Source organism: Miniopterus schreibersii, assembly GCF_964146895.1.
Source record: "Miniopterus schreibersii genome assembly, chromosome: 13".
NCBI classification, from domain to species: Eukaryota; Metazoa; Chordata; class Mammalia; order Chiroptera; family Miniopteridae; genus Miniopterus; species Miniopterus schreibersii.
Window position 1 is genome coordinate 35,341,682 of NC_138113.1, and position 60,948 is coordinate 35,402,629.

Below are 60,948 nucleotides of genomic sequence, written 5' to 3' on the forward strand. Positions count from 1 at the left end.
AACATCTGAGCTGAGGCAGCTCCCCCTGGCAGCCTGGGACTCTGAGTGACTGTTATGAGCAGAGTCCCCCTGCTGACGCCTGATGGACATGGGGCATGAGAGAAAAATAAACCTGTGTTCCTGTGAAAAATAAAACTGTGACATTGGGGTTGTTTGTTACTATAGCATAATCTAGTGAATCCTGACTGATACAAACTCCTTCTCACTATAAGACTGGTACCACCACATACCTCAGTAATTAATAATACATTATTTTCCTTTAATTTGCCATTATTTCAGGCATTTTAGGCTTGCCCTTATGAATGAACTGCTCCTTTGTTTGAAACCAAGCCTTACATCTCACACTTCGACATCTTTCCCGGTAGTTGAGTGTAATGGGTAAGTGCACTGGCTTCAGAGTCCAGCAGAACTAGGTCCAAATCCCAGATCTACTCAGTATAACCTTACATATATGACATAAATGAACTGACCTCAGTTTCCTTGTCTCTAAAATGGTAATAACAAGGTCTATCTCATAGAATTGCCATAAGACTGGAAACTCTTGCATCTGTGGTACTTGGCAAGGAGCCTGGCACACGGTAAGAGCTTAGTGATTTAACTCTGACAGTGCTGAACACACAGGAGGTGCTGAAACGCTGCCTGACCGCCCCCTTGTTAGCAAGCTCTTCTAACTTGGGGCCAGGGTGCATAGCAACGTATAAGTCCTCCCTTACATTTGACAAGTCCTGTATTTGGAGATAGCTCTCACGCACACCCTTAGTCATATTCTTTTAACATAACAGCATCAATCAAAGCCACAATGAGCTACCATGCCACACCTACTAGGATGGCTATAATCAAAAAGTCAGGGATAACAAGCGTTGAGGATGTGGAGAAACTGGAACCCTCATACACCGCCATGGGGATGGAAATTAGTGCAGTAGTTTTGGCAAACACCCAGGCAGTTCCTCAATACAGTATTATACGACCCAACAGTTCAACTCCTAGGTGTACTCATGGCAGAATTATTTATAGTAGTCAAAAACAGAAACAACTGAAATAACATCGTCATCATCAAAGCACAGGTGGGCCCCTCTCTGTCTGGAAGGCTTTTGTAGCTGCAGGATATTTAGATGTTCATGTGGCATGTATGGTTAGAAGCTTACAACAAATGGTAGCAATGAATTCTGCAGACATGGGGATGGGGCAAACAGCACTTCCTCGGAAGAACCTGGCTGTTAGAAAAGCTCTGCAGAGAGCAGCCCGGTCCTGACCTCTCCAGGCACCTGGGAGGCGGATCCAGTGGCCCTTAACTGGAAGTCTATGCAAACCCCCCCCCCCCCGTGGTTTAGCCAGAAGGCTCTGAAGCCAGGTTCTTGTGTGGGCTAAAGAGGAAGGCAAGTGAGCTGTTAGAAGTGGGAGGATGGCAGGAAGGGCAAAGCCAAGCTAGATGTCACGTTATCCACACGAAGGTTGTCTCTGAAAGTCAATGGCAGCCACTCCATGAATAAGCCAGTCAGTGTTCAGTGGTGAACTCACCCCCCTCTGTGGATTTTCACAGAGCTATACCCTGGGGTTTCAGACAATGCTGGCTGCTGGCAGTTCTCAAAGTATGCTCTTTGGTTACCAGCCTCAACTGGGAAAATGGGGGCGGGGGACATATCTGAGATTTAACAAGCCCTCCAGGTGATTCTGAGGCACACTATAGTCTGAAACACACTGGCTTATACACCATCTGTTGTCATCTTCTTTTTCACTAACAGGACCCTGGTTTTGTTTGTGGTGACAGGTGCATGGATTGTCTTGCAGCTGGAGTCACCACATCAGGTAGTTCTGCCAAGTGAGATGCAAATTAAAGTCGTTAAGTGGGGTTTCTGGGAAAGCTATGCTGGCCTGTGGCTTTTATCCGTTGTCCTTCCTCTTCCTTCCTGGACTGTGGACAAAATGCTGGATGGTGTGCAGGCACCTTGGGAGCGTGAGCATGAGGGCCCCAAGCTCAGGGTGAGGACCGGAAAGATGGAAGGGCCAGGGCTGCTCAGAACATGATGGGGTGTTCCGCCTGCCCTCACCCGCATATCTCTAGTCTAGGCTTGAGATGCTAGGAAATTTTAACCCCTCATTTTTGTGAGCCACTATTTTCCCGGTTCCTGTAATTTGCAATTGAACCCAATCTCAAACTGCTGAACCTGGGCATTGGGAGTTCTTAAAACACCTTTGTTGGAGGAGATGTGTGAGACTTCTCTCTCGCTGGAACGAAGCCCATGGGCTGTTGTATAGGTGAGGTGCCAAGGTTAAAAGAGTGATTTCTGGTTTCACTTTCCCAATACCTGCATTTGGCAAGCTGGAAACCCAGGAGAGCTGATGGTGTGGTTCCCATCCACGTCTGAAGGCTTAACAAACAGGAGAGTTGATGGTGTCAGTTCCAGTCTGAAAGCAAACGGCCTTGAGACCCAAGAAGAGCTGACGTTTCCATTGGAGTTCAAAGGCAAGAAAAGACCTATGTCCCAGCTCAAATGGACAGAGGGAGTTCCCGCTTACTTGTGAGAGGGTTCGCCTTTTTGTTCCATTCAGGCCTTCATCTGATTGGATAAGGCCCATCCATATTAGGGAGAGCAATCTGCTTTACTCAGTCAACCCATCTGTATGTCAATTTCATCCAAAAAGACCCTCACAGACACACCCGGAGTAGCGTTTGACCAAACATCTGGACACCCCATGGCCCAATAAAGTTGACACATAAAATGTGGGTTAGCAGTGACCCATGAATGCCCCACCACTCCCCCACTGAAAACCTGGTCCTCATCGTTGACCTTTCTGTGAGCGCACAGAACTGTCACCTCCCACGATCTAATCAGTTACTAAGTCCTGGCCCAGGCCACCATCATCTCTCACCTGTGACAGTTGAGAACACTGATTTCCCATCCTCATGCTTCAAAGACTAACACTCGTGGCCTCCTCCACTCTCTTCCCTCCCCCTTGGGTGATAAGTGTCCATGTTTCTGTTGGGTGGACCTAAACCGTGAAAAGAGCACAGTAAGTGCTGGGGATTCAGCCTCTTCTCTCCCTCCTCGTGCTAGATCAGAGTGAGGCAGTGCTTTTGCAGAGGAGACCCAACGTGGTGGCTGGCAGCCGTCTCAAGGCCCAGGCTGGGGGGAGCGATCGGGCAGGGAGTGCTAGGAAACCCATTTGGCCTCACAACCAAGGCACATCCTCCAAAAGCTTCATCAGGAGTGAACGTGATGTCTGACCTTCACCAGGAGGCCTCCTGTGTCTGTTTCTCAAAGTGCTTCAGAATGAGGATGGGGGAAAGTGGGTGACAGGCTTTGACCCCCTGAACTCCAATAGTAAGGAGCACTGCTCCAGACTTCTAATAGGTTTTGATTTCCTTTTACTACACTGTGGCCAAAATGATCCTCTGGCATGCAAATCCAGTCATTTACTCCCCCTGCCCAAAACCATACTCTGGCATCCTCAGGATAATGCCCAGATCATTGACAGGGCCTGGAAGACCCTCCATGATCTGGCCCCTGCTTGGCTCCCCAGACTCCTCTCCCTCCCCACTTCCTCTCGCCCTCTCTGCCTGTTGGGCAGTCATGGAATTGCGCTACTGTGATCTCCTGCTTCAGGGAGCAGAGGTGACTGACAGCCTCAGCTTCCACTGTTCCGGATGCTTCACTGCGTTCACACCAAGGCCACACATCCCCTGAGCTACTCCCAGCCAAAGACTGAGCCCAGCAGGTTCTAGATCAGACCCATTTCTCCCTGTGCCAGATTCCTCTGAGGAACAACTTTGGCTCAGGGACTTCCCATCAGCCTGGATGAAATTTTTTAAAACTGTTCTGCAGTCTGAAACTACCCCCCCCCCCCCGCCATTCCTCCTTCCTTTCCCAGCTCTTTCATAGGTGTCAGACCTATATCATGGCTCAAAAGCTCCATGCCTCCTCCTCTTCTTTATCTTTCACAGGAATGTTCTCCCCAGGAGTCTCTTGTATGTCTAATTCCTTTTTGGCTTCTGTTGTTCAGAGGACCCAAACTAACACACTCGCCCATATCAAATTACTTCCCATAATGTTCTGCTCTCCTTTTGCACATGCTTTTTCCTCCATCCAGCAGACTTCTCTTCTCTTCTGACCCTGTCCTTAGCCAACCCCTAGTCTTCCTTCAGGATCCAGCTTAGAGGTCACTTCGTTCATCAGAGACATTTACCGATGGCTCACTGTGGCCCAGGCATCGTTCTGTGCTCTGGGGACACAGTAAGGATAAAGAAGGGTAGATCAGGTTCCTGCTCTCATTGAGCTCACTTCATATTAGGTACATGCCAATGTACATATTTTCCAAAACAGGCCAGAGTATAATGGCAGAGAGTGTAAGAACTATAAAGAAAATTAAGCAGGATAAGGTATAGAATATTGAAGGGGGTGGGCTGGGAAGGCTAATTTTAATCAAAAAGATCAGGGAAGGCTCCTGGGAAGGAGGTGACATTTGAGCAGCGTCCCGAGTAAGAGGAGGGAATGAGTCATGCAGAAAACTGGAGGAAGATATTTCCAGCCAGCAGAGAGCATTTGGACAGCAGGAGGAAGCTGCTGGGCTGACAACCCCAACTCTGGGGCGGTACCCCTCGTATGTGCTCCCACAGCACCTCCTGCGTCCCCAGCAGAGTGCAGATGTACTAGTTAACTCATCTGCCTCCCCTCCAACGGTAACTGAGGGTGCGGGCCCTGCTTGCCAGACTAACAGGTTAGCACTGTATTCCCTGAGACTGGCGCAGTGTCCGGCATTCAATAAGTGCCCACAGCAGACACAGGGAGCATCCAGAATTGGGATTGTCAGCCCAGCAGCCTCCCTCCTGCGGTCCAGAATGCTTGGTATGATTTCCAAGGCGGGGATCTAACCAGAGGCTCCTAGAACCCAAGCTAGGAGGGAACGTCAGGAGATCACCCCATCCCCGGCACACAGGGAGACTGAGCCGGAGGCCGGGATGATGTTGAGGCCACCTCACTATTTGTCCTTTCCCACTCCCTAGCCCAAGCCCAAGCTTAAACTTGACAGTGAGGATTGCAAAAGTCATTTGATCAGAGGCCTGGCACCACCCAACTGCGAACACATGTTGCTATGAGGATAGTTATGTAAAGAAAGGATGCGGTTCATGACCCAGCACAGCCCACACCCTGCTGGAGCCCTGCCTTGGTGATGTCAGCATCCTGGCCATACTGGCAACCCTGGCAGCGCCTGTTTGGTTTTTGCCTTAAGCACTGTCATTCTGTTTGCTGCCTTGCCAACTGGCTCCTGTGTGCCCACCACTCCCTGCCACCTTGGCAGTTTCTCTAGTGCTGCTGGCCATGCCAGGCACTAGGCCCTGGTATCAAAGACCCAGAGTGGATGCAGCGGGAGAAGCTGCATCCAGCCCCACTGTTTTTCAGAAGTGGAAACTGAGTCTCAGAGAGATGTTGTGACTTGCCCAAGGTCTCAAGGCTAGTTGGTGGCAGAGTGTAAGGCCTCCATCTGTGGTTTCTTCCTCCTTGTCTGACTACTGCCTTCTACTCAGCTCCCTTTTCCAGTGAGCCTTCACGCTCCCTCTCTCTCCAGACCTGGAGATATCTCCAACCACGCGGTGCCCAAGGCCCCACACTAGTCCCTTCCACCATCACTTCTGCTCAAGGCAGCAGTGACCTCCCCAATGCCTCTCAGCCTCCACTCTTGCCCCCTCCACTCCATTCTCCACCCTGAAGCCATAGTGATTTTCAAAAACCAAGTCAGATTAGCCACTGCCCTGTTAAAATCTCCCCCTCACCTTGTGGATGGATCCTTAGCATGGCATCTGGTCCTCTCCAACCCAGTCCCAACCTACCTCAGCAGGTTCATTCCCAGCCACATAGCTCACCTAACTCAAAGCTGTTGTGAAAATGAAATGCTATCCTATTGTGCCTAGTACCTGAGGCATAGTAAGAGCTTAGCAAACATGAGCTTAGCAAACATGCGCTGGTAGGCCGGGCATTCCCTACCAGTCTGGCTTCTAAAGCCCACCTGTGCTGGCTGACGGGCAGACTCTGCTCTGCTCTCCAAACCAGGAGACATGCCCTTAACTGTGACCCTGGCCAGGCCCTCAGCTCCCCAGATCCAGATCACACCCTCCAAGACAAGGGGTAAAAAATGAAGAACATCTGCCTTGTCCAATACTTCTCAGGGATTTTGGGGGGAGGGGTGTGGTAGTAAAAACTTAAGGTAATGCATACAGGATGGTCACACAATTCATTATTATTTCCCATGCCCTGAGAGCAGGAGAGACACTGTCTCCTTGAGTCCCTGTAGCCACAGTTGCATGTCTCAACTCAGGACTGGGGGAGGATGTCAGGAATATTCACCCCATGGCACAGGGGGATAATCGGCAGTAGGCGCTTATTGTGTTCTAACTACTTATTATCACATGTAGGTACGTGTAGCTTCACAGGCGAAAGCACAGGGGCTTAGCTTCGTGAATGCCTTTTGCTGTATTACACCCGGAGGTGAGCAATGAGCAGCCCAGAGCCGCGGGGTGGCCTCTGTGAGCCTTCACATGCGGCAGATTCCAACCTGCACCAAGAACCTGGCAGCATGGTTCCTTAGGTTGTTCACCCATCCATCCGTCCATCCGTCCGTCTGTCCATCCATCCGTCCGTCCGTCCGTTTGTCCATCCATCAGACACTGATTTGGGCTCTATCCCTTGTTTATTGCCAAATAAGACATTGTAGAAGAATACTGTAAGCGGAATGCTGGTGTTCCCCAACCCCCCAACCCATATGTTGAAGTCCTAATCCCCGATGTCATTGCACTCGGAGGTGGGGCCTTTGAGAAGCGATTAGGTTAAGATGGGGCCACGAGGGTGGAAATCCCAGGGTGGGATTCGTGCCCTTATAAGAAGAGGATGGTGGCCATCTGCAAGCCAGGAGGGGGACCCTCACCAGACAGGACTCTCCTGCCACCTGGATATTGGGCTTAAGTATGTGTCATGTAAGCCACTCGGCCTGCAGGTGTTTTGTTATCTCAGCCCAAACCGACAAGACGAAGGGTAAGGAAAATCGGAAAAGCTAACTAGCCCTCCCAGACTCTTGGGCATTCTTTCCTTCCTCTTTCCTTCCTTCCTTTGTTTTTAAAAAAATATGTTTTTATTGATTTTAGAGAGAGAGGAAGGGAGAGAGAGAGAAACACCGATGTTGGAGAGAAACATGTGAGAGAGAAACATCAGTCGGCTGCTTACTGCACGCTCCCTACTGAGGATGGAGCCCACGACCTGGGCACACGCCAGGGATCAAACAGTGACCTCCCTGTGCATGGGACGGCGCTCAACCAGCTGAGCCACACCGGCCGGGGCTTTCCCCCCTCCTTTTTTATGCCTGGGCTGTATAGGGAGTTGCTTTAAGATGATAAATTACAAATAAGGTAAACTCAGTCCTTATTTTTACCTCTATTGTAGTTAATGAGTTTATGAAATATTTCAAACATGAAAAATTATGAAGAATAGCATAACAGTCACCCAAATAACCATCACTCTCTCCAGCGGACATTAGCCTTTTGCCGTATTTGCTTTGAGGGTTTTTTTGTTTGATTTTCTTTTTTCTTTGAAACAAGATGTTACAGATCCAGTTGAAGCTAAAGTTGCCGCCCTCGACCCTTGCACCTCCCTTCTCTAGCAGCTCTCCCCAGCTAGTGGGTAGTGTTTGGGCAGGTTTGGGGCTTTTACTACCTGAAAGCTATAGCCCCATAAACAGCACAGAGCATTCTTTTTATTATAGTATTGGATTTTATGTACATGATATCATATCACATACATCCTTCTACAGCTTGCTTTTTAATTTTATTTGATTTTTTAAAATTGCATGTGTAATTGTTACTGGTTGTAACAAGTCAAGCAACACAGACATGGATAAAGGAAAACTGAATCATCTCTCTTTGCCTCCTCCAATCCCACCACCCAAGGCAGCCACTGCTAACGGGTGACAAATGTCTTTCTGCACCTTTCCTTCAGCTCTCACAAACACACACAGGGACCCCACCATCAGAGCTCCAATGCTGAGGCAAAGGCCAGAGAAGGCTCAGATGGGCTGGAAAAGCAAAGTGGCCACACTCACAGATGTTGCCTGGCCTGTGCTGCGGAGTTAGAGGAAGGACGGTCAGAGGCTGTAGAGGGACGTGTGTGCAACTTCCCTGGCTGTTAAGCCACAGCTTCATGTTTCGCCACCCACACCCCTCTCACAACACACCCTGTGGTCTGAAAGGCACCGAGGGTTAGTTGATAAGCAGTGTCCCTTCTATTAAGTGTCTTTGGTCTGGGACATGGGAAGGGTCTGCCACTGTCAGAAGGGCAGGCCATGTAACCTCTTTAATGAAGGGACTACAAGACCTCTGGAGTCCTTTCTGATTGACGATTGTCTCTCTGATTGTACTAGCCAAGGGCTGACCTGCCGGGGGTCTGATACATTGAAGAAGCCTTTGAGAGACTGAGCTGGCTTGAGCTGTGGCCGAGAGGGGTTCACAGATGAGTTGTTTTCTGACTGCTCCATGAACCTGGAGTGAGGACACAGAATGCCAAGAAAGTTTCCAAGCTGTTTTTTGTGGGGTTTTAAAAAAACTTTTAAAAAGTAAATAGGACCAGACATGTTATGCTCAGAGTTGGACTGGAATTTTTTCTTGCCAAATAAATAGAGTCAATAATTAGAGCTTAAGTTTTTTTTTTTTTTTCCAAAAAGTTTCATGGCACTGCAAAGCTGTAAGAGAATGTGAAACCTGGTGGCGTTCCATCGTGAAGCTCAGCTTTTTCACCCTCGAGGCTGCAATAGCTTGGAGAGAAGTATAAAGGTTGTTGAGGCTTAGAAATCGAGACTTGAGATGGACCTTAAGGACCCTCCAGATGTTAAATTCTGTAGTTCTATGCTCCTCCCCTCCAATTTATTCATTCAACTTTTTTTTCTGTGTACCTACAATGTGTAAGACATTTTTCTAAGAGCTAGGGATATCAGTGCAAAAATCAGACAAACTCTCACCCTCATGGAGCTCAGAACTCCTTACAAACAATCTCAAAACACAAAGACTTCCACTTTGTGTTTTGCCAATATTCCAATAATTCATTCATTCATCTTTCAAAGCGAATTGATCTCCCCAACACCCTCATGCCTATGAATGAGACAGGTATTCCTAGCCCCATTTTCCAGATGGGCAGACCAGGAACACATACATATGAGAGAGGAGCACCAACACGAATGCTGTGGCCTTTAAGGGAACACAAACCAGGGTGAGAACCAGCTCTCACGTCCCAGAGCCTCTATCCAGCTCCTCTCGCAGGCTGGGAAAACGTGAGTATGCACTTCATCTGATTTAATACCAAGAAGAAACCTTAGTTTCCAGACCTGACTCAGGAATCAGGTGATGAATTCTGAAAAATGATACTGAGGTAAGAGAGGAGAGGATACCTGAATCCTCTGGCAAGTAAGTGTTCCCTGCCCTGCTCCATTTTTCCAAAATGTTGGAATCTCCATTTGGCACCCTAAAAGCTGGAAGTGGCGCTCTCTCTTCACTTTTTCTGCCTCTCTTTTTTCCCTGGCCTGGTGTTGGCCCCAACGAGGCTGACCTACAGCCCTCACCCAGGCTGCATACTGATACCTCCTCAGGCTCCACAAAGGACCTGGTGGCTATTCAGTGCCCTCCGTGGATGGCATCCAATAGCAAGCCGGGAACTCCCTATACTGCCCACTAGGGCTTTTACAGGATGCTTAATAGCTTACCCATGGTTCTGGTTCCCCAGCTCCAGGCTCCTGGCCAAGTTCTCCAAATTGTTTTCATCGGCAATGAAAGGGCTTTTAGTCTTGCAGCAGAATGCAGGGGGTTTTTCTCTTTCCTTGCAGGGCTGTGATGTCCCTTTCAGGCTGCTGTTTTCTTTTCCAGCACAGCCCACCCATCAAAAGTCTTCCAGTCCTGAATGCAGCCTGCTGGGTGAGAAGGTGGCTCTCAACAGACTTCCCAGGCAGCTTCAAGTTGGCAGCACAGCCAGAATGGGTTGCCCGAATCTAATCTGTCCCTGAAGATATCCTGGAGATTTAGGTTAGCAGGGGTCTGGTTCATTAGTTAAAATGGAGACAATGATAATGGTTCCTGACCTGACCAAAAACCCCAACCAGTACCCTCACAATCACTAAACACCCAAACACTTATAAACAATCCACCAGGGAGATCTAAATAATACAAATCAGTGGTTCCCAGCGTGTGGTCCTGGACCAGCAAACATCAGCATCTCATGGGAACTGAAAATGCCAGTTTTCAGACCCCATCCTAAACCTACTGAATCAGAAACTCTGGGATGGGGGCCAGCAGTCTGAATTTTAGCAAGGCCTGCAGGGGATTCTGATGCCTGCTGAGGTCTGGGAACCACTGACGTAGAGCAATTCCCTAATTATTTAACATTTAATGAACCCATTGGTGGGTACGTACCTTTGTATGTAAGACATAGTACTGGATTGAATTATTGGATATGAACCGCATTTTCCTTCTCTATTACAATAATGTAATATAAATAAATAAATAATGGATTATATGTAAAGATCCACAATTAATGCATAGAATGCACAGAAATGAGTTACACACGTGGTAGATGGGAGGTACCTTCATGGTCACCTCTTACAATAGACTTATCACTTCTCAACTTTCTTCTTTTAAGTTATAGGCTTTTCAGGTCTCTTAGGATCACCTACTTAATTCATAAGCTTTTCAACTTTCTTACAAGACATCTTCACAGCACGTATGAACACTGTAAGCATGAGTGGTACTTCTTCCAGGGGAAGAACTGAGATGTGTCTATGGTTCGCCCTCCATCTGGGGATTCCAGAAACCTCAACATTCTTGTTGGAGCAACAACAATTCTGTAATGGAATGATTTTTGATTCACATGTGAATTTTGAGTAAAACTGTTGCCAAGTCTTTATAGCAAACATCTAGAGAGTTAGAGTTCAGATGGTGAGGGACATCTAACCACGGGGAAAAACAATAGGCCTCCCGCTTTGAGGAAACCTTCTAGAACAATTGAATAGATGGATGCTGGCCTCGATCCTGGACCTGGCTATGTCTAGCGGGCCCATTTCAGGAGCTAATGCCCATTACCTGGAAGGATTAAAAAATTTATTTGTTCACAAAATTCTTCAGGCAGTTGTATCTCCCTGGCCTCACTTCAGATGCAAACTTCACAAGGACTTCCTCCACAGGTCCACCACGAAATGTTGGGCAAAGATTTCATCTTTACTTGGGTGCTTAAATGAAGAATCAGGAGTAGAGAGAAGTTAATTCACTGAATTGTGATGGGGGCCTATAGTGTCTGGCAGGGAGAGGGGAGACATAGATGATTAAGACTGGGGACGCTGACTTCTGTGCTCTTATAATTTAGAGGAGTTGTAATAGAAATTTTGAAAACTCAACTCTTTGCCTCCTGGGGAAGGATGCACTCAACACATAATGCTTCTCAGTTATTATGTATTAAAACAAATAACTGTGGTTTAACACATAATCATGAAGAATAATCATTATAAAGACTGCGTTGCACTCTTTGTCCAAAAAACTCCTGTGCTGACCACTTCCCATAGGAAGTTGCGTAGTGACACGTCCTCACCTTGACACTGCTGCTCTCAGGTGACCTCTGGGGGTGAAGTACTCTGGAGGGGGTTCCATTCCAAGTCTGTGGTCTGTGATCTGCGTAGACACCCCCGTCATTTCTAGGGTGGGAAAACTGTGAGGGACTGTGCAAACGGGTGGCTTTGGCAGTTTCTCCTGATGACAAAATCAATGGTGCCCAGTTTTCTAGGTTCATTGAGGAACAAATGGTACCCACCCCACCTGCTCCCACCCCCAGGCCTATGTCCTGGAAGTAGGAGCTTCTCTTGCCTCAGGGGACAATTAATAGACCTTTGTTTTTCTAAAGCTCAGGCTCAGGTTGCAGAGGGGTGAGGTGAGGCTAAAGACTGAAGGACAAATCTGCCCTGCCCTGAGGGAGACAGGAACTCTGGAGATGGAGGCCCTGGGGAAGAGGGGGTGTCACGGTAGCAAGGCCTGTGTGTACCCCTGAAAAGCTCTGGGGGCCTTGATACCTGTGAGAAATTCCTTGTGAGCCCAAGTCATGAAGCGTTTCTCTGAGTCCACTCAGGACAGCAAGTGGTGGGGCCAGCTTGGCAGCTGCATCCTGCAGCAAAATAATTTACAAAAATAATATTTAAATATTCCCAGGGGTTTAAAAATTATAATATCCCTGCCTTTTGAACATAATTCTGAAGATATATTTCTACCACGTGTGATGATTAATTTTGTGTTGACTTGGTTGGGCCACAATGCCCAGATATAGAGCCAAACATTATTCTGGATGTTTTTGTGAGGGTATGGTTGGACGAGATTAACACTGAAATTTGTGAACTTTAAGTAAAGCAGATTGCCCTCCATAATGTGGGTGGGCTTCATCTAATCAGTTGAAGGCCTGAATAGAACCAATGACTGGTCTTCCCCGAGCAAGAAGGTATTCTGCCAGCAGATGGCCTTCAGGCTTGACCTGCAACATTGGCTTTTTCCTCAGTCTCCAGCCTGACAGCCCTCAGACATGAACTGCAGATTTGGGACTAGGCTATCTCCATAATCTCATGAGCTAATTCCTTGAAATAAATCTCTCTGTGTGTGTATATATATACACACATCCTATTAGTTCTGTCACTCTGCAGAACCCTGACTAATATACCACGTCATACTATTTTGGTTCATTTTGCTTCTTTCCTTCACAGTTAAACCCAAAAGCCAACCACCATGAGAAAAACAAATCCAAACTGAGGTTAACTATTCCCAGCATTCGGCATGGCTGACAATTTCCATCTTTGCCTCAACTGAATCAAGCTTTTTTATCACCAGCATGAGCCTTTTCATTTTTCCACTTTACATTTGTTTTATAAAATAACCACTGCAAATATAATACGATATTTAAGAAATTGTCCCCAAACTGACATGCTGACTAAAATGATGAAACAGCAGAGCAGTTGGCTGGCAAACAACTCCTCTGTGTGATAGTTGGCAACGTTCATTTTGTCAGCTGGGGTGTGAGAGTCTGGATTTGGCATATAACCTTCAGTTTGGGAGTGTCGGTTAGAATGTAAAAGAAAGTCTAGGTGGTTTTAAAACCCAACCATTAAAGTTGAGAATAACCTAAGTCATGCAGCAGTGAAGTATAAGTATACACCTAACTCTAAAGCCAAATCTGACAAGTGACTGAAAGGAAGGCGACAGGACAGCAAGGGCCTGGAGCAAGGACAGATCAGGTCTGATTTCAAGGGATAAAATTCTGGGCACGGCGTCTGATCTGGGACTTATGGGATGGGGAAATTTTTGATGCATAGATAGAGATTAGTGGGGTTTTAGGAAGTCAAAGAAATAATACCCTTTTCTTTTCTCCCTCCTGAGCCTGGAACTATTTGAGATGCAGACACAAGGGTCTGGCAGATGGAAATTAAAATACCAGTCTTGACTGGCAGGGTATGAGTCAGTGGTTGAGCGTCGACCTAGGATCCAGGCGATCGTGGCTTGATTCCGGTCAGGGCACATGCCCGGGTTGCGGGCTCGATCCCCAGTGGGGGCGTGCAGGAGGCAGCCGGTCAATGACTCTCTCATCACTGATGTTTCTCTCTCTCTCCCTCTCCGTTCCTCTCTCTCCAAAATCAATAAAGATATATTTTTAAAAAAACAACCTAGAACACATAGTGAAGGCAAAGTGGAGGGAAACAATAATGCAACTCATTGGACCCCAGATGCTCTCATTCTTTGAGGCAGTTGTGAAGTAGTTTTGATTCCCATGGGGCATATTTTAGAATGAACTTAAAATAACAAGGTGACTGTAAGCCATTACACACTTTCTTATTTACTGTTTTTATCTAATTTGATGCAGCTTAGGAAACCAGACAGTTTATTCTGGAATTGTATCAAAAATGAGAATAACAAATATTTATGCAACGCTCACTCAGTGCCAGGAGCTGTTCTAAGCACTTTCATGCATCGTTTCCAGGCCGCCCTACAAATTAGCGAAAGGATCCATCCAGAGGAACTCTAAAACGCCCCCAAGTTAAAACTATAAGTGTTTATCTACCAATATGGAAAGATATGTAAGGTATATTAAGTGGGAAAAAGTTGCAGAAGTGCCCATAGTGTAGGCTGACCAATGTTCCAGGTTTTTCAGGGACTGAAGGGGTTCCTGGGATTCGGGACTTTCTGTTTTAAGACCTGGAAAGCCGCAAATGAGGACAAGATGATCAATCTAGATAATGAGATTCCATTTCTATAATAATAACAAAAATATGTGGTCTAACAGTTACGGTGCATTCAGCCGCAAAATACAGAAAACCCTGGTTATGTGACTTACACAACAAGAACATTCACGATCATGCCCTTACAAGAGGTCCATATTTGACATGTTGCCTTGGTCCTCTGGCTCACTGGTCCATCATGGACACAATGGTGGCAGTGCTTCTGGGTGTCCATTCAGATAAGGCAACATCCAGCGGAGGGAGAGACGCTGCTTCTGCCTGGTAACCCCCAGTTGACTTGCCCAGTCTTGTTAGCCAGAATTTCATCAAGTGCTCTTTCTGAATTGAAGGGCTTAAATAATAGCTTGAATTTCTTCAACAAAATGGGGCTGTTCAGAAGAGAACAAGCGTGGGTATTGTGTAGACAGTCAACCACATCTTTTTTTAAATTTTAATGCGCACCCAAGGATATTTTTTCCATTGCTTTTTCAGAGAGATTGGAAGGGAGAGAGAGGGAGAGAAAGAGAGAAACACCGATGTGAGAGAGACACATTGAGTAGTTGCCTCCTGCTCACACCCCAGCTGGTGCTGAGCCTACATCTGAGGTACATGCCCTTGGCCAGAATCGAACCAGGGACCCTTCAGTCCTTGGGCCCACGCTCTAACCATTGAGCCAAACCGGCCAGGGCTCAGCCACATCTTTTATATGTGCATTTTTACATATTAAAAATATATATGGCCCTAGCCAGTTTGGCTCAGTGGTTAGAGTGCCGGCCTGCAGACTGAAGGGTCTTGGGTTCAATTCCAGTCAAGGGCATGTACCTGGGTTGTAGGCTCGAGCCCCACCCCAGTCAGGGCGTGTGTGGGAGACCGATCAATGTCTGTTTCACGTTGATGTTTCTCTCTCTCTCTGTCTCTCCCCCTCCCTTCCATTCTCTCTAAAAAAAAATCAATGGAAAAAAGTCACATGCTAAGGATGGTGACCCAAGGAGCCAGACAAAGTTGAGGTCCTTGATGACATCATAGTGTCCCACTCCCAGCCCTGGTCTGCTCATCCCTAAATTCCTTGCTTTGGGGAAATAAAATCTGTTTAGTTAAACCATATAGTGCCAGATTCCTGTTTCAAACAGCTAAATGCAATCTTATTACATACCCATATACATCATCTAATGATTAATTACCATAAATGTCACATACCTTGTCACATGATGTTAGCATATGTTCATGATATTAGGCAATGTTTATTCAATATTAAAAATAATACAACACTAACATGTTGAACTTTGATCTATGGCCAAAATAAAAAAGCTTTAAATAAAAAGAAGGGCCTTGGGGTTCTAAATGGTATCTGAATCAAACACAAATTTAGAAATACTTTAAACTAAAGATGAGCAACCTGAGCTTGAACTTTCTAAAAGAAAAAAAAATCTAGATGCATATTGCCCAAGATGAAACAATGAACACTATTTGGAGTAGCCTAACTTAAGAGGACACACATATCACTCAGCACAGAGCTCACATCCTTTGCCCCTTTGCTTTACTGTATCTGGGCCAGGTGTGACTTCGCAGCACACTGCACGCAAAGGATAGGCTGGAGGGTGTGTCTGACATACCTTCCGGCCACAACAAGGCTGTTTCCAAGAGAGAAGTCAGTGATTTTAAAAGGCAAGAAATATTTATTTATTTATTTATTTATTTATTTATTTATTTATTTATATATCTTTATTGATTTCAGAGAGAGGAAGAGAGAGAGATAGAAACATCAATGATGAGAGAGTCATTGATCAGCTGCAGCCCGCAACCTGGGCATGTGCCCTGACCGGGAATCGAACCCTGATCACCTGGATCCTAGGTCGACGCTCAACCGCTGAGCCACTCCTGGCTGGGCTAAACACAAATATATAAAAGACACAAAACATTTGAAGGGTATATATTGTCTATATGACTTATCGCTGTTGATGTTGACCTTGGCTCCTACGCAGATTTAACCATTCCTCGTTTATTGCCAACTGTAATCCCTCCGCCTTTCACATCAAGACAGGGATCTGGTTCCAGTTCACCACAGGCATCCCTCCCCCAGTTAACTTGGATCTGGGCAGCCTAAACATGGAGAATATTCAAAAGGAAGACATATGACCTTCACAGTGGCCCTGGGAGTGGGAGGGGGGTGCAGGGCAGAGGAGACGAGATGACCTGCGCACTCCTCCAACGTGCCAAACTGGCGGGGAAGGCTTGCCAAGGACCAAGTTCAGCTGCCAAGCAGGGCCAACTGCCCAGTTTTCTTCCTGTTCACTGGTGATGGTCTTTCATGTGCAGCTTGGATTTTCCAACCCCCTCTCTTCTGAAAGTGCCTTTCTGTGGGTGGTGAGTCTCACTCCTCAGCACTGTCAGAGGCAGTAAGGGTCCAGGAAAGCCAGCCCAGAATAGGAGGCGAGGGAAAGAGAAAATAATGGGTTACATCTGACAAATTCACCAGAAAATGTTTAACCTTCCTCTCTGTTACAGCAAGGTTTTGCTGGATTCTTCTTTGTAGTATTCAAACAAGAATTTAAATTCTATTTCCTTGGGTAGAATTAGGATTTAGAGTGTTCCCCCTTCTCCCACCTTTATTCTGACACATGAACTCATTCAAGTAACTGAACTAGACCACATAAAATAATAATAAAAATATGTGATATAATTAGTTTAATCCTCACCTGAAGATTTTTTTTAAATTTAATTGATTTTAGAGATAAGAAGGGAGAAAGAGAGGGAGGGGGAACATCGATGTGAGAGTGAAACATCGGTCAGTTGCCTCCAGTACGTGCCCCAACCAGGGTTCAAACCTGAAATCTGGGTGTGACCAGGAATCGAACCCGCCACTTTTCGGTGTACAGGACAACGCTTCAACCATCTGAGTCACCCAGCCAGGGCTCTAATTATTATTTTAGTTAATATTTATTAGACATTCTACAATGTATCAGGAGCTGTGTTAATTATTTTATGTTCACAGTACATGCAATTCTCAGCAATATGATAAGGTTGTTAGCTCCATTTTCTAGAAGATAAAATGAGGCACAGAAAGGTTAGGTAACTTGTGTAAGATCACATAGCTAATAAGTGGCCAGCAAGGGTATAAACACAGTCTGACTCCTCACTCCATATGCTGTACCATTCAGCAAACCACAGCTCCACAGTTCATCAGACCACTACATTATACAACTGCTCGTCAGCAAACCAGCACCCCATGCCACTACACCATTTAACAAACTGCACCCCACGCTCTGCACTGTTCAACACGTCCCTATGCTATACAGCAGTGTCTGCAATGCTCCCAGCAACTTACAAGGTGCTGGGAGTGGGGAGATGAATAAAGCAGGGTCCTGGCCAGGAGGATCTCACCGTTGGTTCACTCATTCCCAGAAGTTGCCACATGCCCAGGAGAAGACTCGGGGATACCGGGAGAGTTGGCTGTTTAAAGGAGACCTCAAGTCAGGAAAAAGAACTTCAGCATGTGGTGACTTTAGACCAAAAGAAATGGCATAGAACGTGACCATGATTCAAAATAACTAACAATATTCAAAATGTTGAACAACTAATTCAGTCCCAATCCATCAGAAAAGACATCAAGATGGATCATAGGCCAAGCAGAACTGTGGCAGCTATGAACAACTCGGGGAGGCTGAACATTAGCCCTGAGACAGCCCTCCAAGGTAGGCCAGCAAGTGCCCGAGGGGCCCCTGCATTACCACAGGGTCACCTCTGTGCCCCTGCAGGTCATCTTGACAGCACCAGGAGGAGAAGGACAGTTGGCTGGGTTTTCAGCATTCATGGGTGTTATTGTATGTGAAAAACAAATACCAGGTGTTACTCATGTTTTCATTAGTATTGTATTAGATTATGAACCTATAAACCTATTTTTCTAAACCCTCTAAGCTTAACATACAGATTTGGTTTACTTATAAGTCTAGTAATTTTTGTGTTAAAATGAAAATACTTTCACTTTCTTTTTTATTTATTCTCCCTAAGCCTATACATTTGACAGATTATTATCTCCCTAAACACTGAACACAGTGATTAATTAAATTCCTTTAGAGATTTCAAACCATAGTCACAAATATAACATATGATTTTCCCTAGAACATCAAATATTAAACCATAAACTTATAAATCAAAAAAGTACAATCTTTCTAATCACTCAAGTGACTCTTACAAATCAAAGCAGATTTACAAATTTGAATTTATATGCATATATGCATAACCCATGGACACAGACAATAGTGTGGTGAAGGCCTGGGTGGGTGTGTGGTAGAAGAGATCAATGGGGAACAAAGGGGACATCTGTAATACTTTCAACAAGAAAGGTAAATTTAAAACAACAACAACAAAAACAAATAGCTGGAATTGTAAAAAAATAAAAAATAAAAAATCAGAATAGCTTCATAACTTCAGGGGTGGGGAACATCCGGGCCCGTTTCCCGTATAAGACCCGAGAAATCATTTGGTCTGGCCCATTTGGTGAGTCAATTAAATGTTTTACCAAATATAGTAGGCTAATTTTTAAGATGATAATTTTGTATGGCCTTTGAACGATGTTATAAATACCAAATGGCTCTTGGCAGAAAAAAGGGTTCCCCACTCCTGGAAAGAATTACAAAGCATTCCCCATCCTTAGAAACCATCCCCAAGCAGCACAAAATTTTTAAAACTTGCTATTGTACTTCCTTAAGCACAATTTACACTAAAATATCAATGCTGTTGATTCACTACTTCTTCCTAGAGTTTAAAAATTACTCATGCAACCAAGGGTAACAGAATTGCCACCTCTAGCTTATTATATCAACTGAAGTCATGGACTCTGGTTCTTCTCTTTCTAGGAACACAGGAGAATTGTATTTCCTCACCTCCTGAGGTTAACTGTGGTCATGGACTTACCTCAGCCAAGGAAATGTGAGTGAAAATCGTAGGCCACTTCAAGGTGGAAGCATTTTGTTGAGGGGGGGTGAGACTCTCCAGCTCTTTCTTTTTTCTCTTCACAGCAATAGTCCAGATAGTGGAGCTTCTATTAGGCTGAATTCCAGAGAGAAAATGACATGGAACAGAGACCTAGGTGGAAGAAATCAACTTTTGTTGTGCTAATCCAGTGAGATTTTTCAGTTGTTTGTTACTGCAGCCTCGCCCTGTCCATGCTGTCTAATATTTATCAGCCTACAACTCTCTTCTGAACACAGGTCCCAGATACAGGTCCCAGATACTAACTCAACAGCTCCACTGGGGTATCTAGATAAACATTTCAAACCTAACAGGCACACAACTTAATTTCTTATCTCCCCCCCTAAGACCCTGTGGCGCCCAACCTTCCACACCTCATTTGGATATCAATTCCATCCTTCTCACTGCGTAGGCCAGAAACCTCAGCTTCACCCTTGTCTCTTCTCTTTCTCTCACATCCTATATTCAATCAATTAACAAATACCTTTGGCTCTTTTCAAATATATTCAGAATTGGACCATTCACCCCTTCTTGTGCCGCCACCCTGACCTAAGTCAACATCATCTCTGACTTGGATCCTTACAATAGCCCTCCCAACAGGTCTGACTGCTTCTACCCTAGTATCCCCTTTACAGGCTTATTCTTAACACACAGGTCATTTTATACCAGCCAAATCATACCCCAAACCCTGCAGCACCTCTCTATTTCACTCACAATAAAAGCCAAAGTCTTTATAATGACCTACAAGGCTCTGCACGATGTGGCTCTCTCCATACCTCTCTCACCATGGCTCCTATAACTCTCCCCTTTATTTGCTTCGCTCCAGCCACACTGGCCTCCTAATTCTTGACCACACCAGGAATGTTTCCAAGTTCGGGCTTCTGCTGTGGCTATTGTCTGTGCCTGGAATATTCTTTACCCAGATACCTTCTTCATCTCCTCCACGTTTTCGCTCAAACCTCACTCTGACAATGAGGCCTGCCAACTTAAAACTGCAAACTGCCCACCTCTGCATCTCCTCACGCTTTTTACTCTGTCCTACCTTTTCTTTTTTTCCATAGCATTTACCACCCTCTAACCTATTATATAATCTACTTCTTTAGTAGGCTTATTGGGCACTGACCTCTCCTGCCTAAAATGTAAGCTCAATAAGAACAGCTATTTGTGTGTCTTTTTACTCACTATTGGACCCCAGGTGCCTGAAATAGTACACATAATAGGCACCCAGTAAATACTCATCAAAATAATTGGTTGAATTATTGAATACACGAATTACTATTTGGGACTGGAACAGAGGATCAGCGTTCCCTTTCTAGCAGATCCTGTCCCAAGGAAGCATTTGTTGGGCCAAGCTGAATTCTTCCTGCTTGGTTTTTGCTGATGGTACTTAGGTGCTAACTGAACTCTGCCTACGGCGTGTATATGTTTGCATTAGCATAAAGAGCATTTTCTACAAACGTTATTAGAAACTCATAATGGTCTTTCCTTGAATGTACTGTGTTTTAGTTGCTTGAGTATCATCATGTATTCATGTTTTCCACTGAATGTTTTTTTGTCTTCAGTGCTCAAGTTGTCCCAATCTGGCCAATGGGAGTCCCAGAGATCTTTACAAGTATTTTTGCTTTTTTAAAATAAGATTTTCTAAACCATTTCTACTTTCTCTGCCCCAAACATAGAACCATAAAGTCAGTTACTCTCCAAGGAGCCCTGGTTCCTTTTAGCAGAAAATAATATTAGAGACCAAAAATCTAAGAGCTATAGGAGTCCACACTAGATTGTGCCCTGGGAACACTGGTGGAGGAAGCATCATTGCTGACAGGTAGGTATGATGTCTTTAAAAGGTTTCATTAGTCAGGGTCCAGTCAGGAAAACAGAAGTCACACAAGGAATTTCCGCTGGAAGAGAGATAGTACAGGCAATTGATTACAAAAGTGTTAATCAATTGGCTCTTTTCCTCCCTGGCTCCTTGAAGATCAGCTGCCATCATGAATGACACAGTAACTATCCGGGACGGGAAGTTACGACGTGAGCAACAGACGACGTCAGCAAAAACAAATGGTCATTGAAGTCCTTCACCCTGGGAAGGCAACGGTACCTAAAACAGAAATATCGGGAAAACTAGCCCAAATGTGCAAGACCACACCGGATGCCATTTTTGTATTTGGATTCAGAGCCCATTTTGGTGGTGGAAAGACAATTGGCATTGGCACGATTTATGACAGCTTGGATTACACGAAGAAAAATGAACCCAAACATAGACCTACAAGACATGGCCTGTATGAGAAGAAAGGCGACCTCAGGAAAACAGCAAGAGGAACAGAGGAACTGAATGAAGCAAGTCAGGGGGACGGCAAAGGCCAACGCTGGCGCTGGCAGAAGTGAGCTGGAGATGAGACAGCAGGAGTCAAGATTCTTCAGGGACTTTATCTGCGGTGATTGTGCAAGAGAGAATTAATAAACTAAGGACTTTTTAAAAACGTGTTAGCTGGGGTGGGAACAAAATAAGGAATGCTGAGGCAAACCAGAGATTAATAACAGAGACAGTAATAACCCAGCAGCTACCACGGGGTTGGGGAGCAGAAAGGAAGACACGGACGGTGTTACTAGAAACCAGGACTTCAGAGGAGGGCTCAGCAGAGCTGACTCCGGACCTCTCGCCACGGCTCCAGCTCCGTCTGGGCCGTGCTCTGGCTGCTGAGGAAGGTGCGGTGCCACTGAGGCGGGCACCCCCAAGGGGCTGTGTGAGGCTGCTGTTGGGGCTGCAGGCAGAAGCTAGAAGCTGGAGCTAGAGCTGTCTGCTTCTGCTAACCATCTCCCAACAGGAGGCAGAAGCAGGATAGGAGCTCTACTTTCCTTTCTTCCACCCTCACGTTTCCCACCAGTGCCTCCCGGAACCAAGGAAGCCCCTGGCCAGGGAATGAGGGAAACGCCGCTCAGCTCCAGCACCAGAGTGGAGAAGGGTGGGCCCGGAGTGGGGCCACGGTAGGTGGGTAACCATCACGAAGGTCATCAGGGCACCTAGACTTTCCAATCAAACTCTAGCTTCTTTAAGTCTTTAAAAAAAATCTTGCTCTGTTATAAAATATTGCTTGAGTTACCAGTTTCTTCATGCGCCATATCATTTCTTATCAATTTTAATATATCAATATATATGTCTACACATTCATATAAACCTATGTATTTAAATAACATAACATTAACGGGCGCTGCTAAACACTAATATCCATTTATATTTTACTCAGAGCCTGACCTGGATTGGAATTACATTGTCTCACTCTCTCTTTCTTTTAGTGTGGTAACATATGCATAACATAAAATTTACCATGGTAACCATTTCTAAGCATACAGTTCAGTGGTGTTAAATATATTCACATTGTTGTGCAACCTGTATCTTCAGAACTCTTTTCATTTTGCAAAATTGAAAATCTATACCCACTGACCAACAACTCACTATCCTTCCTCCAGCTTCCAGCAACCACCATTCTGTATTAGGTCTCTACGAATTTGCCTACTTTAGATAAATTTGTGGAATCATACAACACCTGTCACTGTGAATGGCTTATTTCACTTATCATAATGTCTTCAGGGTTCCTCCACGTTGCAGCATGTGCCAGAATTTCCTTCCTTCTTAAGGCTTTTCAATACCCTCCTATGTATACATATATACCAAATTTGGTTATCCTTTCATCTGCCAGTATAGTCTTGTGGTACCTCCGCCTTTTGGCTATTGTAAATGATGCTATGAACATGGGTGAACATTTTTATTCTTTTTCATAATCTTTCTGTAGCTTTTTAGTCTTCATTCCACAGGAGTGTGTGTGTTTTAATTTTTTTAATTGATTTTTTTAGAGAGAGAGAAAGAGACATCAATGTGAGAGAGAAATATCGATCGTTGCCTCCCACACCGACCTGACAACCTGGGTATGTGCTCCGACCAGGAATTGAACCTGCCACCTCTTGGTGTATGGGATGGTGCTCCGACTGACTGAGCCACACCAACCAGGGCAGCTGTGTTCTTAACCATGTCAGATATAGCACCTTCTTTCACCCTTAAATGAAGTTCATAAATAATATAGCCTACCTAACACATAATTTCAGTAAAATCAATATAATAAAATAATATATGTTTTATTGTAAGTATTTGGAAATGATCACCTAGGGATATAATGAAATAATCAAGTATTTGCACATTGCACATGGTGGCCTCAGCCACAAATGTAGATGACCTCAGGAGCATGGTATTGGTGATTCAAATACCCTAAGTAGTGTTGCTTGATGACATGATTTCCTAGTATGGGTAACCAACACTTAGTAAAGTTTGAAACAAAGCAATCTTTCTTCAATGTCCACAACAATTATAATCTTATAAATGCACTGCATATTTATTTTGGGCAAAAAAAAAAAAAAAAAAAAAAAAAGATGCTTCTGTGTAAACAGAATTAAGTCTTGACTCATGTAATTTTAAACAGATGATTCCCCTTGTGGACATCATATAGGACATTGAAAATTTGTGAAGAACAGAGGATGATTTGCTGGGTAGGATGGGCCTAGAATCTTTGGCCCATGCCCACTAATGTGAGTGGCACCCCCTCAATCATTATGACAGCCAAGAAATGTCCCTAGATATTTCCAAAATGTCCCCTAGGAGGCAGTACTGTCCATATTAAGCGCTTAGTATGTTCTACTCATATTAAGTAGAGGGTCTGTACCTCTACCAGTTAAGTATTACCACAATAATGCTGTGTAACTGTGACCTTATGAGAAAAAAACAAACCAACAAAAAAAACACACCTTCACAGCCTTATTAATCTATTTGGCCAATTAGTGTGTTCTGAAATCCACTGCCAAGTCTGTGCCAAGGCCATGCTTCCCACAGGTTGCTCCCAGCCAATGGGCTTACTTCATCAGACCTATTTGTGGAAGACTTGAGACTCCTCTGAAAGCTGACCTTGGCTTGAGGTTCCAGGTAACTTTAATGAACCTTCCTTAGACTGCACAACAGTCTAGGACATATCTACCCAATCTTCCTGCCCTCTCTTCTTCACTTGGGGTAAGATTGCATTGCCTTCCAACAACTCTGCAAGCTTACATAGGTGTTGCCCAAATAAAATCCTTGTATGTTCTATCCCATCTTGGCATCTGCTTCTTAAAGGACTTGGACTAACACAGTAACAAAGAACCATGAAACCTCCATGGCACACAGCAACAACTTTTTATTGCTCACATTTTGGAGAGGGGATTTGGGGGCGTGACTAGATAGCTATGTTTATCTTTGTTGGACTTGCTCCCATATCTGGGGCTGACTGGCTGAGTTGATCTGGGATGACCTCTGCTGTGATGACTAAGGATTCAGTTGTACCGCATGTGTCGCTCATCAGCCAGCAGGTTAATCCAGGCATGTTCTAAGGGCAATGGAACGGGCACAGGAGAAAAGCTCAATCAATGTATAAGCCTATATAAAACCTCTAATTGCCTCAGGCAAGCTATACCCATTGGTTAAAGAAGATCATGTGACTGAGCCCACAAGGAGTTGGAGGGCTCTAAAAAGTAACATGACAAAGATTCCGGATATAAGGACAGATGAAGTAGGGGACTGTTTTCATAATCAGTCACATGTCCATGTATTTTTCTTATTAGTGAAGCACCACTCTCACTGTTTTAAAAAATTTTAACTTCTTTTACATTTTTCTATAATCACAACATTGTAGAATCAAACTTATTAATAGAGAGAAATAACTTCACAGTTAAGGGAACTTGAAAAAGAACAAGCACAGCTTAAAGTGAGTAGTAGGGAGAAAAGAATAAAGATCAGAGCAGAAATAAGCAAAATAGACTTAAAAAAACAATACAAAAGATCAATGAAACCAAGAGCTGGTTCTTTGAAAAGATAAACAATATTGACAAACCTTTAACCAGACTCACCAAGAAACAAAGAGAGAGGACCCAAATAAATAAAATTAGAAATGAAACAGAAGTAACAACTGACATCAAAGAAATACAAATGATTGAAGAAAAACATTATGAATAACTATATGCCAACAAATTGGACAATCTGGAAGAAATGGATAAATTCCTAGAAACATATAATCTTCCAAATCAGGAAGAATCAGAGAATATGAACAGACAGATTACAACTAAGTGAAACTGAGGCAGTAATCAAAAACTCCCAACAAACGTAAGTCCTGGACCGGATGGCTTCACAGGTGAATTTTATCAAACAGGCAAAGAAGAACTAACACTTATCTTTCTCAAAGTATTCCAAAAATTTCAAGAGGATGGAAGACTCCCAAGCTCATTTTACAGGGCCAACATTATCCTAATTCTAAAGCCAGATAAAGACACTACAACAAAAGAAAATTATAGGCCAATATCCCTGATGAACATAGATGTCAAAATTCTCAACAAAATATAGCAAACTGGATGCAGCAGTACATTAAAAAGATAATACATGATGACGGTAGTGTCAAGCGAGGATATAGCCCAATTCCCCCTCCCAGTCAGTGGAAAGGTGTCCACCTGGTCAGCGGCCACAAGGAGCAGAACAGTTCACACCTGACTGTCTCCCTCATCCTTTCAGCTAACAAGCCTCACCAGACTATCTTTTGTCCTTGGCCTGCATGAAGGCCGTTCCCAGCACAGCTCCCTCTTCCTCCCCTCTGCCAGCTGCTAGATAATCCCTTGCACAACCCTGCCCAGGCGGAAACTCACCCTACTGGCCACCACTGGGGCTTCCTCAGATGTAAGTAATAAAGGCTATGTCTTTCTCCTCTGGTCCCCCCCACCCCGGGAGAGGGGTGGGTGTTGGATTAGCAAAGGACAGACTGGCGCTCCCTGGGATGCAAGGTACAGTGACCAAGTGGGATTTCTTCCGGGGATACAAGGTTGGTACAATATCCACAAATCAAGGGACGTGATACAAAACATAAACAAAATGAAAAACAAAAACCACAGTCATATCAATAGATGCAGAAATGGCATTTGATAAAATCCAGCACCCATTTTTGATTTTTAAAAATCTCAGCAAATTGGGAATAGAGGGACCATACCTCAACGTAATAAAGGCAATATGACAAACCTACAGCCAACATCGTACTCAATGGGCAAAAACTACAAGCGTTCCCCTTAATATCAGGAACAAGACAGGGATGCCTGCTTTCACCACTCTGATTCAACACAGTACTGGAAGTCCTGGCCACAGCAGAGGCAAAAATAGAAGGCATACAAATGGGAAAGGAGGAAGTAAAACCATCATTATTTGCAGATGGCATGACACTGCATATAGAGAACCCTAAAGATTCCACCAAAAAACTACTAGGACTGATAAGTGAATTCAATAAAGTAGGATACAAAATAAATATCCAGAAATCAGTTGCATTTTTATACACCAATAATAAACCATCAGAAAGGGAAACTAAGAAAACAGTCCCACTGAGTTCTTGAAAGGTTAATTATCTTTTCGGGAGTGCCGGGTTGTTTCCCAAACAGACTTCAGCAAATTTTTGTGCCAGACATAATAAATTTGGGGGAGAACTATAACTCATTATAATTAATAGCCACTTCTTCTCTACCCTATCCAATCTCTCTCTTTTCTAATCCCAGCTGCTTCTCACTTTTTAGCACTGTATTCAGTAAGAAGGACTTGGTTGAAAGGTTTAGAAGGACTAGCTTTAGAACTTCTCTTGGACTTCTCTTTAATTCTAAACTCTGTTTATTCAATGCCCTTGTAAATGCTTTTTGATTGAGTAATCTGTGGTGGGGGGGAGGCGAGAGGAGAGGATTGACTTGTTGAAATGCAGGTTCCTCCATTCTACCCAGGTTCAGAATATGCATTTTAATCAGCTCCTCAGATAATCCATACTCCCCTTTTCTGTATTTTACTCCATGGGCCTTGCAAAATGATTTACTCTTACAAAGCAACTCAGTAAGCATGCGGTTGTGTCATTGAATTAAATCCCTACTCTTGGAACCTTTGCCCACAAAACACAGATACCAAACTAACTTATATTCCCATCTTTCAGCTCATGTCTTTTGATGTTCCTATTTTACCAGTCCTCTCTTAGGAGAAAATGTCAGTTAACAGAGCTTTAGCTCCTCTCTAAAACCATAGAGACAGACATCTTTTTTCTGTGTCATCCTGCCTTTTACTCCCACTCTGACCAAAATCCCTTTTAGTATTGACTCAAATTGTTTTTCCAAGTGTGCACTTGACTATAACCCTTTTTTTTTTTTCTATATCGTGGGTAGAGATGATACTGAGGAGAGCCAGAGGGAGAAATACAGATTACAAAGTCACCAGCACTTTGCTTCCAGTGCGCCATTGCACACTAAGTCATCCACCACGGTAGAAAAAGTACTTATTACTTTGGATTTTCACTTTACTTGCTTTGTTTGCTATCTGATCTATTTGAAAAGCAAATATTCTTTTTTAAAAATTACATTGCATTTTCTACAAAGCTGTGTTTTGCTGACATGGAAAGAATTAAACTAAAGTTTAACCTTTTAAATACAATTGTTAAACTACCTGGTGTCTCTCAGTAAAGGTAAAGAAGTACTTTAGAACCCAAATTTACCTGTGATGAAGGATACAATTTTCCCTTTCAGTCCATTCATGGCAAGAAATAATTCCTGCTGTGGGATTTTAGGGATGCCCCTAGCAGTTCTAGTGAAATAATGTGGGAGATATCACACTGTCACCACATGTGAAGTTAGAACTGAGATAACCTCTTTACTAGCAGAAGCCAGCATGTGTGTATAATAAAGACTATCCATCAATACATAAGTATATTGGGAGTGATAAACAGTCACTCTGACAAGGTAGGAAAAACACCATTCTTATTACTTCATAAGTAAGAAATCCATAGCACAGCTTTAATGAGGGAAACTGAGTCTTCTCTATGATGGACGGTGTAGTCATGGTTTTAAGAACATGTCTAAATGATGCCCAAAGAACTTTGTAACAGAGTCATCCAAAGAGACACCAGAGCAAGGGCACCTGTGGAAGTAGTGACGTCCACGCGCCACTCTGGTCTTGAACGTGTGCACATGTAGGCCTTAAGGATGTTGTTGTGGATCAAAGGTGGCTGCACATCCTTTGCTAGTCCCCCTGTTAGAGGTGGACTCTAATTCTCCCACCTTGAATCTGGGCTGACTTTAGTGACTTGCTTGACTAACAGAGTGTGAAAGAAGTGATGTTCTGGAACTTCTGAAACCACGTCAGAAGAAGTCTTGCAGCTTCTACCTAGATTTCTTAGGACACTCGCTCTGAGGGAAGTCAACCACTAGGTAGGAAGTCCGACGACTACACTGAGATCACCATGCTGTGAGGAACCCAAGGTAGCCACATTGAGGGACAGAAGGAGGGAGGGGGAGGGGGGAAGGGAGGCCAGCTGGCCCCAGTTATTCCAGCCATACTAGACCAGCTGCCAGTTCTGCAAATGGAAGAGTCATGTTGGACACTGCAGCCTCAGTAGATCCCAGAGGATAGCCAGCCAGAACAGAGGCCACAGGCATATGACCCCAGTTCAGCTATGCCAGCCATTAAACCATTAAACCCAGCTGAAGTCATGAAACAGATGAGAACACCTGCTGCGCCCTCTTTGAGTTTCTGGTCTACAAAATCATAAGTAAGAAAATGGTTGTTGTTTTATGCCACTATGTTTTAGAGTGGTTTGTTATGTAGTAATAGATAACTGGAACAGGTGTTAAAGAGAGGATTTTTATTACTTAGCTATTGCCACAATAATGCAGCATAATACTTGACTCCAAAACTTGGTGAGTTTCAACAGCTTTATTTTTCTCACTCATGGGTCTTTGTTTTGCTTGGGATGCCCTTCTTTAGGCTGGGAGGGAGCTGGGCTTGCTTAAGGATGCAGTGTGGACTCTGTCTTTGTTCTGGTGCCAGGCTGAAGGGGGAGCATCTATTTGGGGCATGCTGGGTCACATGTATGCAGGAGCCCAAGTGCAAGTCTGTGAAAACATTATTCCATTTATTCCATTGGAAATAAGTGGAAAACATTATCTGCTTGTTCCATTGGCCAAGTAGGCCATATGGTCAAGCTCAAAGTCAAAGGGGTAAGTACACCCCCATCCAAGTGAGAGGAAGGAGAGAAGACAGACTTGAACAATACTCCAGCCTACTGAGAGCTTCAAGCATCAGGTAACGGTGGTAGTGATAGTGAGTGGTGTCAAGCTGGACCATTTTTAAGGTATTTCTATAATTTGGTACTTATACATGTAGAACCCAAAGAAAACACATATAAGTTTTGTGGGGGGAGGTGTCTAACTACAGGAATCAACAATTTTTGTACTAAATACCTACAAGCAGGAGGCATGTAAAATTATAAAAAGACAAAAGAAATGTAATAGAAGAGCAAATAGAGAGGAGATTTTTTAAAAGGAGAGGAAAATAAAGAAAATGAAACCCTTCACCAATTGTTGGGGAGGCCAGGGGCACTCACCTGTTTCTTGGTTTGTCTCACATGTAGGCAGAGCTGCTTCTAGGCAGTCAGCCCCTGAAGGATGTCCCAAGGGACCAGCTCCTCCATAAGGAGAGGTTTTGCTAGTTCAATAACATATACATTCAGCATGGCATAAGGCGTCCTCAAACACCACTTTCCCATGTCCAATGAAAGTGTCAATAATGCAGAGAGTGCCCCACTCCCAGCTGAGGGTTAACTATTAACACAGCTCTGGGGTGCAGAGAACAGCACACAAAGCTGCGGGCGGCAAGTAGAGTTGGAGCAAGGGGGGATTAAGAAAGGCCTTGGGAGAGAAGTGGTGTCTGAACTGGGGTTGGATGCAGAGGCAAGACAATGTGGAAGCAGCACACAGTCCCATTTTTGATGCAAATGTAGAGGGCCAGAGAGTAAGCTGAGGCCAGATCATGGCGGGTCTCGAATGCCAGGATAAAGAGCATCTTCTTAATTCAGTGGGAGCCACTGGAAGCTTTTGAACAAAAAGTGACAAGAAGGAGTTGTCCTCCAGTATCATTCTTTCCTGCTTCTAATAACAGAAGCCACAATTTTTAACTGGGTATATGCCTGTGAAAAATAAAGATTATTATTTCCTAATGTCTCTTGCAGCTAGGTGTGGTCATGTGACTAAATTCTGGCTAATGAAGTATAAAGGAAATAGCATATACAACTTTTAGAAAGTGTTCTTAAGGAGAGAGGGAATTGTTCCTTTTTTTTTTTGTTTCCTGTTGGATAGAAGCTGAAACTAATCCTAACATGTAAATTATTTATTAGGAAGATCGGCCTGAGGCAAGGCAAAATATAAGGTGGTTGGAACAAAAGGAGCATTGGAGGTGTGAGGGTTAATTAGGAGACAATTCCATAGTCAAGATAAGAAGTGAGAAAATAAAAACTGAGCCAAGTATAGTAGCAGTGGAAATGGATGGGAGGGGTGGATGTGATAAATACTGTGAAAAGGGTGTCTGCGGGATTTGGCAAGTGATAAGATGAGAGGAGACACCAGAGAAGGAAGAATCATAGGTGACTTTGAGATTTCAAGCAGAGTAACTGGCAGTCAACAATGTTAGCAACAGAAACCAGTGAGTCAGAAGGATGAGCAGGCTTGAGGAAGGAAGCCATGAGGTCAGTTTTTGACATGCTAAGTTGGAATGCCTGCAGCATGTCCAGGTGCATATGTAAAGCAGGCAACTGGAAATTCATTTCTGGAGCATGATTTGAGAGTCCTTGCATAAAAAAAGATAGTCAAAACAAAGGGAGTTGCTGGTTGGCGAAATAGTGTTTCTCTAGAAATTCCTCTTTCAGGGTCTGTGCACAAAGATAAACCGAGTTATGCAAAATCAGATAAAAATATGTACAGCTCTTCACCTGACATGTACCCCCCTCCCTCCCTCAAAATAAAATAAAATAAAATAAAAATAAAATAAAACCCCACAAGCTCCAGCCAATGACTGGCTGGCTGGCTGGCAAATCTCACTGTCTCAAAACTTGGACAGCTCCTTAAAGTTCCTTAGGAAGGCCTTTTGCTTGATTTGCACAAATATCTACCATGACATGTTTTAAGATGACTCCTTTTTAGCAAGAGATCTATAGTAAATCACCTTCCTCCTTAATTCAGGCTAAGCACGTGTAAGAAGACTTCCCTTCCACAAAAGTTTGAAAGAACAGTTTTTTTCAAAAGGAGAATGAAAAAAATCTAATAAATGTGACAGAGTAAAACGACTCTACAGAGCTTTCTCCTATATCGGCTGTGACCAGAGCAAATGTTAAATAAAAGTTGAAATAAAGAGGAAATGAACTGAATGTGAACAGTAAGGAACCATCTTCGCGGGCGGGCTAAACAGCCATCTGCACTGTGTTTGCGGGACGGCCGGGGGATGCAAGAGGTTAAAAGCCGGTGGCTTGCGTGTTCCAGCTGAGGTTGCGTGGTAGAGAGGCAGCAGCTGGAAGTAGTGGCGTGAGAGCTGTTTCTTCCAGAATTTTGCGTCTTTACCGCAAAATTCTGCAGGGGCGCCCAAGCTACGCTCCTCCGAGCGCGCGGTGGCGGGGCGGGCTCTGGGTTTGGGGACTTGGGTTTCACTTCGGGGTGTCAAAGCCCATAGTGAGCCTGCGGATAAGGCTTTTCTCTCTCACCCACCCACCCTGTCTCGGGGCCAGGGCCTGCGCTGGGCACCCGGTGTGCTTTCCCGCACGCAACCGCACAGGGCTTCTTGGGAGGAGGGGATTTTACGCAGGAGGACGCGGCGGGAAGACGACCCCGGGGCCCCTCACGCGCGCGGCCCCTTAGCCGGCAAGTTCTCGGGCTACCTGCGGGCCGTGCGGGGCAAAAGCACCGACCCTGGAGGAAACCCCTCCCTCCCCCAATCAGGACCAAGAACGCAGCCGCTCCGCACACTCTGCCCGCCCTCTGACCCGGAGAACCAGGCCTCCGCAGGCCGGGAGGCTCCGCCAGGGGCCCGAGCCTCCCGCGGCGGCCCGGAGCCCGCCCGCATCACAGGGGTCTGGAGGCGGCTGCGGGCACGCGGATTGGTCGGCTCCACCTGCGCCTCGCGGCCGCGGGCAGCGCCCCGCTGCCTCCCGCAGCGCCCCCAGCCCCGCGCCGCACCCCACCACGCGAGCTGCCCGGAGTTGAGGGGCGGCTCCAGGGCGTCGATTGGCTAGAGCCGCAGAGAGGCCTGGCCCGTTGTGGAGGGGGCGGGCCCCAGGTCGATCCCTCCTTTTATTTGTGTCCGCGGGCACCCGCTCTTGCATCATCTTCTGCCAGCGACTGCTGCGGGAAGGGCCGGCGCGGCGCGATCCGCTTAGCCCGCAGCTGCCCCCGCTCCCAGCGCCTCTCCCGCGCCTCTCCCGCCCCTCTCCGCACCTGCTCCTGCTCTCAGACCCCTCGTCTCCCGAGGCCTGGCTCCAGAACCCGCCCGACACCACGAGCGCATCCCGCCAAGCTCCTCCCGAGCCATTCATTGAGCGCTCCGTCTTTTACTAGAACCCGAGGCCCCCGCCTCCTTCAGCTCCGCCGCGGGCGACGCCATGGAGAAGAGCAGCGAAACCAACGGCTACCTAGACGGCGTGCAGGCTGGGCCTGCGGCGGGGCGCGGGGCCCCCGGGACCGGCGCGGGACGCGCGCGGCGCGGCGCCCGCTTCCTGAAGCGCCACGCGCTGGTGCTGCTCACCGTGTCCGGCGTGGCGGCGGGCGCGGGCCTCGGCGCCGCGCTGCGCGGGCTCGGGCTTTCCCGCACGCAGATCACCTACGTGGCCTTCCCCGGCGAGATGCTGCTCCGGATGCTGCGCATGATCATCCTGCCGCTAGTGGTCTGCAGTCTCGTGTCGGGCGCCGCCTCCCTCGACGCCAGCTCCCTCGGACGCCTGGGCGGTATCGCCATCGCCTATTTCGGCCTCACCACGCTCGGCGCCTCGGCCCTTGCCGTCGCCTTGGCGTTCATCATCAAGCCTGGGTCTGGCGCGCAGACCCTCAAGTCCAGCGACCTTGGGCTAGAGGATTCGGGGCCCCCTCCAATCCCCAAAGAGACAGTGGATTCTTTCCTCGACCTGGCCAGGTAACAACCCCCCACCCACCCACCCACCCCTCAGTGGAGACGCCAGCTCTTTAATACACTCCGGTTCATTCTTAAACACACACCTTCGTATACTCCTAAGTTAATTCATAATTGGCTGCTGCTATTTTTTAAATATCCGAGTAATGTCTGGAGGCTTTGCGTGCTGACTACACCATTGCAGACATCAGCCTTGGTGCACCGTACAATCCGAAGGAGCAGGGAGGGTCACGTCTTTTAGCAAGAGCCAGTCCCGTTAGGTGTGAGTGGGCTGAGGGCAGAAGCGGCAGCCTCACCTGCACTTTACTCCTGTACTCTCTGGCTACATTCTAACCACTCTTGGCTCTCTTCACCTCATTTTCTCCCACACAGCGCCCGAAAGCTTCTGGGAGCTTTGGGTAAATTTTGCCTGTTGGACCATCCTTGCCTGTAATCTGTGGCTTTTTCTGTTTCAGCCCTTTGGCTGGGAGGAAGCTGGCGATTTTTTGAGGAGTTGTCAGAGGACCCAAGGATAACAAGGCTGGGTTTAGTTGTGTGGGGCCCATTGCCCAGACAAGCCTCTCCTGGGGGCTTGGGACAGGTTGCCCTCCACCCCATAGTCGGGACCACTGTAGAGTGTTGTGAGTTTCAAGGGGCTTTATTTGTGGGAAGGTGTGAGTTCTAGACGAGAGGGAAAGAAAAACATCTTCACTTAGCTTTGCCTGTTTTCTGTGACTTACAAGTTGCCTTTCATCCCTTGAGATGTAGTATCCAGCCAGATCAGTCTCTCCTGCTTTCTCCATTAGCCCAGAGTTCACAGATGGGAAAATTGCAGCCTGGAGTCACTTACTAACCTGGCTAAGTGCAGCTGAGGAGTTCAGCTGGCTCCTGCTCCAGGTTTCCAATTGGAAGTCTTGGAGAAATCTGTTTTGTCTTAGTCACTGAGGCAAAGCTCATTGCTAAGGCTGTGAAAAACAGCAAACTGTGGGCAAAATGACTTGACTTACTGCTGTTTCTATTTCTCTCTCTGGAAAATGTGATGACTGTCTACCGCTTAAGAGAGTGTTCGTTTGAAACTATGGCAATAACAACCAAAAAAAAAAAGTCCAAGCTATTACAGTGAAAAATAAAAATCTCTGATGAGGCGGACCAGAAAGTTAGTACCGAAACTTCTTACCAAAACGCCAGGTAGAGGTGTCTACTAGGGCTTTGACGACATCACAGCCTTTGTTTAGTGTCTGGCAGCTTGATATTTGAAGTCTTTAGAGATCCTTAAAGTTTGGGGACTTACTTTTAGGTGGGTGTTGAAAACAGTCTAATGAGGTTGAGAGTGCCTTTGGCTCTTCAGTGTATCTGTCCCCTGTTCTGGGAGAAAAAGCAGGTATGGGGGCTAAAGAATTCTTTTTTGCAGGGAGCAGTGGCCCAGGGAGGGAATGTGGATGCACAGCTCTGACATGCTGGTTATACCCCTACAGGGAGGCTCAGTAGCATTCTCACCTCCAAGAGAGGGGTAGTGGCCAAAAAACAGTGGGGAGGGGTGATATGAGGGGTTACCTTATTACCACCAGCCCCTGAAGGCATTTCTTATTTCCTGATCGTGGCATGCTAGTTTTAGATCCAAGCCCCTTTTAGCTCCTGCTTCTGAAGTGAACAGTGAGCGAGCATCGTGGCATAGCTGTCAGTGTAGGCGCGGACTTTTCAGTGACTTGGGCTGCAGATACAGGGAAAGACTAAAAGAACCGTTGTCATGGCTTGTTGGGGATAGGTGGTGTTTCATAATGCTTCCAACAGCCAACCTCATTTAATCCAGCAGCTCACGGATAAAGGTAGTGTAGGTGGTGTGATCCTATTTTACGAATGAGGAAATTGAGCCACAGAGGGATTAAGTGATTTGTTCAAGGTCACAGATTAATTTATCAAAAGAGAGATTCGAAGAACCATGCATGGGTCTCAGTGCCCCACAGTTCAGGGCTCTCTTTCTCCCACTCTCCCCTTCCCCACGTCAACATGCGATAGTAATGACAACATGCTGCCAGCCTAGTCCACAGTCAGAAATGTTTGCTCTGAGTCAAAAGAGGAACCAGGTAAGGGCTTGACTGAGTTACGGCAGATGCACTTTCTCTAAAAAGACGAGATGAGCCCTTTCGGTGAAGGAAAGCATGCATGGAGCTGCTAAGACTCGGCTTTCACGTTGAGCAACTTGTGAAAGTAAACAGCCCTGAGCCACGTAGAAATATTTCCTGGGTCTGGGAAGATTCTAGGTAAAAATTTTAAAATTGCTTCCTTCAGAGAAACCTCACAGATGTTGATTTTATGTGATTCTGGGCATGTTCTTTAGCAAAGGCAGGACACAGTCCTTTCTGCCTGTGGGCCCATGAATGAAATGAGAATCTGCCAGTAAACACCTCAGTTATCCAGCAGGCCCTCACCTGGTAACTGCCCACAACGTAAACACCGGGAAGAAGTGGGAAAGGCCTCTGATGACTTCATGCAGTGCAGGCTTTGCTTTAGACCATGACCTTTCCTGGTCGTGGTGTGCCCCAAAATCCCACGGGGTCTTTCTGCCATAATTTCTAATTTGTTTTTTCAAGATCTAACTACAAGTCAGGAAGAAATGAAGCCAATAGATATTCATTATGCCTTTTAGAAAATTCAGAATGCCATTACCAAGTGGTTTGATTTCCTACCATGCAATGGATTAGAAATAACAAAGTAGACTGTGGAGTGGGTGTGAGGTGCTGGCACTAGGAGCGGGCCCTTTGAGAGCTGAGATTTGACAGTAGATAGCAACTGTCAGGTGGCAGAGTCACAGACCATCTCCTCCTGAGCAGCCTGGAGCTTTTATCGTGAGGTCCTGGAACAGTACGGGACTCTCAAAACTGAGTGTAACCCAAGGGACTGAGCCATGACTTTTCATCTGAAATGCAATGGTTTGGGCACCAAAGAGACAGAAACAGCTTAATCAGGAACCCACTCATTGTGAAGTTCTTAGTCCCTAACAATGCTTATTGATTATGGATCCTAGGGCACTTCCATAGCTTCCTGTGCCCTGGCTTCCTCATTTCCTAATGAGGATCATGATAGTACCTACCTCACAGGATTATTTTGAGGGTTAAATGAGTTATGTCTATAAAGCTCTTAGAACAGGGCAGACTAGCCCAATATATGCTTGCTCTTGTTATAAATGGAGCAGTATTACAGAGATTGGGGTTTTCCCCATTCACAACCAATGGGGATGGCTCTCTTTTTATAGTTTGAAATAAATGAGAGTAAGTGAGGGGAAAAAGAATGTTGGGGGGAACTCAAGATGACTAGAAGCTAATGTAGTCTTTAGATATATTGGGAACCACGTGGAGCCTGGAGAAAAAGAAGGGAACAGTGACTGACTGTTTTGGACTAATAGAATCAACACTATGGGAAATTTGGAAAGTGGAGAAAAGTCAAAACTAAACACAGAAGAGCCTTCCATTCTGAAATGGGGCAGAAATCCTCACATGTGCTCCTTGACATTCCATTTTCTTTTCTCCCTGCCTTACCTGTATGGTCTCCAAAACTGACCTCAGCTATAAATGGAAAGGACTGAGGCAGCTGGCTTCTAAACATTCATCTGGATGCTAAACTTTGTAGTTTTCAAATGGAAAACCAAAGACGTATCTGCAGAGGAGGCAGGTAGGGACAGCTCCAGATCGGAGGTTCTATCTGCACTGGCAGCCAGAAGAATGGCCCCAGGCTTGTGTCTTTTGCAGAAGTATAGCCAGGAGCTACAGGTGCCTGGTAAGCACAATTGAGATTTTGCCTGTCGCCCTTTTTTCTAGGAGTTATGTTTTCTCTTGTGCTCATTTTATCAACAGCTGACTGTGCTATGAACCTCTCCCTTCAGCAAGGGAAGCGTGAGTGACTTACTTTCCTTCCCAAGGACTGGTGTGAATTTGATGCCTCTCAGTTGCAAAGACACTTTGCTCAATAGGTGCAAAGAAACCTATTGGAGACAGAGATCTAATGTTGGCCCCTAGATCACAGTTAAAAGAATGAATAGTGAATAATTTATTTTGATGTTGGCCATGGCAGGTTGTTCAATCTATGCCTATGCATCTCTTTCTCTTCTATAGGCAAGATGAAGACTCTTAGCAAATCTAACAAGGATCCAAATTAATGGAGGTTTCTCAGCCAAACTAGTCACTAAAATGGTAGCTTGTAATTAAAAAAAAAAATGCTTTTAACACTATTCCTTCTACCCAGGAGACTACCTGAATAGTTCAGGTACTGAAAAGAACCTGTACCCAGAGAGGCAGCGTGAGTAGCAATTAAGAGCAGACACTGAAGTCAATTACCTGGGTTTGAATCCCGCTCTACCACTTACTAGCTGTGTGGACAAATCATTTAGCTTCTCGGCACCTCAGTTTCCTTACCTGTAAAATGAGGCTAATAATAGTATCTACTACCTAGACTTGTTATGAGGAATAAATGAGCTAATATTTGAGTGTCTTGCTAATATACTAGTATGTCCCAGCCTCTCAGGCTACCTGATACAGAGAATGATACAGTGCTGTTCCTTGCCTCATTTCCTAAAATTGTCCCCTACCCAAGGGGCCCTGCATTAGCCTTTCCAGCTGGAATTTAAAACTGGATGTGGGCCTTAAAAAGCTAGATTACTCTCCCACCCCCCCACTGTCACAGTAGTGTGACCCCACCACCCAGCCCTTCCTCTGCTCCCAGCCTTGTCGGGAGTACCAGGATCAGAAGGAGCACACCCTTGTTAACTGGCTGTAACCGTAAACACCAGGATAATAAATATCAGATGTATATATCATGAGCCCTATCCTGTTCTGAAGAGTCTTTGAAATTTTCATAAGTTCAGGAAAGAATTTTTGAACTTAAAGGAGCAAAAAATATATCCAAGCAAAAGTAAATTGTTTTACAGTCTTCTCACACAGAATAGGGAAATGCATACCACCCTTGACAAATAGGATCAGAAGAATTAACAGTAACAGATGTGTAAAGAAGGAACACTGTGAAGTTTTTCATCCTGAGAGCTGCAGGAGCTTGTACAGTACCACTAAGTTTCTGCCGTCACCAGTTCAGCCTTGGCTCATACCAGTTTTTCTGTTTGTTTTAAGTAATGTATCCAGAGATTCCTATAGCTCTGGAAAAGCGTATCCATTCATTCTCTCCCAATTTGGTCTGACTTGCGTCTCTGGATTTAGCAGTATGGTCTTGGCATTTTTGCAAATGTTTTTTACTTGAACCCACTATAAGAAATACTTTTTTTTTTTAAACAAGCTCTGGCCAGTTTTATTAAAGAAAAATTTTGCATGATTTATTTCTCACCAGTCTGTTCTGGCATGCTTCTGATGATGTCAGAATCACCTGGATCAATGATAGTCAGTGTGCATACTCTGTAGAATTTTCCACACGCGGTGCCCAATTCAATATTATTGCCCCTGTAGTGATGGACACCAGTCCTGGCCAGCATGGTGTAATACTCTAGTTCAGATTTCCTCAAGGCTGGGTGGGTGTTGGCGAGGATGACCAGTCTTGCTTTGCCTGGTCTGATCATCTTCAGACTGTGCTTGTACCCCGGCACGTACTTTCCACTTTTCATAACAAGGTGGAGCCTAGAGTTGATCGACTCCAGCAACGCTTTCATCTTCTTTGCAGCGACCATCTTCTTGTCTTAGGTTCTGGACAGCCCCCAACCAAGAGCAGCCACAGAGATGGAAGGGACGCAAGAAAGAAAAAAAACGTTTAAAATTATGGCATCCATACATATGCACATATGCTCCCCCACCCCATATACACACCCTGAAACATCAGTTTCATAAAACAACACTTTAAGTGTGGTACATGCTGATATTTTTCATTTTGTCTAAGGTATTACATCTTTTATAAAGTCCTGGTTAGAGCCCATACATTTGATTTCCTGTACTATTAATGCCTGAGAAACTTTGGTTTAATGTATGTGAAGATCTCAGTAGTTAGAAGCACCGGAACAGCCGGTGAAACTGAGTGCTGCATGGCAGTCAGCATTTGGGCCTTCTGATCTCTAGACTGGATCTCAGCACTCCAGGTCTGCACTGTCTGATATGATAGACACTAGCCCGAGTGGCTATTTAAATTTAAACATGTCATTTAAGTTTTCCATGTAAACAAAATTTAAAATTCAGATCCTTGCCCTGGACAGTGTGGCTCAGTTGGTTGAGTGTCGTCCCATGTACCGAAAGGTTGCCAGTTTGATTCTTGGTCAGGGCACCAAAAAGAAAAAAAAAGATAAAATTCAAAAATATGCCTATAGCACTAGCCATATTTCAAGTACTCAGTAGCCACATGACTACCATTTTAGACAGCACAAATATAGAAAGTTCTGTTAGACAGTCTTGGTCTAAGTGGAGCATGAATGGTAGATGTATCAGCTTACTGTCTCTGAGCCTGGTGTCACCGTGTACCAAATGAGGGGGTTGAACTTGGTCACCACTAAAATTCCTTCTAGTTCAAATGTTCCTTATTTTAAAAGCCCACAAAGTTACTGTGTGAATGTGAGGAATTGGTGGGAAATGCCTGAAGACAGAGCTCTGGGGAGCAAAACTTCTTGCATCATGAGCAGCTGATCCTGGCTACAGGAAAGCTCAGGAATAAGAAAATCCAGAGCTCACAGCAGCATATGTATTTAAAAGGAGAGAGGGGTAAGAAGAGTGCAGAGAGCCCAGCTTGTGTGGCTCAGCAGTTGAGCATCGACCTATGATCCAGGAGATCTCAGTTAGATTCCCGGTCAGGGCACATGCCTGGTTTCGGAATGGATCCCTAGCAGGGGACATGCAGGAGGCAGCCGATCAATGACTCTCATCATTGAAGTTTCTATATCTCTCCCTTCCTCTCTCTGAAATCAATAAAGATATATTGTTAAATAAATAAATAAATAAATAAATAAATAAATAAATAAATAAAGCATGCAGAGAGAACGGAGTTGTAGGACTGACACTACCCGACTATAAGACTTATGGTAAAGCTACTGTAATCAAGACAGTGTAGTGTTGGTGAAAGAATGGGCAAATAGATCAATGGAACAGAATAGAGAGCCAGAAATAGACTCATAAATATAGTCAACTGATCTTTGACAAAGGAGTAAAGGCGATACAATGGCACAAAGATAACCTTTTAAATAAATGGTGCCAGAACAGCTAGACATCCACATGCAAAAAAATGAATCTGGACACAGACCCAGCACCCTTTATAAAAATCAACTCAAAATGGGTCCCAGACCTAAATGTAAAATGCAAAAGTATAAAACTCCTAGAAGATAGCAAAGGAGAAAACCTAGTTGGCTTTGAGCATGGCTATGACTTTTTAAATACAATACCAAAGACACAATCTGTTAGATGTTTTGCTTTACTCCCACAGCCTCGGCTCCTTGCCCCTCGGTATGGGCAGGAGGGGATTGCTCCTATTCCTGGTCTATGGCAACCAGAGAGACTAAGGAAAAGGAATGTGATTTTGTGGGCACATGAGCTTCGGCTCACTGCCCCCAGGCAATCCCTTCCCAATATCTGAGAGCTAAGCTATAAAACCTAAAGAAAGTTCAGTCATCTCATTGAATGCAATTTTTTTTTTGGTTGTAAAATCCCCTTTGCAGTTAGTACTGTATTTTTATTTTATTTTTTTACTTTTAAAGTATTTTGACATGATTTACATACAATGAAATGCACCCATTTTAGGTGTACAGTTCAGTGAGTTTTTTGACAAACAGAGAACTCATTTGACTATCACCACAATCCAGACACTGAACATTTCTGTCCCCCATAACCCTTCTCAGCAATCCTCACTTTCCACCCTGGCCCCAGAAAGTTTTGGTTAGAAAGTTTTGTTTTCTATCACTGTAGGTTAGTTTTGCTTTTCATAGAGTATCATATTAATGGAATCATTCAGCATGTATTTTTCTTTGGCTGCTTTTGCTCAGCACAATGTTGTTGAGATTATCCAGGTTGCATATATTAGTAGTTTTGATTGCCAGGTAGGATTCAATTGTGCAGATTTATCATAACCTGTGCATTCATCTGTTGATGGACATTTGAGTTTGGGGCTATTGTGAATAAGACTGTTAACTGTACAGACCCTTTTTGCAGACATATAATTTTATTTCTCTTGGGTAAATATCCAGGAATGGAATTGCTGGGTCATATGGTAAGTATATGTTTAACTTTATAAGAAACTGCCAGAACACATCATTTTCTTCTTAAGAAATTGATTTTTTTTTTGGCAGGAGTTATTTTGCTTCTAGTATTGTCTGTACCTCTCTGTTTCCATTGGATTTTGTAGACTAGATACTGTAGACTGTCTGAAAACAGGTTGGTGTGTCAATGGCTGTTTGGTCTAGAGGTTCTGGGTTAGGGTCAGGGTCCATTCTGGGTAAAACAGTATTAGGTTGTTGCTCACACTAAAGAGACCAGGCAGGCCAGTTAGCGGGGTTTAAACAAATAGCATGTGCTCTTTGGAACAAAATAGCATGCAGAGTGTGTTTCAAGGCTGTGGGAAAGGCTGTGCTTGTACCAACTGAGGAAACTGCTAATCCCTGAAGGATGCAAAGTACTTCCAGGGGAAACTGTTCCTCATAGGGACTGATGGAGGGCTTCTAACCCAGCTCATTCCTTAACTTCCCTGCCCTTTTAGGGAGAGAACCCAGTGGCCAGCTCAGTCCTGGAACTATTGAGACTTGTCATGTGGTGCCTGTAGAATAGGAAAACCTTGGCTCAGGACCTATTTCTGCTTCTAACTAATATAGCAAATGGAAATAAGATACCAAACCTACCCCACAAGTTTGAAATATGTAAGAAAGGTGCTTTGTAATGGAAATAATAGGCAAACATAAGTTGCTATTTATATACACTAAGGGATAGTCAATACACATTGCTAGTTTTTTTCTACCTTTTTTGTTTTAAGTAAATATGTTTGTGATAGGACTCAAATTTCTGATCACCATTTTGTAACAATTAATTCAACTGAAGATCACATTTTGTCTGCTTAAATGTGGTCATGTACTAGCCGATATTCTCTAAATATGTTAAAAGCAATGCTGGTTTCACAGACGACTAGGTTTGGAAAATGCTGTGTTGAGTCACTACATGCTGCCTGTCTTATGGAAGCACCCTGCGTGTAATGAAGTTATTTTGTATCTCATTAACCCTGTTGGCTAGTATATGAGTTATCTAATGCACAAATTTAATAAGTTACCAACAATTTAGCAGCTTAAAATCACACCTTAATTATCTCATGGTGTCTGCAGGGTAGGAATCCAGGCATGGCCTAGCTGAGTCTTCTGCATCAGCCTCCTACAGAGCTGCAATCAAGGCATGAACCATAGCTAGGGTCTCCTCCAAAGGCTCGACCGGGGAAGGATTCACTTCTGAGGTCACGTAGTTGTTGGCAGAATTCGGGTCCTTGAAGTTTAGACTGGGAGCCTCTGTTCCTAGTTGGCTGCTGGCCAGAGGCCACCCTCAGTTTCTCTCTCCAGCATGGTGGCTTGTTTCATCAAACATGCAAGCCCAGAAAGCAGTTAAGCGTCTTCTCACAAGATGGAAGCCACAATTTTATGTAACCACATCACAAAGGTGACATCGAATTAACCTTTGCTCTCTTCTTTTAACTAAAAGCAAGTCATAGACCCACCCATGCTCAAGGGGAGGGTATTACTCAAAGGCGTGGCTTCCATGAGGCCATCTTAGGCTCTGCTTGTGGTCAGACCTGCCTCCCTCTGAAACCAAACATACTGCAAACAGTTGCCTGGAGATTCTAGTGTTAGATAAACAATTCAACCACAGAAGTAAGAGTTCGTGCATAAATTTGGCACAAGTTGTAAAGAATGACCCAGAGTCATTTACTCTTCTAGACTATTCTTATTTTCTCATATATCAAGGCCAGAATCCTGCACAGAGCCTGACCCAAAGGAGCCCCTCAGTAAAAACTGTTTGTATGAATAGACTTTGGTTTCAAAACACAGCTGAACTCCATCAGCTCTATTGCTCTGTTTTTGTAACAAATATTTTATATTCTTCACCTTGAAATGAAATTCATAAATAGAATTTACCTGTATGCATAATTCAAAACACTAATATGACTTAACTGTAATATAAAAGTCAAAAGAGTAACTTATAATAAAAATAATGTGTTTTAACATGTAAATGCTCTAAAACAAAGTGGTTAGGTGCTTGCTTCCTAATTTGGATTCACCATTAGTGACACAACTATAAATACAGACTGATACTTGATACCATGTGTACAATTAAGGACTTACCATTTGCCATGGACGATGTGATTTTTCCAGAAATATGAACAATTCTTGGAAACACTCTGAACAAAAGAATAATTATCCCACATTTTACACAGTAGTTGCATTCCTAGAAAATTCAGTGTATGTTCAGATTATGCAAACTGCCTTGTTTGGGGGTTAGGTTAGGCTCAGATAATTATAAGGTTTCATCTGCAGGTGTGTCATGCAAAATACTGGAAAGCACGAGACCATTTATTGTATAGGACTTCACCGCACTGAGCAGAATGAATGGCTAGGACGTGGCATTTTCCCCTACGCACACTCCCCCAATTCCAGGAATGCCCCCCAATTATTGCCACAACAAAACACTCCCGTGGATTTCACTAATGGGCAGCACCACTTCCCACTGAAAACCACTACAATAGGGCTTAACCTTGTGGAAAGGAAAGTGGTGCAGTTAGTCTGGCTTGGTTGAACCTAAATATCAAGGAGTCCCACGAGGGAGACAGATAAAAACTGGTGAGCTCAAGTATCTGTTGTGGCCCAGCAGCTGAGGCATAGGTGGATGTTTGAACAAGCAGAAGACCACAGTAATTGCTGGAGGTGGAGGGAGGAGGAATACTGTAGGTGAGGCTGTCAGGAATGGGCATCTTAAAGCGGATACTTTGAATGCTGAATTTTAAGAATACTGATGAAATGCTTCCTTTTCCAACAGAAACCTGTTTCCTTCAAACCTTGTGGTTGCAACTTTTCGAACGGTAAGGCTTGATGCTTTGCTAAAAATATGAACCTTTGATGGGGATGGGGGTATATAAATTACTGCTATAGAATTAGGTAAGGTGGAACAGAGAGAAAGAGTGTTGTTAACAAAACTTGGTAACATTGGTCTAAGTTTTATAGAAGGGCCCCTGGACTAAAACAAAAAAACTCAACATTCTTCTAAAATATTCCACTGGTTCCAACATCTTTTCACATCACTTGAGAAATACCCTCAGATCACATTTTGGGGTTCTCTTAACTATTTTAGAATTAAGTACAATTTTATCTTTTTTCTTATAAAAGTAATATATACTCATTGCAAAAAAAAATTTTAAACAGTACAAAAAAGTAGAAGAAAATGAAATAAAAATCACTCATATTCACCACCTAGAGCTACCCATGAACATTTTGGTATACATCCTTCTGTTTTTTCTATGCATGCCCACATGTTTTAAAAATAATCATACTAGCCTCGGTCAGCGTGGCTCAATGGTTGAGCATCGACCTATGACCCAGGAGATTGTGGTTCGAGTCCCGGTCAGGGCACATGCCCAGGTTGCAGGCTCCATCCCCACTCGGGGGCATGCAGGAGGCAGCCAATCAATGACTCTCTCATCATTGATGTTTCTATCTCTTTCCCTCCCTCTCCCTTCCTCTCTCTGAAATCAGTAAAGATATATTTTTTAAAATGATCATACCACACATTATAAACTTTTAAATTTTATTTTTAAGATTTTAGAAAAATTATTGATTTTAGTGAGAGAGAGAGACAGAGACAGACAGGTAGACAGAACATTGATTCGTTGCTCCACTTATTTATGCATTCATTGTTTGATTCTTGTATGTGCCCTGACTAGTATAGAACCTGCAACTCTGGTGTATTGGGATGATGCTCTAACCAAATGAGCTACCTGACCAGGGCTCTAAACTCTTTCTTAAAGCAGTATATTGTGAAGATTTTCTCCTGTCAGTAAATATCCTTCTGCACAATGTTATTGGCTATATTCTACTGTATAAATGTACCATAATTTTACTCCATTGGTTTCTTATTGATGTAGATTCAGGTTGTTTCTAGGTTTTTTCCTAATTTTAGCAATACTGTAAGCAACATCCCAGTGGCCATGCTTTACACAGAGAAGAAATATAAATGTCTAGATTAGATGGACTAACCTGATTGCCCTTTCTAAGTAAAGACTTTTCTGTTTCTGCTTACAGCCTCTCTCTTTAAAAAAGTAAATAAATCTGCATGTAAGCACAGCTGTGGCTTCTATATATAACATGATGTGAGAGAAAAAGAAAAAGTATATGGCGTTTCAGTGCCTGTCACATGTGGGGTGGGTTTTGTTTTTCCTCCCACCCTTGATCCCAGGAACACTGAGCACCTCTGCCTGTCTGAAAGCTTGATGAATCAGAGAGACCAGAGCTGCTCAAAGGCTGGCACAGAGCAGGCCTGTACCTCCTAATGCGCTGCTCCGGACAGTTCAGAAGCCAGGTGTCCTTAGAACAGGTCAGGAAGGGTGTTTCATAACAGATTCCACTTGACAGTGCGCGCTGCCACAGGGAGGTGCCTGTTGTGCAGAAATGGGTGAAGTCCACTGTAGGCCGAAGCTGGAGAGGTGTTTCACTTCTGAGAAGTGGGTCTCCCTGAACACTCACCCAGGAAGCTCCGCCTTGCCTAAAGTCCTTCGCTTTGGAGAATGGAGGCTCAGGCCCATTAGAAACAGATTCCGAAAAGCGGTCGTCATCAAATAAGTTCTGAGACAAAGTGGAGCCTAAATAAATGAATAAAAATAAATTGACACGTTGAAAAGTGAACTTGGGCGTTACGGACTGTGAACTATCGGCTGTTTGAAATACCAGACTATAAGCATGAAATTGGGCAGACCTGCCAACCGTTGTCTGTGTCCTCGGGTCCCTAAATAACCCAGAGACCTGTTGGAGTATGTGCTGCCTTGGTCTTAAGGTACTTTTGTTCAGTTCTCAGTGTCCCTTGTCAGGCCAGCCAGTTGAGCGATGCCCCCAACACTCGAAGTGGGTAATGACAGAATAGCAAGAGGCCTGGCTCTTCTGTCCCATCCTTCCCTGTGAACTGACAGTGGATTTTTCCTTCTCTCACTCACAGCATGCGACTGACTACAGCCAGGTGGCCCGCAACACGAGCTCCGGGAACATAACCCTCGAAAAGGTAAACCTCTTTGCAAGATCACTCATGACAAATACTCATAAAGCAGAATTCTCTTAACTGCAGGGGCCAACGCCATGCATCTGTTTCTCTGCAGGGCTGAAAACTTTGGGGTTTCCGTGGACTGTTCAAAGCACATGGGCTGAGTTTGCTTCTTTGGTTATTTACCAACATGGCCAAAGGCCAGTGTCTGTAGCTTTGGAATCTTTAGCAAATCTATTTCATCGAATTGGAACTGATGTCTCCTTTCTCCAATAATATATTTTTTTTCTTTTCTATGCATTGTTTATTTTGAATTTGATTGTTTTACGTTGTTATAAATCACACCATTTATATAATTTTGTTATAGTACATTTTTTTACTTAATGTTATAGGAAAGCTTTTCTCACACTATTAGCTCATTTTATAAACATTATTTATTTATAATAGTTACATTTTATTATATACAGTGAATGCACTACATTTTTTTTATTGTTCAAAATATTACAGATGTCCCTTTTTCTCCCCATTCTTCAATAATATTTTATGACACCCTTCTGCTACCCTGAAATATATTTAATATGTGATTTTACCTACCCCTACACATAGAACTTGTCCTAGGGGCTTAACTTACTCTAGCTATTATTCATTCACACATATTTTTTGGGTACCTATTGTTTGCCAGACACTGGGCTAGGTCATGATAGAGCAGGAAGGGACAAGGGACTTCAAGGATTATTCAGTCCAGTCACAAAACTGTCATGGGAAAATGGGGGTGCTTTACCCCTTTCCCACCCCCACACGTATACCTCCCCAGGGCTGAGGGGCTCCGAGTGCCACCAACCTTTCTTAGATGGAAGGAAAAGTTCCACTTTAAAAAAAAGTTGAGTCCGGCCGGGTGTGGCTCAGCGGTTGAGCGTCGACCTAGGATCCAGGCAATTGGGGTTCGATTCCCGGTCAGGGCACATGCCCGGGTTGCGGGCTCGATCCCTGGTTGGGGGCGTGCAGGAGGCAGCTGATCAGTGACTCTCATCATTAATGTTTCTCTCTCTCCCTCTCTCCCTCTCCTTTCCTCTCTCTGAAGTCAATAAAGATATATATTTTTTTAAATAAAAAAATAAAATTAAGTCGAAAGCTACTGATTTAGTCCAATTCATTCATCTTGCAGATGAAGAACCTGATGTTCAAAGAAGTTATTTAATATCAGAGCTGGGACTAGAACTCTGCTAAAAATGCTCTTTGTGTTTTTACCATGCTGACATATGTTTCCTGTTCAGAATTTCATGAGTTTTGATGGAATAAAATGCCTATCCAATCTATGTTTGCAGTAGTGAGATTCAGCATTACTGGAAAGAATAAAGAATACATTTTACCTACACATTTAAAATCAGGGATTTAGGAACAAATATCCTGAAATATCCATGTCAGTCCTGAAAAATCTTTTGGGAAATTTGTTAGCTAGGAGGCCACCCTAACAGCCTAACAACAAAGAATTGTTGTGATTAAGAGGTGAAGTTACAATCATTGACTCTTGGTCTGAGGGAACTTTTCAGCAACTAGCTCTTCTTTTAAAAGCAACCCTTTGAAGTGATTGGCCAGCCTGTACCTGAATATATCCAGTAACAGAGAGCTCACTGCTTTCTGCTTCAAACTATGCCAGTTTTGAACAGCTTTTAAAGTTAACAACTAGGTGAAAATTTTGACTTTCTGTATCCTTTGACTCCATCTCCCCTTGACCTTCCTGCCCCTTGATTTAAGAAAGAAAATATGAACCTTTTCTCATTCTGGGCATAGTGTTTCAGTCTGGTGGAGACATGAAGCAAATGCATCTTTAGTTCACAATCATACGTTGTAAACTTGTACCCTGTGTCTACTCTGATCCTGCAGATCCCCATTGGCACTGAGATCGAAGGGATGAACATTTTAGGATTGGTCCTTTTTGCCCTGGTGTTAGGAGTGGCCCTAAAGAAACTAGGCTCCGAAGGAGAAGAGCTCATTCGTTTCTTCAATGCCTTCAACGAGGCGACGATGGTACTGGTGTCGTGGATTATGTGGTGAGTATTGCCCCCTGCCCCTGCCTACTCATCCATCCAGAAAAGAACCCGATTCTGCTGTTCTAGGTCACCGCTGGGGCACACCTGGCCCAGGGCTCTGTATGTGGTTGATGCACCACGGTGGGTCCTGGAACAGGTTGTGATGGAGATGGAGGCAGTTTCTCCTCCTCTCCAGGACCTCAGAGAATCAGTCATGCACCATAGTTGCCAGTTACTTCCTCAGCACCCACAGTGACCCCTTATGGTTCTATCATCAGTGATCTATTTCTGGCTCCCCACCATCATCCCATATTATATGATACCCATATCATCTTGTGGAGAATTGAATTCCGTAAGTTTGCTATCTGCTGTGTAATATAAGGCCTATTTATCTTAAAACGATAGACTTCAAGCTTCAAAGGGGCCCCTTAATATCATATTTTACAACATGGAGGACAGATTCGTCTGCACCCTGTGCATTTATAAACTTGGAATGGTGATGTTTTGTTTTGTTTTTTTACCTAAATGTTCCTGTATGTAGTATCAATGAAAGTGTAATTATTTAATAAAAAGTTATTAAATTTATTTTTGGCTAAAAGGTAAAAATTTGACCCGATCCCTCAAAAATCATACTAATTCTAGTGCCGTCCTCATCAGCTTCACCCTGCTGTTTTACTCAAGCCAGGCTTCTGTGGGTTTTAGCTTTTACCCATTTGTTGTTAAGAAACTAGTTTATCTTTTCATGCACAAAGCGTTTTTCTAATTTTCAACCTTTAAATATCCCAGAACTTCTCTCTCTCTCGATGGCACCAGGGTGGGGCCTCAACTGATTTTAGGGGAGAAGCCTAGAATTTGGTAGGAGCGTTTGGAATTGAGTGGGAGGCCAAGTACAAAGCCCCCACTGGTGTTTGTTTTGCTCAACCAAATTTTCTTGCTCAATCGACATTCCAGAGTCTGACTCGTCATTGCAAACATGACACTTCATTTGTATGACTATTGTTCTCAGGGGAGAAATAGTTCCAGAAAGGAAAAAGTGTTTTCATCACAGGTCAGGCTCTTTTCCTAGCTAATGTTTTTAGTCTAAAATCCTCCCAAAGTTTGGATGGAAAGAAGCTGCAAGAAAGTAATGTTCCTGTGTTAAGACATTTGTTTTCAATATGGAAACCAATTATTTATAGTCATTCCTTCAATTCAATTTACTAGTTACATAAGCAGGTATTTGGTAAGGCAGCCCCTGCTGAGTGTCTGACTACAGTGGGTGATCTGCTGCCCAGAAAGTGCATTTCACACAGACTGGGGTTTAAAATGCCTTCTAGTCAAAGGATCTCAACCAGTGTGGGAGGGATCTTCAGCAGGAGCTCGTTCCTTCACTAATTACCTACTCCAATATCAAATTACCTGCCCCACCTTCACTATTCACAGAATTAACTCCTCAGTGGATTAAATACAGGGTCAGCAAACTTTGCAGGCCATATGGTCTCGCAACTACCCAACTCTACAGAGCAACTGTAGACAATTTGTAATTGAATGAGTGTGGCTATGTTCCAATAAAACTCAAGAGTGCCAACCCATGCATTAAACTATCCAGGGAGGCAGGAGAAAAAGAAGAGTCCTCCTAAAGTATTATAAGAAAATATATGGGTAGCTCGGCCAGGCATGGCTCAGCAGTTGAGCATTGACCTAGGATCCAGGAGATTGCAGTTCGATTCCTTGTCAGGGCACATGCCTGGGTTATAGGCTCAGTCCCCAGTTGGGCATGTAGGAGGCAGCCGATCAATGACTCTCTCATCATTGATGTTTCTATCTCTCTCTCCCCCTTTCCCTTCCTCTCTCTGAAATCAATAAAAATATATTTTAAAAAAGAAATTATATGGGTAGGGAAAGTCTTCCTAAACAAAATGCAAAACATGAAAGACATAGAAAATGGCTAAATTTGACTACATCAAAATATAAAATATTTGCATGCAAAAGATACCTTGAACATAGTTAAAAGACAAGACACTTGAAAAAAAATTGATATGTATCTGCATATTGTTTGTATGTGTATATACACATATACACAATCTCAAAGCGTTAGTATCCAAAGGACAAGTACTAGTTCACAAACTGTTTTTCTATCTGTGATGAGATTTATAGGGAAACTGAGAATAAGAATTCTCAATTCAGAAACTTTTATAGCAATTTTATATTGCTGCAACACCCAAGCATGTTTTCATTTTTCTAACATTTTATTTTTATTGTCTTGTATAAGAATCTTGGTCCATGACCGACTGGATAGAAATTAACCAGTCTTTCACCAAAGATAGTTTGGGAAACACTAATATAGAGTTCTGATTACTGAAAAAGGTCAAAGACTGAATGAACTGTTAGAAAATGAAAAAAGTATGTGAGCAGGCAATTTATAGAAGAGGAAACCTGAATGACCAGTAAACATTAGAAATCAGGGACATGAACAGTTAGGTTTTATCCGGCATTGGGAAAGGTGAAGATAGAGTTTCTCAACCACAACACTACTGACATTTTGGGATGGATCATTCTTTGTTGGGAAGAGGGCTGTCTTGGTCCCTGTAGAATATTTAGCAGCATCCCTGACCTCCAAATCACTAGATGCCAGTAGCACGCGCTCCCCAAAATTGTGACAATCAAAACTGTCTCCAGACATTGCCACATATCCCCTGAGGCAAAATCATGCCAGGGTGGGAACCACTGGTGTAGGGAAGGATTATTCTTCTGGAGGCTAAGTGGAACGTGAATTGGAACAGCCACTTTGGAGAACCATTTGTTGGTATCTGCTAAAATTTAAAATATGCACCCCTCATAACTCATTACTTCCACTTTTCGGTGTCTCTACCTAGAGCACACAGGCCTGTAGGGCACGAAGAGGCCTGTCTGCAGTGTTGTTTTTAATGATGAAAATCTGGAATCATTTTAAATGTCCATCAGCAAGGCAACAGCAAAATACTCTACAGTGTTCAGGTTCTGGGGATAATATTTTAAATAATGAGGTAAAGGTAGAAACAGCCAAGTGTCCATTGACTAATGGAGAAACAAAATGCGGTGTATCCATACTATGGAATCTTACTCAGATATAAGGAGGAATGACCTTGGCACATGCTACCACGGGGATGAACCTTAAAGACTTGCTGAATGAAATATGCCAGACACAAAAGGACACGTATTGTATGATCTCATTTATAAGAGGTACCTACAATAGTCAAATTCATAGAGACAGAAAGTGGGACAGTGGTTACAGGACAGAGTGAGGAGGGGATCCGGGATTATTGTTTACTGAGTACAAAGTTTCAGTTTGGGCTGATGAAAAAGCCCTGGAGGTGGAGAGTGGTGATATTGCACAACAAAATGAGTGTGCTTAATGCCACGAAGCTGTACACTTAAAATGATCAAAATGGTAAATGTTACGCTATACCTATTTTACCACGATAAAAAGAAACATACTGATGTAGATGTCTATGTATTAGTATGAAAAGGTCTCAAAAGACAAAATGTGGCATTAAAACTAGACATACAGATTTAAATACATGGAAGTAGGAGTGGCTGGTTATCTGAGGAGGGGTCTGGCTGAGGATGGTGCCTACAGAGGATTTTGGCCTAATCTATAATGTTTTAATTTTTTGAAAGAATATATTCATGTGTTACAATGGAATTTAAAATTAATAATACTGCTTAAAATATCTCTGGAAAGAAAGCTCAAGAAACCAGTGATACTGGCTTTCTCCAGTGCTTGGGGGACAGAGGTGGAAGGGAGACTTGACACTACTCGCCCTGTGTACCCTTTGAAATTTGAATTATATGACGTTATTATCTATATAATTAAAATTTACCAAAAAAGTCAATGAGTATAAAATTCTTCCTCAATTTATATTCAATTCAAAACAACTGACTTCTGTTCTTCGTAGCTCCCCTAAATTACTCCCTTCCTTCCTTCTCATCCTGCAATTTAAAAAACCTTCACGCTCCAGGGGTGTTCCCAGAGGGTCATTGTTAATGCCTTTTTCCCACGGAATCATGTTTTCCAAATCAAAAAAGATTTTTAAACCTCACAAAAGTCCCAGCTTTGTCTCAGTTCTATGTGGTTCGAAGTTTTCAGAACAAGTCTGGGCAGAGCTGAAAGTCAAACTACATTCCCAGGGGCTTTGATCTTGAACAGTTCCGTGTCCTTTCACTTGGGAGCCCATGTGGTTGGTGGCACCCATCTGTTAAGAACATGAAAATCCGCCCAAGCCGGTTTGGCTCAGTGGTTAGAGCATCGGCCTGCGGACTAGAGGGTCTCGGGTTCAATTCCAGTTAAGGGCATGCACCTTGGTTGCAGGCTTCATCCTCAGCACCTGGGCTGAGTGTGGGAGCAACCAATCAATGCGTCTCTCTCACATTGATGTTTCTCTTTCTCTCCTCTCCCACTCTCTCTGAAAAGCAATGGAAAAAATATCCTCTGCTGAGGATTTCTTTTAAAAAAGGAATATACTATATCCAAGGGGAAAGAAGACTGGGTTGTGGTCCTAATTCCATTACCCATGGTGGTGATGTATCATGTTAACTGTTTCACAGCCTGTAAAATGGGCCCATCCCTTTCTATTCCTCAGGGTCCTCCTTGAGGGAGATGAAGACCGCCTAGTTGAAAGTCCCTGTGTTGTGTCAGGAAAGGTCTGCATCTCCCAGCCCCTTCATCACATCACTTTTTCTGACAAGTACCCTGTGCTCATGCCCTAGGTATGTACCTGTGGGCATCACGTTCCTGGTTGGAAGCAAGATTGTAGAAATGAAGGACATCATCACGCTGGTGACCAGCCTTGGGAAATATATCTTTACATCTATATTAGGCCATCTGATTCATGGAGGAATTGTTCTGCCACTTATTTATTTTGTTTTCACACGAAAAAACCCATTCAGGTTCCTCCTGGGCCTCCTCACACCATTTGCAACAGCATTTGCCACCTGCTCCAGGTGAGTGGGTTTCGGGTACCCTTGATGGCTCTGAGCCATGTTAATATGAAACCAGGTGAGCCCAGTGGTAGATGCACAACTGGCATCTTAACATATTTAATTCTTCGAAAACTCTAAATTGGTCTTATCATTTTTTGTATTATCAGCCTCACAACTCTTATGGAAACGGATTCCTGGGATTGCCAGAATGAGGAATTGCCTCATTTCTTCTCCTTCTTCTGGCTCCTTGGTGGTCAACCTGATCATTGTATAAGTCATAGGAACTGTGGATCCTCACCCTAATTAGTAAGGCCTTTGCCTGAGTAAAAGAAAGCAACCACTAAACTCAAAATGCATTGTATGGAAGTTTCTAGAATACTTGTCCAATTCTCCCTCTGGATGCATGACTTAGAAAATAAGACCAAGGCATCATGGTGAGGGATGCATGCTCAGTTTTCTAGGATTATCTAATTTAGCACAAAAGATGCACTTTGTCATTATGCGAAATCTTTCCCAAAAAATGGGCTTTCCAAATACATTAAAGAAAACTTTCAAAGGATGGCAGCACATTGTTTCATTCTCACATTTAGATTTGGCCTTTCTACCCCATGTTTCCTCCCATCCAGAAGGACTATTCATATGACAAGGGAGTGGTGGTTACAAGGATTGGGGAGGTCAGTTTCTCTGGCGTAAACAGAACAAACCTACTTCTCAGCTGCTCCAGCCACTCTCTGCGAAGCCCACAGAGGCCACTGGAGAGAACAGGTCTTGTTTATCCCGTTATCTGTGAACAGTTACTCTTTCCAAATTCTCAGAGCAATTTCTGCTTCTTGGCCTAAAAGAAAAAAAAAAAAAATCATAGTTTGCCTTGTGCTTTTTTTCGGGGGAGGGAGGAGTTACAGAGAGGAGATGCACAGATGGAGTCAGTAGTTCTTTGTTCTCTTGAGAACATTTTGTACCACAAGGCAGTGTGTGGTTCTAGAGAAATTTGGAACAGGTGTATCCAGGTAAATAACAACAGATAAATGTAGGAAGTCAGATTTTTAATACTTTGGGAGTTGACAAAACCCCACGTTGTGACAAACTTTGAAACAAGTTTGATTTTCCTTTTATTTCATGGAGAGAAAGCCAGAAACTTGGGTGGTGCTCATGGTTCTGTTTGGAGGTCTGAGCTGAGTGAAGTGTTACCCCGGGAAGGACTGTTCTCATGGCTGGTTGTTTTTCCATTCCTAGCTCAGCAACCCTTCCCTCCATGATGAAGTGTATTGAAGAGAACAATGGTGTAGACAAGAGGATCAGCAGGTTCATTCTCCCCATCGGGGCCACTGTGAACATGGACGGAGCAGCCATCTTCCAGTGTGTGGCCGCCGTGTTCATTGCCCAGCTCAACAACGTAGAGCTGAAGGCAGGACAGATTTTCACGATTCTGTAAGTTTGTATTCTTTCCTTCCTCTTTAGGCCTGGGCCAGAACTTGAGATATTTCTTGTGATTTCCTTTGAACAACCTCATAAACCAATCTTGCCAGGACTTGGGTATCTAATTTATGAAATGAGCACAGCATGAATTCATTACTTGCAGAGAGTGGATTGTCTCTCACAGGCTCATCTGGCAGAATCTGGGGTTATGTGATTTTCAGTTTCTGAGCCATGGCTGCCATGTTCTGCATTTCTCTGTGCCCCCTCCATTCTCTGTGTCAATGGCTGACCCTGCTGTGCCATCTCCTAGAGTGACAGCCACGGCGTCCAGTGTTGGAGCAGCAGGCGTGCCGGCTGGAGGGGTCCTCACCATCGCCATTATCCTGGAGGCCATTGGGCTGCCCACTCATGATCTCTCTCTGATCCTGGCTGTGGACTGGATTGTGTAAGTAGCAAGTCCTAAGGGCATCAAACAAAAGAAAGTCTGTACTGAGCTCCTTAGGAGCTTGGCCCTCTGCTGGACCTGAGGCATGTGGAGAAACTTCAGACATGCTCCCTGCCTTGTGAAGGAGCCCACAGTTGAACTGGCAAGACAAAATATAGAGCTAGGAAAAATTAAACAACATGAGTCAGAGGCCCATGAATGACCACGAAATATTACCAAGAACTTGCTTAGCGCGTCCAGGAAAGTGTGGGTTGCAGTCCCATGGGGGCACTAAAATCTGGGGAAGTTGTTTGCTACATACGAGTCATATGGTGCAGTGAGCCTTTGAGAATGATAGTTCTTGGCCTGAAATGCCCAAAGAGTGATTTCTGTTAGGAGAGGGAAAAGGAACCCAGCTGATGGGAGTGCCCTGGCTTAGACTCAGGGAAGGAGATGTTAGGAAGGAGGCGTGATTCAGACTGCAGGGCTCCTGTGAAGACACAGAACAGTTTCTGAGTGCTGATTCATTGAGTTGCGTGATGCGTTTTTCAGGTATGAACAATACCTATTTTACAGGGAAGGTTGGCTGAGGTACTAGTGTTAGACAGTAGAGCATGTAGATAAGAAAATGAGCCCTAAAGCCCAGGGACCTGGGTTTATATCCCAGCTTTGCCGTTTACTAGTTGTGTGGCAGGACTGTTCTGTGCTTTGTCTGCTCACCTGTGAAATGGGAATAATAGAACTTATACCAGAGTTGTGGTGGAGATTGAGTTCGCATATGCACAGCACATAGAAGAGTCCCAGGCATGTGGGAAAGCATTCAGAAAGCATCAGTGAAGAAAGATACTGCTGACCAGGCTAGCCAGAGCTCCGCATGAGAAAACCTAAACACAGGCCGGTGCTGGGCGCCGCTCTGCCCACTGCAGTTGGGAATGTTGGCTTTCATCTTTTTCTCTTAAGCCCTGGAAATCTGAAGAGGCTTCTCCCAATCCTTATGGCTCCTCAGAGTGATAAGGGTGAACTGTGCAGCAGAGACCTGCATTGTCCAGACAGCTCATCACGGGGAACTCAGTCCCTGAGTTGGTGAGTTGGACAGCATCAGAGCCGAGGGTCAGGGGTCAGAGTCCATCTCCGTGCTTGTCTGCATGGGAAAGGCAGGCATCTAAGATGCACTCAGCCAGGAATAGGGAAATAGGGCACCAGATGGGCTGCGCCCTAGAGAGCTGAAGTCACATGAGCCTTCCACCTCCCTGTGGCCTCCGATTCCACAGCAGTGCCCTCAGGCAAGTTCATATTTTTTTCCACCTCTTCAAAAATGGGTGCAGTACTTCCTCTGAGCTCCAGGGAGAGAGGATGGTTACTGGGCTAATCCATGGGAAGACAAGCTTCTGGAAAGGACAGTGCTGTTTTCTGTGAGGGGGTGTTCCAATGGACATGGAATGCATCTGAAGATTGACGTTCGCCCGGCCGGGCGTGGCTCAGCGGTTGAGCATTAACCTAGGATCCAGGCGATCGGGGTTCAATTCCCGGTCAGAGCATATGCCCAGGTTGTGGGCTCGAGGCAGCCGATCAAAGACTCTCTCATCAATGATGTTTCTATCTCTCCCTCTCTTTTCCTCTCTCTGAAATCAATAAAGATATATTAAAAAAAAAAAAAAGATTGATATTCAGCAGAGATGCAGTGTCAAAATGAATAGAAGAAAAGTTGGACACAAAACTGTATCTACACTATCACACGTACCAGCTCTGTGTTTTTATTTTATTTTATTTATTTATTTCTTATATCCTTATTGACTTCAGAGAGAGGAAGGGAGAGAGAGAGATAGAAACATTGTTGATGAGAGAGAGTCATTGATCAGCTGCCTCCTGCACCGCCCCCAACCGGGGATCAAACCCCCAACCCGGGCATGTGCCCTGACCAGGAATTGAACCGCGATCTCCTGGATCCTAGGCTGATGCTCAACCGCTGAGCCACACCCGGCCGAGTGTGATTTTTAGATAATGGTGTCTGTTATACCTGAAATACCTGCACAGAAAGAAAACTGGAAGGAAACGATCAAAATGGTAGTACTGGCTCACTCAGGACTGTGAAGTGTGCGCCAGTGACTTTTGTTTTCTTCTTTATACTTTTTCCCCCCAAGTTTTCTACAGTGAGTACTTTCATAAGAAAAAAACACATTAAAAGAAAGTCAGTTGAGAGTAGAGTGAGGTCTTATGCCCTAGTAGCGTACTGTCCAGGAAACAGCGGGACCCCTCACTATCTTGGCTTCTCTGTGGCCTTAGCCTCCTGTGACGGGGCCACCCTCAGTAGCTCCAGGTGGCACTGGCTGTAACACCTGCCTTTCTTTTCCCACCAGGGACCGTACCACCACTGTGGTGAACGTGGAAGGGGACGCCCTGGGCGCGGGCATTCTCCACCACCTGAATCAGAGGGCGATGAAGAAAGGGGAGCAGGAACTGAGCGAGGTGAAAGTGGAAGCCGTCCCCAACTGCAAGTCAGTGGAGGAGACGTCACCTTTGGTGACGCACCAGAACCCCGCTGGCGGCCCCGCTGCCGGTGCCACAGAACTGGAATCCAAGGAGTCGGTTCTGTGATGGGGCTGGGCTTCCAGCTTGCCTGCCAGCGGTAGTGCCTGACCTGTCAGTCCAGCCACCGGACACCGGGCACTGCCCTCACTGACTTTAGCCTCCGGGCAATGAGTTGGCCCAATCACCGGTTTGAGGGTCACTTCTCAGCACAGGTGTTGGGCTTCCCTGCCAGAGCTGGTTCCTGACGACTAGGACACTCTGACTTCAGCTTGATCCCTGTCTAGATGCAACTGTGTGAGCACCAGCTTCTGTTTGAAACATGCCCTCGAGCTGCCAGGCTCAGGGAAATAACAGGCTTGCAGGGACCTGATGGTCAAAGCTTGGGGAAATGCAGATGTGCCCTTTATTGCACCTAGTCCCTCTGCATTGGGTACTTTCTGGGCAAACCGAGGGGGGCTTGCAATCATCTGTCATATTGCCTTGCGAGCCACAGTGATTGGAAATATTCCCAAATTCTTAGCCTTGGCTGGAATTCGCTGAGCTGGGACTTTGGGTGTTAGAGTCTGTGCTACAACTGGGTGCAGCTAGCTTCTGGTTCAAGGGTTGCTGGGGGGCTGGTGGTGCTGCACATTGTCAAGTTAGGAATACTCCAGATGGTGTTAGCACTGCTGTGTTCTCTGGTCAGTGGCACTGAGTAAACAGTATAAATTCTGAGGTCAAAGAAAGGTGGGGGAATGCAGCCTACAGAGGGAAGGGAAGCAACCAACTAGGATAGGGGACACAAACACACACACGCACGCGCACACACAAATGTCCCCATTCTCCTCCCAGCCTTGGGGTAGTTTTCAGCTTCTATCACCTGGGCCTCACAACACTATCCCCATCCACTCTGATTTGGCAATGGGACAGAGAGATGTCTCTTCTTCTAGGGAGGTGTGATGTGGTCATCACATTCAGGACCCTGATTGGTTGGTTTATCAATCTATTATTTCAGTTCAACTAGACCATCCCTAAAATAATGCATTCTTGCAAAAAAAATAAATAAATAAAGTTAAAATTAAACAATACAAACCTATTCACTAACTGGGGTAGACTACCCCCATTCCCAGGTCCCCAGACCCCCTGGCTTTGGCTGATTTCCATAGACTTGGTTTCCTTTCCTGCCAGTACATCAGAGTTTAAAGTATAAGCCAGATTCCATGTTCCTCCAGATACCTACTGACTTGGTTTGAATCCAGGTGAAGGGCCTTTATAGAGAAGATCAGCATGGCCAGTGACAGGGAAGACCTAAAAGGTGCAAGACTGCTATGGTACTGTGGCTGTTAGTGTGGATCCATGGTGTGACCTGCAGTGAGTGCTGGGCCTCACTTTACCCCATTTGTAAAATGGGGCTGATGTCACCTGCCTCTTACCTACCTCTATGGGATTTGGTGAGGTAAACTGAGTGAATCTGTGAAAACGACCATTTCACTTCTTGGATATCAAGTGCTAACACCCCTACTCATGTTTTTTTCACCTAAGTGATACCTCTTTCCACGGAGACCTCTGTCTCGGGTGAAGATAACTCTTCCAAGCAGGGCTTTGTTCTCTGTGTGCATAGCCCCGTTTATCACGCCGCTCATTCTCTTTGTAGTTCCTTGATGGCATCAAAGGCAGCCTCTTCCCAATGTCCTCCAAGTGTTCCTGAATTAACCACCTCGCCTTTCATTGCATTTCCTGGTACCCAACTTCCCCGTGACTCCCAGACCCAGGCACTGTTTCTGCCACACCTCAACAGACCATCAAAGCTCCCAAACTTTCACCCTCATTCATTCCTTTGTTTTCCCTGTTGCTATGGTTTTGCTGTCACCCAGGCCCTGCATTATGATGTGCGCCCCACTGCAATGAGTATGGGTGGATAGGACAGAGACAGTCAAGCTCCTCCGTTATAAAATCAGAGGGCCTTGCCTGAACAGAAGGGGTGGGGTGGGCAGGAGCCATAGGGCACAGAGCTGACCCAGCTCCCTCCAAATCTTTAAACCACTTGCCTCTCGTGCAAAGTCTGGAGTGACCAAACCAGGAACTGAGCTGAGAGGTATCTGGAAACCTTTACCCACTGGCAAGAGTTTGCTGATACCCTTCTGTTTTCAAAGGGGGAGACAATCACATTGATTCCAAACTACAAATGAACATTCACTGTTTTTCGGGCTATTTCATCTTTCCCTCTTCCACATATATATGGCTATATGTGCATATACATATGTGCGCACATGTGTGTGTGGTTCTTTGAGCTCCAATCCAAGCAAGTTTGAGTTTGGATAGAGGTGAATTAACTGCAGGTTGCATGGCTTTGGCATCCTGATTTTCCTGTTTCTAATGGTGAATTTCACAAAACATGGGAATTGGAGCTGGACAGTAAGACCCAGTGACTGCACATCGTTCATGCTGGACCTGGAAATGCAGTACAGACAGTGCCAGGGCCTGAAGGGGGTTCTTCCCTATGGTGATAATTCACCTTCCCCTGGGAGGGAGAAGGTACTGTTTTTCTCCCTGTTTCTCAGTCCACAAGAGGAACCAGACCAGGAGGGACCCAGCTGGGGAAATCCTACTTTCTCGTCATCTGAAGATGTTTCCCCACCGTTCTCTTGTAACACGTTGTAAATACTGTTCAAGTGCTGTACATCTGTGACTGTTTTGTATGCCTGACATTTGCCTTAAACATAGCAGTCTTCAAAAAATGAATACAGTATTTCTACTAGGATCTACATGTACCTTTATTCCTTGTGTTTTGAAGTGGCACATACTGATGGAGCTCTTACTAGAAAATCGCCTGTGGGTGACTGAATTGATTTTTTCCCCCCCTAGCTTTTAGCCAGCATGACCCCTGAGGCAGGGTAGGCCCCGCTCGGGTGAGCAAAGCTGCTGTGGAGCCATCACTGATTTGGCTTGCGGCTGATGGTAACCAGCTGCTTCTGGGTGCGTCCCATTCAACACTAGCAAAAAGTGAGCAGTCTTGCCACATACCTCCATAAAGTTAAGTTTTTTTAGGACAACTAGGTCAATAGGCCTTAATTGAGTACCTTCGGTAAACCAAGAACTAAGCTCCATAGAATTGCTCAGAAAGTCCCAGCATTAGGGAGTTGCCCGAGCCTCTACCATCCTCACCACCACACCCAGCCCATTCTTTTATATAATCTCCTTTTCAGCGACACC

General features: G+C 44.5%; 1 protein-coding gene and 2 pseudogenes across 5 annotated transcripts; 2 read left to right on the forward strand and 1 right to left on the reverse strand.

Annotated features, from left to right (window-relative positions):
- The first annotated feature begins 21,221 nt into the window (after positions 1-21,221).
- On the forward strand, positions 21,222-21,691 carry LOC308565983 (small ribosomal subunit protein eS24 pseudogene; annotated as a pseudogene). The gene has a single exon. The product of its transcript is annotated as a small ribosomal subunit protein eS24 pseudogene (transcript).
- A 10,710-nt stretch (positions 21,692-32,401) lies between these two features.
- Positions 32,402-60,496, forward strand: SLC1A4 (solute carrier family 1 member 4). 3 transcript variants are annotated; one of them, XM_081156409.1, is made up of 8 exons: positions 32,402-33,259; positions 44,209-44,251; positions 46,375-46,437; positions 48,301-48,467; positions 53,175-53,408; positions 54,621-54,815; positions 55,114-55,248; positions 57,585-60,496. In XM_081156409.1, the coding sequence occupies exons 1-8, from the start codon at positions 32,733-32,735 to the stop codon at positions 57,820-57,822; spliced, it is 1,602 nt and encodes a 533-aa protein (XP_081012535.1). In that variant the 5' UTR covers positions 32,402-32,732; the 3' UTR covers positions 57,823-60,496. The 3 variants fall into 3 exon arrangements, with proteins under 3 accessions (XP_081012535.1, XP_081012536.1, XP_081012537.1); XM_081156410.1 differs by having other exon boundaries at positions 32,645-33,259; positions 53,355-53,408; XM_081156411.1 differs by lacking the exon at positions 53,175-53,408 and having other exon boundaries at positions 32,645-33,259.
- On the reverse strand, positions 38,553-38,900 carry LOC308566238 (large ribosomal subunit protein eL30 pseudogene; annotated as a pseudogene). The gene has a single exon. The product of its transcript is annotated as a large ribosomal subunit protein eL30 pseudogene (transcript).
- Positions 60,497-60,948: the final 452 nt, after the last annotated feature.

Coding starts and splice junctions, on each gene's coding strand:
- SLC1A4 (XM_081156409.1), top strand. CDS start 32,733: ATGGAGAAGAGCAGCGAAACCAACGGCTACCTAGACGGCGTGCAGGCT. Junction 33,260..44,208: donor TCTTTCCTCGACCTGGCCAG/GTAACAACCCCC, acceptor CTTTTCCAACAG/AAACCTGTTTCCTTCAAACC. Junction 46,438..48,300: donor GGAACATAACCCTCGAAAAG/GTAAACCTCTTT, acceptor CTGATCCTGCAG/ATCCCCATTGGCACTGAGAT.